The 70,341-nt window shown below is 46.2% G+C and overlaps 4 protein-coding genes and 1 pseudogene across 8 annotated transcripts; 4 read left to right on the top strand and 1 right to left on the bottom strand.

Annotated features, from left to right (window-relative positions):
* Positions 1-18,766: 18,766 nt before the first annotated feature.
* LOC147966032 (large ribosomal subunit protein uL6m pseudogene) lies at positions 18,767-21,456 on the top strand (annotated as a pseudogene). Of its 2 annotated transcripts, none has more exons than XR_015608703.1 (3): positions 18,767-18,935; positions 19,731-19,795; positions 20,760-21,456. The product of XR_015608703.1 is annotated as a large ribosomal subunit protein uL6m pseudogene, transcript variant X1 (transcript). The 2 variants fall into 2 exon arrangements; XR_015608704.1 differs by having other exon boundaries at positions 18,775-18,931.
* A 1,738-nt stretch (positions 21,457-23,194) lies between these two features.
* PNSL4 (FK506-binding protein 16-2) lies at positions 23,195-24,815 on the top strand. Of its 2 annotated transcripts, none has more exons than XM_087528576.1 (6): positions 23,195-23,627; positions 23,736-23,828; positions 23,959-24,019; positions 24,126-24,194; positions 24,367-24,484; positions 24,653-24,815. In XM_087528576.1, the coding sequence occupies exons 1-5, from the start codon at positions 23,250-23,252 to the stop codon at positions 24,432-24,434; spliced, it is 669 nt and encodes a 222-aa protein (XP_087384702.1). In that variant the 5' UTR covers positions 23,195-23,249; the 3' UTR covers positions 24,435-24,484; positions 24,653-24,815. The 2 variants fall into 2 exon arrangements, with proteins under 2 accessions (XP_087384702.1, XP_087384701.1); XM_087528575.1 differs by having other exon boundaries at positions 23,196-23,627; positions 24,563-24,815.
* A 4,592-nt stretch (positions 24,816-29,407) lies between these two features.
* LOC147966030 (2,3-bisphosphoglycerate-dependent phosphoglycerate mutase 1-like) lies at positions 29,408-32,323 on the top strand. Of its 2 annotated transcripts, none has more exons than XM_087528574.1 (9): positions 29,408-29,708; positions 29,935-30,167; positions 30,247-30,470; positions 30,588-30,706; positions 30,797-30,953; positions 31,173-31,274; positions 31,371-31,490; positions 31,839-31,887; positions 31,998-32,323. In XM_087528574.1, the coding sequence occupies exons 2-8, from the start codon at positions 29,936-29,938 to the stop codon at positions 31,881-31,883; spliced, it is 999 nt and encodes a 332-aa protein (XP_087384700.1). In that variant the 5' UTR covers positions 29,408-29,708; position 29,935; the 3' UTR covers positions 31,884-31,887; positions 31,998-32,323. The 2 variants fall into 2 exon arrangements, with proteins under 2 accessions (XP_087384700.1, XP_087384699.1); XM_087528573.1 differs by having other exon boundaries at positions 31,839-31,896.
* Positions 32,324-34,326: 2,003 nt separating this feature from the next.
* On the top strand, positions 34,327-37,157 carry LOC147966029 (type I inositol polyphosphate 5-phosphatase 5-like). The gene is made up of 8 exons (XM_087528571.1): positions 34,327-34,726; positions 34,817-34,912; positions 35,008-35,092; positions 35,189-35,293; positions 35,390-36,211; positions 36,307-36,415; positions 36,527-36,675; positions 36,786-37,157. Exons 1-8 carry the CDS (start codon positions 34,522-34,524, stop codon positions 37,006-37,008), a joined length of 1,794 nt encoding a protein of 597 aa, XP_087384697.1. The 5' UTR covers positions 34,327-34,521; the 3' UTR covers positions 37,009-37,157.
* A 230-nt stretch (positions 37,158-37,387) lies between these two features.
* On the bottom strand, positions 37,388-41,432 carry LOC147966028 (uncharacterized). The gene is made up of 6 exons (XM_087528572.1): positions 41,273-41,432; positions 39,742-39,832; positions 39,450-39,626; positions 39,139-39,237; positions 38,794-39,036; positions 37,388-38,245 (listed from the first exon to the last, which is right to left on the bottom strand). Exons 2-6 carry the CDS (start codon positions 39,811-39,813, stop codon positions 37,625-37,627), a joined length of 1,212 nt encoding a protein of 403 aa, XP_087384698.1. The 5' UTR covers positions 39,814-39,832; positions 41,273-41,432; the 3' UTR covers positions 37,388-37,624.
* Positions 41,433-70,341: the final 28,909 nt, after the last annotated feature.

Here is a 70,341-nt window from a genome sequence, read left to right as displayed (position 1 = left end):
AGGCGAGCGAGGAGGAGGAGCGCGCGTGGAAGTCTCCTCTTCTCATGCTCATACAAGTGGTAGAAGAGCTCACCTTATAAAGAGGTGCAACTCTCTCTCAACTTCCGGGGTGGGACTAAACTTTAGCCTCACTCACTCCACTCACATGTGTGCATGAATGGGCCAAGAGAATTTCAGAATTTTAGTTGGGCTTTGGGCCAAAGGCCTACTAGCAAAATTCCAACAATCCCCCACAAAGTCTCATTGGCACATCTCATCATTTAGTTTCAAAACATTGTTTTATATATCGGTGCTTAGTGGAGACTGTGAAGTTGAACTTTCACTTAGAAATTTATGCTACACTAGATCATAACTTGAATAGTGGACTATGCCTTGAACTACAAGTTTTTTGTGAAACTAGTTTCACACAAATTCTTGACCGATACTGGGCTGCCGCAAGGCTTCCCCGCGGGTGGAGCATATACGTCATACTCCAGGGCCTTTCATGAATTTATTAGAGAACACCCAATTCTCACAGACTGCGACATTAACAGTCAAATTCATATAGGTGTGTTCCTCAGAAGATGTTCTGCAGGACAACATCTTTGCTTACCCGAATAAGCCACTTGGAACACATTAAGATAAGTATCAACCTGCCATGCAGATCAGGAGAGTATTGCATCTTCACGAAGTGGGATAATTAATACAGGGATACTCTCCTCCCAGCTGACCAATAGCTTGTCTCCCACTTCTACTTCACAGGATCTCCGATCACATAGAGTGGTTTACCACTATGGACAACTCATGCAGTGGGTCTCAAACCCATCTCCATCGATGCATTATCTATCACATTACGTGATAGACCCTTTGTGAAGGGATCTGCCAAGTTTTTCGACGTTTGGATATAATCCAACGTAATAACTCCGGAGTTCCTCAATTTTCTGACAGATTTTAGTCTCCTCTTCACATGCCTTGAGGACTTCATATTGTCCTTAGAACTGTTTATCTTGATGATCATAGTTTGATTATCACAGTTCATCAGGATAGGGGGTATTGGTTTTTCAACCATGGGTAAGTCCATCAAGAGTTCACGAAGCCACTCTGCTTCAACAGTGGCAGTGTCTAATGCTGTGAGTTCTGCTTCCATAGTTGACCTTGTTAAGATGGTCTGCTTGCAAGACTTTCAGGAAACAACGCCACCACCAAGTGTAAAAACATAACCACTTGTGGCCTTAATCTCATCAGCATCAGATATCCAGTTTGAGTCACTATAACCCTCCAGTACCCTTGGATACCCGGTGTAGTGAATCCCGTAGCTCGCGGTGCCTTTCAAATAGCGCATAACTCTCTCAAGCGCATGCCAATGATCATCTTCCGGTTTTGACACAAACCGATTCAGCTTGCTCACAGCAAAAGAGATGTCAGGCCTCGTGGCACTCGCCAAATACATAAGCGAGCCAATAATCTGAGAATACCTCAGTTGATCTCTAGCAATCCGTCGATTCTTTCGAAGCAACACACTAGCATCATATGGAGTTGGAGAAGGCGTGCAGTCGCTATACCCAAAACGACTCAAGACCATTTCCACATAATGAGACTGAAGCAGTGTGATCCCATCATTCTCATCTCTCAACAGCTTGATGTTTAAGATAACATCAGCTACTCCTAGATCCTTCATCTCAAAACAGCGAGATAAGAAATCCTTAACCTCCTTGATTAAATCAAGTTTGGTTCCAAAGATCAATATGTCGTCGACATACAGACAAAGAATAACTCCTTTGCCCCCACCATAGCGATAGTACACGCACTTGTCACCATCGTTTACTACAAAGCCGGCAGCAGTTAATGTTCTTTCGAACTTCTCATGCCACTCCTTAGGAGCTTGTTTAAGGCCATATAAAGACTTTAATAACTTGCACACCTTTCCTTCTTGACCAGGTACTACAAAACCATCTGGCTGATCCATGTAAATTTCCTCCTTCAACTCTCCATTGAGGAAAGCCGTCTTAACGTCCATTTGATGAACGAGAAGACCATGTGAGGCAGCCAGTGATAGTAGCACCCGAATTGTGGTCAGTCTAGCCACGGGTGAGTAAGTATCAAAGAAGTCTTTACCTTCTTTCTGGGTATAACCCTTGGCCACAAGTCGTGCCTTGTACCTTTCAATCGTACCATCAGGTCTAAGCTTCTTCTTGAACACCCACTTACATCCTACAGGTTTGCACCCATAAGGACGGTCAGTGATCTCCCAGGTACCGTTAGCTAAGATGGAATCCATCTCACTACGTACAGCTTCCTTCTAGTAGTCAGCATCAGGACATGCATAGGCTTCTGAAATAGTCCTGGGTGTGTCATCCACGAGGTACACAATGAAATCATCACCAAAAGACTTTGCGGTCCTCTGTCTCTTACTCCTCATAGGAGTTCCATTGTTACCCTCAACAAGATTCTCAACGTGTTCCATCGCAATGGTGGGTTCAGGAATTACAATGAATTCCTCACTAGATGGAGTAGGTATCTCCTGATTTGATGAACTCGACATATCCTTCATAGGAAATATGTCCTCAAAGAAAGTTGCATCATTTGATTCCATAATCGTACCAACATGCATGTCGGATACCTCAGATTTTATTATCAAAAATCTATAGCCGATGCTATGAAAAGCATAGCCCAGAAGAACACAATCCATGATTTTTGGTCCAAACTTGCGCTTCTTGGGAATTGGTATATTGACTTTCGCCAAACAACCCCAAGTACGTAGGTAAGAGAGTTTCAACCTTTTCCTTTCCCATTCCTCAAGTGGAGTCATGGTCTTATGCTTGGTGGGAACTCGGTTTAGGACATGACACGCAATCATTAGCGCCTCCCCCACCATTCCTTGGATAGACCCGAAGTGTCTAACATGGTGTTAACCATATCAGTTAGAGTTCGGTTCTTTCTTTCGGCTACCCCATTCGACTGGGGTGAGTAGGGAGGCGTCCTCTCATGGATTATACCATGTTCCGCACAAAACAGATCAAATTCATTGGAAAAATACTCTCCACCACGATCGGACCTAAGCCGTTTAATTTTTCGATCAAGTTGGTTCTCTGCCTCAGCTTTATAGTTTTTAAAGAAAGTCAAAGCCTCATCTTTTGATTTCAGAAGATACACATAACAATATCTAGTGGAGTCATCAATCAACGTCATGAAGTATCTCTTTCCACCTTTTGTCAACACGCCATTCATCTCACAAAGATCAGAATGTATAAGCTCTAGTGGCGCCAAGTCTCTTGCCTCTGCAGTCTTATGGGACTTGTGAGGTTGCTTAGCTTGCACACATACTTGGCACTTGGATCCTTTGACAGTAGAGATTTTCGAAATTAAATTCATATTGGCTAACCGCGTCATGTGCTACATCTCGAGCTAGCGTTGGTTTTCCCCGAAGAGGAGGGGGTGATGCAGCACAGTAGCGTAAGTATTTCCCTCAGTTTTTGAGAACCAAGGTATCAATCCAGTAGGAGGTCATGCGCAAGTCCCTCGTACATGCACAAAACGGTAGCAACTCGCAACCAACGCTTAGGGGTTATCAATCCCTTCACGGTCACTTACGAGAGTGAGATCTGATAGAGATAATATTTTTGGTATTTTTGGTATAAAGATGCAAAGTAAAAAGTAAAAGCAAAACAAGTAAAATAAAGTAATGGAGATTGATATGATGAGAATAGACCCGGGGGCCATAGGTTTCACTAGTGGCTTCTCTCAAGAGCATAGATATTCTACGGTGGGTGAACAAATTACTGTTGAGCAATTGATAGAATTGAGCATAGTTATGAGGTTATCTAGGTATGATCATGTATATAGGCATCACGTCCGTGACAAGTAGACCGACTCCTGCCTGCATCTACTACTATTACTCCACTCATCGACCGCTATCCAGCATGCATCTAGAGTATTAAGTTAAAAACAGAGTAACGCCTTAAGCAAGATGACATGATGTAGAGGAATAAATTCATGCAATATGATAAATACCCAATCTTGTTATCCTCGATGGCAACAATACAATACATGCCTTGCAACTCTTTCTGTCACTGAGTAAGGACACCACAAGATTGAACCCAAAGCTAAGCACTTCTCCCATTGCAAGAACTACCAATCTAGTTGGCCAAACCAAACGGATAATTCGAAGAGACTTGCAAAGATAACTCAATCATACATAAAAGAATTCAGAGAAGATTCAAATATTATTCATAGATAAGTTGGATCATAAACCCACAATTCATCGGTCTCAACAAACACACCACAAAAAGAAGATTACATCGAATAGATCTCCACGAGAGAGGGGGAGAACATTGTATTGAGATCTAAAAAGAGAGAAGAAGCCATCTAGCTACTAGCTATGGACCCGAAGGTCTGAAGTAAACTACTCACACTTCATCGGAAGGGCTATGGTGTTGATGTAGAAGCCCTCCGTGATGGATGCCCTCTCCGGCGGAGCTCCGGAACAGGCCCGAAGATGGGATCTCGTGGATACAGAAAGTTGCGGCGGTGGAATTAGGTTTTTGGCTCCCTCTGGTCTAATGGGGTACGTAGGTATATATAGGAGGAAGGAGCACGTCGGTGGAGCTCCGAGGGGCCCATGAGGCAGGGGGGCACGCCAAGGGGGGCGCGCCCTCCACCCTCGTGACCTCCGCGGAAACTTCTTGGAGTAGGGTCCAAGTCTCCTGGATCACGTTCGGTGAGAAGATCACGTTTCCGAAGGTTTCATTCCGTTTGGACTACGTTTGATATTCTGTTTCCTCGAAATACTGAAATAGGTAAAAAAAACAGCAATTTTGGGCTGGGCCTCCGGTTAATAGGTTAGTCCCAAAAATAATATAAAAGTGGAAAATAAAGCCCAATATAGTCCAAAACAGTAGATAAAGTAGCATGGAGCAATCAAAAATTATAGATACGTTGGAGACGTATCATCATGCAACCAAAGTTAATATGACAGAGTCGTGAATGCCAAATATCAGACTCATTATTGTGGCAAACATTATTAATAACTTTAGTGCAAATATCTGACAAAGATAGGCGGAACAAGCCTCCGCACTCATAGCCATTTCCAACAAATTGTCCACACTTAGAAATTACAATTTTATTGGATTCAAAAACCAACTTAAAACCATCTGGACATAAACGGGAACCGCTAACGAGATTTTTATTGATGGACGGCACATGATGAACGTTCTTCAGACGCACAGTCTTCTCCGAAGTAAACTTCAGATCGACCGTACCAACACCTCGAACGATGGCATGTGACCCGTTCCCCATCAGCACGGGTGAAGTCCCTGTTGCCTGGTAAGAAGAAAACATGGAGGCGTCAGCACAAACATGTACATTGGCACCGGTGTCAATTAACCAATCAGGGGATTGAAATACTGAAAGGATGGTAGGAAAAATACCGTACCCTGATTCCTTCATATCAGTATCACCGATGACAACATTAGCGGACTTGCCGCTCTTCTCATGTGCGTGCTCCTCAAAGCGGTTAGGACACTTCGGAGCCCAGTGATTAGGATCACCGCAGACATGGCAAAGTCCCTTCCCCTTCTTATGAGAATTCTTCTTGAAGTTGGTAGAATGTGATGGCTTGTTCTTTGTATCAAAATTGCCTTTGCCTTGAGTTTTGTTCTTATTGTTTTTGAACTTGTTGGGCTGGGAGTTCTTCTTCTGTACCATGTGGGCACTAGAACCTCCCTCGGCAACTCGAGCACATGTGTCCTTTGCTCTCGCCTTCTCTTCAACATCAAGAGTATCAATGAGATCCGCAACGGAAAACTCCTGTCTCTTGTGTTTCAGGGAAGTAGCAAAATTGTTCCACGAAGGTGGAAGCTTGGCAATGATGCCTCCGGCAACAAATTTGTCCGGCAACACACACTTGAAGTACTCAAGTTCTTTTGCGAGCGACTGTATCTCATGAGCCTGCTGTACAACAGGGCGCTCATCAGTCATCTTGTAGTCATAGAATTGCTCCATGACGTACAACTCGCTGCCGGCGTCCGAGGCACCAAACTTGGCCTCGAGTGCAGCCCACATGTCCTTGCCGTTGTCAAACGACATATACGAATCCACAATGGAGTCATCAAGAACACTCAGAAGAGCGCCTTTAAAGAGGGTATCGATCTTCTCAAAAGCTTCCAGCTGTGCTGGATTAAGATCGCCCTCAGGCTTGCCCTTGGTGGCATCATAGCAGCCCATGGTCTGAAACCAGTAGACTGCTCTCGTGCGCCACCTCTTATATTGCGCCCCCTTAAAGGCAGGCGGCTTCAGATGCGCAGCAAAACCACTCGGAGTAAATTGCCTATAATCAGGTTTTTGGATTGTTGGAAATATGAGCAAATTACTACGAGATTTAATCCGAATAAACAGAAGATAAATTATGACCACAGCAGCAGAGATTATACTAATCATGCGAACTAGCATAGCAGATGAACATATCACATCTAGGGCACATACTAGAAGCATGAATTCTATCACGATCTCGAACAGGAAGGATAGAATCACATACGGTGCAGCGGGTGCAGCACCGCCGGCGTTGACGTTGTCGCCCATGTCGTCGAGGACGAGGTTGCCGAGGTCGGGGAAGAAGTCATCGTTCTCGAAGTCGTTGCTGCCAGTAGTCGCGCGAGTGCGCTCCCCAAAAACCTGATCGCCCCTCTCCCGTACAAGATCACGAGAGGCGGGGTTCCGGAGGCCTGCTGTCCCTTCTCGCAGTGCACGCCGGAAGGAGGGATGGAGAAGACTTGCTTGGCGGCGCAATGATCTGGAACGGTGGTGAGAAACCATACGAAGCGGCAGCGGCTAGGGTAGACGTCTGCCTGACTATATAGTGCAGGCCGGGTAGGTCGTGGGAGTAAACCCCACGTCCGAGTCGTCACGATCCAAAAGAATCGAAAACGGTTCAGTAATTAACGCGTCCGTTAATTATTAATTAATGACTCATTAATTTTCCCATGCAGCAAAAATATAGACAACGTGCATAGCTCTGTCCTCGGCTCGGCTCAATCCGCAACCCGCGGCACGTCGTGACGAGGCGTGGCGTGGCGAGGCGAGCGAGGAGGAGGAGCGCGCGTGTAGGTCTCCTCTTCTCATGCTCATACAAGTGGTAGAAGATCTCACCTTATAAAGAGGTGCAACTCTCTCTCAACTTCCGGGGTGGGACTAAACTTTAGCCTCACTCACTCCACTCACATGTGTGCATGAATGGGCCAAGAGAATTTTAGAATTTTAGTTGAGCTTTGGGCCAAAGGCCTACTAGCAAAATTCCAACAGTTCATAGCTAGCTCTTTGGTGATACTTCAATCCTTCATGTCTTTCTTAACAGACTCCTTCCATATCAAATTCGGTTTACCCCGCCTTCTCTTGACATTCTCCGCATGCTTTAGCCGTCCGCTATGCACTGAAACTTCTGGAAGCCTGTGCAAAATATGGCCAAACCATTTCAGACGATGTTGGACAAGCTTCTCTTCAATTGGTGTTACCTCAACTGTATCTCGTATATCATCATTCCGGACTCGGTCGTTCCTCGTGTGGCCACACATCCTTCTCAACATACGCATCTCCGTCACACCTAACTGTTGAACATGTCGTCTTTTAGTCAGCCAACACTCAGCGCCATACAACATTGCGGGTTGAACCGCCGTCCTGTAGAACTTGCCTTTTAGCTTTTATGGCACTCTCTTGTCACAGAGAATGTCAGAAGCTTGGCGCCACTTCATCCATCTGGCTTTGATTCGATGGTTCACATCTTCATCAATACCCCCATCCTCCTGCAACATTGGCCCAAATACCGAAAGGTGTACTTCTGAGGTACCACCTGGCCATCAAGGCTAACCTCCTCCTCACACCTAGTAGTACTGAAACCGCACATCATGTACTCGGTTTTACTTCTACTAAGGCTAAACCCTTTCGATTCCAAAGTTTATCTTCATAACTCCAACTTCATATTTACCCCCGTCTGACTATCGTCAACTAGCAGTACATCATCCGCAAAGAGCATACACCATGGGATATCTCCTTGTATATCCCTTCTAACCTCATCCATCACCAATGCAAAAAGATAAGGGCTCAAAACTGACCCCTAATGCAGTCCTATCTTAATCGGGAAGTCATCAGTGTCGACATCACTTGTTCGAACACTTGTCACAACATTATCGCACATGTCCTTGATGAGGGTAATGTACTTTGCTGAGATTTTGTGTTTCTCCAAGGCCCATCACATGACATTCCGCGATATCTTATCATAGGCCTTCTCCAAGTCAATGAACAACATATGCAAGTCCTTCTTTTGCTCCCTATGTGTCTCCATAAGTTGTCGTACCAAGAAAATGGCTTCCATGGTCGACCTCCCAGGCATACTATCGCTATGTCCCCAAGACCCTTCCACACTTCAATGTGGATACAATCAGGGCCCATCGTCTTGCCTCCTTTGATTCTTTTTAAAGCCTCCTTGGCCTCAGACTCCTGGATTTGTCGCACAAAATGCATGTTGGTCTCATCAAAGGAGTCATCCAGTTCAATGGTAGAACTCTCGTTCTCCCCATTGAACAGCTTGTCGAAGTACTCCGCCATCTATGCTTAATCTTCTCATCCTTCATCAAGAGTTGCCCTGCCCCATCCTTGATACATTTGACTTGGCCAATATCTCTCGTCTTTCTCTCTCGGATCAAGAAAAAAGAATGTTCTTGTGCTTCGTTGCCTTTAGTTTGCCCTTTCTTTTGGCTCAAGAGGCATACGTATTTTATGCCAGTGTGCCACTGCATGCTGCACCCCTTAATTAAACAAGAAGTCTCAATCATTCCGGTTCACATGCCTATACTTCTTAATCCGTTCCCGGTGCTTAAACTACTATCTAACAGAGACTAGAAGCTATGGGGTGCAGTTGCTTCTGTCTGTTAATCCTCGAGTATAATGCACAACTGTGCTAGTGTACGTGCCACTGTGTGAGGATTAACACTGCAGGTATGTACTGCGCTGCACCACACAAAAAGTACTTCCTACTAGCAGTACGCTTTAGGCATGGCGCCATCTCCATCATGGAATCAGATCCTCTAACGTGAAGAAGAGAAGTCATGTAAGCTACAGTAATCCTGACTTTCCTTCTTCACATCCATATGATTAAGACTAAAATAATTTAAATTAATTTGTAAATTACAAATCTACCGTATACATTTACAAAAATCACATACAAACAAAATTATGATGCAATAAAACTGTAGCTTACGTGACTTCTCTCCTCTATGTTAGAGGATCTATTCCCCTCGATCATGTGATAAGCATGCATGCACTGTTGGATTCCAGAGAACAAAGCGTTACGCCAAATCCGGACGCCATGGGCCAAGGCACGACACCGACGCCGTCACGCTGAACAGGAAGGGTCTTCCGGGGGAGGAAAAAGGACCAACGTCCAGGTGTCCCGTCCGCGGCGCCGTGGCGCCAACAAGTGGTCGTCGACCGCTGGCCTCGTTTGGCAGCTTGGCATGGCGATCGACCGATCGGGACAACCGTCATCTTATTCACGTGCGTGCGGCGGCCAGGGGCTCTCCTGCCACTGCCAGGTGCCGCGCTCGCCGCGCCGCTGGCCCGGCACGTCGCCGGGGTGCTAGCGGCGCTTCCGCCGCTTGGACGCCTGACGTTGCTCCACTTGGCCCGCTGACACGTCTCGTCCGGTCTGTGTCGTGCAGGGGCGAGGGGCATTCTACAGCCACGACTGCAGGGAACTCCTTGGTCTTTTTTTTAATGTTGGCAGTAGATCTATCAAATTCATTGATCAGGAGAAAAAGAGTTGATCCAGTTTATAAGGAAAACCTGACCCAAAAGCCATACAAACAAGGCCTTTCGGCAAACAACACACACATCCACAAGAGCCACGGATCCCTCTGACCGGATCCACCTCCAGAACGATGCCTCCAAAAAAGAACGCGACGCCGAATAGCGCCGCCATCGTTTCATCTAAACTAGATCAAAGGTTTTCCCCGGAGCACGTCAGGAAAAGCAAGATGAGAGCAGCTACATCGATGCCTCCAACGAGGAAGCGACGCGTGAAAGCGCCGCCATCGACGACTCCGGCCGTAACCGGAGTACGACTTTCGCCGGCAGTCTCACCTGCCTAGCCCGAACCTAGGATTCGATCAGCCTACACACCGAACCACTACACCTACCTCCACGGCCAACCGCACCTTCCCGGTAAGCTTGACGTGCTTCCAACCTAGCATCCACGGTCCCCACTGGACGAAGGATGCAACCCCCAGCAGCGCCATTCGTCTCCCATCAGAAGGATGCAACCAAACACGACGCCATTCGTCTCCTCGAGGATGCAACGCCTGCCGGCCATTCCTCTCCCGATGAAGATGCAACAACCACAGTGAGGCCATTCCTCTCCCTCCAGCCACCACCATCTCGTCCTCTCATCCAAAGCAGCGTTGAGCTTACCGAACCACCATCAAGAGGATGCAACACCGAGCAAGGATGTCATTCATCTCCCACAACTTCCCCTGCGCAGAGAACGACAAGCGCACTTGCCGCCCCGAAACAAACTGCGGCCACCCAACTACACCGCCAAACGCCGCCGAGTGCGAACCGCAACCGCATCATGGCGCGAAACACAGCCAGCAGTTGCGGGTGACCAGCGAACTGACGAGCACCTAGGCCTTCCCCACAAGCCCTCAGCACGGCCGCGCCAGATTTGCGCCATCTCGCTGCACACCCCTCTCCACCTCGCGCTCCGGAGGCCGCGCCAGATCCGTGCCGCGCTGCTGCACTCCCCCTCCACCTCGCGCACCGGCGGCCGCGCCGGATCCACGCCACCCACGCCGCCATAGGGCAACCGCGGCAGCCTCGCAGCGAACCCGGATCGGGCCCGACCCCTGCCCATGGAGCGCCGCCGCCACTTCGATCCTCGCAGACGCGTGCGCCAACCCGCCACTGCGACTGCGGCTCTCCAGATCCGCACGCGCCGCCCAATCTCCAGCGCGCAACGCTGCGCCGCCCAGCCACCAGCGGGCGCAGGCCGCGCCGCGCTCGCGTCCGACAGCGCCTTCCTCAGCCCAGGGGAGCAGCCCCGCGCAGCTCCTGCAGCAGGCGAGAGGAAGAGAAGGCCCGCCGCCGCCGATGCCGCGCGGACTTTGCCCGGCGGCGCTCGCCGGCGGCGGCGGAGGGAGGGGTGGTGGGGATGCGACCTCCGGCGGCTAGGGTTTCGCGCCCAGGCCGCCCCGCGGGGGAGCGACACGGGGCCGGGTTATGAATTCTGTAACGCTTCTTCTTGAACTCCCTGGTCTTGGAGCACGTCTCAGGAACAGACCGAACTCCCTGGTCTTGGAGCACGTCTCAGGAACAGACCCTGAAGCATGGTTAGTTCCTTTCCCGCTTCAAGTGGAGAGATCCTTGACCAATTGCATCGTCAAAACAGCACATATTTTAAACCGCTCTGCATTTGGCGCCTTCATTTCCCATACTGCCCTTGACCAAACCATATATGATGAACCACGGCAGCACAAAACCTAGAACTGCGGGCTGTTACCATTTACATAACCTTCCAAATAATTATGTCCTCTCTCTGAAAATTTCACCGGGATTGAATGAATCTGATGCCTCCACTCTAAAATAATTGAATGTATCTGAAGCACGGGAGCATTTGGTGCAACCAGTGTGTCAGCGACCGCGAGAGCTGTCTCGCTTATAACAAGATGGTAGCTTCTCTCGGCGAAAGACTTCTTATCTCCGCCTAGTAAATGGGCCGGCTCATTTATCTTCTTTTTTACGACCATTGCCATGTGAAGCTCTCTCGCGAGCGGTCGATCGCCTCGCTTGTTGTATCTGTTTTTCTTTTCTCTTCCGTTTGTTTGATTCTTCCCTGCCTTTCTCTTGGTTTTTGTTTTTCACCTATTTTTTAATTCACAATTTTCTCTGGTTATACTGTTTTCTTTGGTTTTTATTCGTTTTCTTCGTTTCTTTCTCGGCTTTCACCAATTTTATTTTTCTTCGTTTTTATGTGTATTCTTTTTCATTTTTATTGTATTTCTTATTTAGTTTTAGTTTTCTTTGGTTATTCTGTTTCTTTGTTTTTTCTTCATTTCTTTCTTGGCTTTCACCGATCTTGCTTTTTGTTTCTTCCCTACTTTTTTCTTTGTTTTAGTTTTTATTGATTTCATATGTTTTCTTTTTCATTTTTATTGTTTTTCTCTGTTTTAGTTTTTTATTGATTTTCATCTGTTTTCTTTTGTTCAACATGTGTCAACTTTTTTTCAATCCACATCAGAAAAAATTATTATATAGATGTTTAATATTTTCAAATACATCATTTTTTCTTCTGAAACTGTATTGTTTTATCTCTACTTTTTCTCATACACATAGTACATTTTTTATATATACCCAACACATTTTTCTAACACATATTTAACAACTTTCAAATACAAGTTTAAATTTATTTGAATACAATAAGAATTTTTACACGCATTTCAATTTTTTCTAATTTGTTGATTAACATTTTCAAGTACTTGATTACTATTTTTTAATACATGGTCAACTTTTTTCTATAGACATTTAATATTTTTCAAATGCTTCAATAACATTTTTCAAAAATAAAATAGTGAATACATGGTCCACAATTTTTCTATGCACATTACACATTTTTCAAATGCTTGATTAATAATTTTAAAATACAAGGTTAACATTTTTTGAATGCATGGTCAAGATTTTTCCTACATACTTTTTTGCATTTTTTCAAATACTTGTTTAACATTTTTTAAAATGCTTGATTGACTTTTTGAAGTACATTATCAACTTTTTTCACACACATTATATTATTTTTAAGCATTTTCGTATGCATGAGAAATATTTTATAAATACACACATTTTTTAACCGCTTGGATAATTTTTTTCAAGTATTTTTATGTAGTGTTTTTTTGTAATCTCATTATTTATTTGGAATATTTGGAAGGATAAAGAATAATACAACAAAACACCAAAAAAAGGAAAGGAAAAAACAAGAACGAGCCTATGGCTCCCGCGCACCTCGGCCAACCCACCTTGTGCCCAGCTTCACGCGAGAGAGTTTTTTTTTGAACATCAGCACATACACAAGCGCTCATATACACGCGCATACACTCACCCCTATGAACGCACACACGCACAACCTACCCCTATGAGCACCTCCCCGGCTTCACACGAGAGAGTTGGCATATCCAATTCGGTGCACCGGTCGCTGCTGCCCCCCCCCCCACCCCCCTGATTCCCGCTGCGTAGGTTTGGGCTTGCCGAGGTAAACGTCCCCGGTTTCTTTCTTTTTTAACTTTCCTATAGATTTTCGTTATCCTTTTTCTAAATTTCCATTTCATTTATTTTTTCATTTCTTCCAGATTCACAAACAAAATGATATATAGGAACATTTGTTTTCAGATCGTGAACATTTTTCGAAACTAAATTTGTGTTCATAAAAAACAGAAAAAGGTTCATCAAATTCAAAAATTATTCATGAATTTCTTAAATTTTCCATCATATTCAAGAATGCTTGTGAATTCATAAATTTTCTCAAATTTGAAATTTATCCATCAATTTCAAAACAATGTTCATTGAATTTAAATTTTGTTTATGAAAAAATAAAAATGTTCTTTAAAATAAAAAACTTTTCATCCAATATTCAAATTTTGATCTTCAAACAAAAATGTTCATAAGATTTACAAAATATTCATCAACATTAGAAAAATGTTCGTCCAAAATTCAAATTGTTTCATCAAAATTGAGAAATGTCATTTTTGAGAAATTGAGACATATTTGTGTATTTATGTAACACCCCAAAATTCTAAATTTTGGAATGTTATAATAAATAGATAGATTTGATTGATTGTTTGATTGATTGTCTGAAAGTGAGTGAATTCGGAACTTTTGAAAGTTAAATGAGAGGAAATAAAAGGACTTTCCCAAACTTTCATATTTGCTTTCTGATCTCCGTGAATTCAAATTCTTTTCAAATACAAAACCCTTGAGCGAAGATGACATGACTTCTTCCATTTACTTAAATGACAAGGGGTGTTGAAAATATTTGAATTTCATTTGAAAACATTTCCAATTCTGAAACTTTATGCAACTCAATGATTTTCACGAGAGAAGATAAAATGACTTCTTCAAATTATATGAAATATGAGTTGGGAGTTTCAAAGAAACTCAAATTCAAAATCCATTTGAATTTTTTTTTCAATTTGGGTTATTTGAGTTTTATTCAAATTATTTTTCTCCAAAAACAAAATATATGGAAAATAGGGTAACATGATTCCCTACATTAGAAAATTGGAGAAAAATTAATTTGAAATCATTTTGGTATTTTTAAAATGATTTTTGCTGGATTTTATTAGACCAGTACACTCTTTGAATTATATGATTTTGTGTGTATTTTATTTAATGCTAGAAAAATGTCCATGTCGTAGAAAATGTTTTTCTGAAAATTTTAATATATTATATGCCTATATAATATTTTTATTTGTTTTGTCCCTTTTTATTTTGTCTGTCTGAGAAAATGTTAAAAAAAATCTCCATCGCCGACTAGGCCGGCCCAGCGCCCGAGCCAGGCCGCGGCCCAACGGCCCATACCGCTCGTCCCCGAGCTCCGGTCGGTTTCCAGTCGCGCTACGGCGCGCCACCACGCCGACCTCGGCGTTCGTGCCGAGGACGGACTTTCCCAGCCCCCTCGCGCAAGGCGCCGCACCCGAGGGCCCTTTAAAAGGAGCCAGACCCCCTCTCTCCTCTCCTCCTCGCCGCATCACCGCCCTCCCCGCAACCGTCGCCTCTGCCACTGCTTGCTGCTCGTCGCCGCCGCTGCTTTGCTTCGCCGCGCCGCGCCGCTGCTACGCCGGTGCAGCACTCCGCCGCCGAGCCGCTGTTCTGCTGCGTCGCCTGCCGCCGCTCACCCTGCATCGCCGAACGCCACCGCCGCCCGGACGCCCGCGCCGGAGTTCGCCGCCGGCCAGATCCGTCCCGCCGCCCGTCGAAAACCGCCCGCCCTGGTTTTCGTCGGAAAACCCTGAACCGGTAATAAACCGTCCCGGTCCGGTTTATCCCTTTTAGGTTTTCTTTGGTTTTCTCTTTAGCCGGTTTAATTTTTTTAGTTAGGCTTATTTTACGAACGCTCACTGGTTAGGTATTCACAGTGAACGACTTTCGTTCGTACAGTAGAATTTTTCTTTTTCTTTTTATTTTAGTTTTCCGGCCAGGGACCTATCTGTGATGATTTTCTTTACAGATTAGTCCCTGTACTTCAAACGACCACATCTTTTTACTCGTTAGTCCAAATTCAACGAAATCAACGCCCACTTCTTCGTTATGATCCCCTCTATCCAGTAATCCAACTCAAACATGTTTTTGAAAAGTTTAAAATTTAAATTAGATCAGATTTGAATTCAAACTTCGTTTAATCATAACTTGAGTTTCGTAGCTCCGTTTGAGTTGATTCTTTTTGCAAATCGAAGCTCTTAACCTAAACTTTCTGATAAGGCCAAATTCATATAATTTTGGTGCTGTTAGAAATTTTTTTATGTTGCAAGAGTTATTTGCTTGGTTTTGATGTTTTCCGAATCGTCTTCTTCGTTCTTTCTGATCTTTTGAGTGATTGCTTATGTGTGGTTACTATTGCTTGCTTACAATAGATTGACCGGAGTGTGACTAGTAGAACTATCAAGAGTTATGAGTGCGAATCATGTTCATCAACATTGCAGGCAAGTTCACACTTTGATCATATCCCCTTTCATACCCAGTTTTTATGCATTAGTTTCACCCCCAAACATTGCATGAGTAGGATTGATAACATGTGGGTATTGGGAAGTAGTTGATGAGGTAGGAACCTATTGCCCTGCATTCAAACCTTGGGAGTTACTATTACGTTATGCTTACATTGCCATGCTATGCTCGTAGACGTGGATTGGGTTTGAGAGTATTTCATGACAGATGTGAAATTGTTAATTAATGGTTCAACTTAAGGTGGCAACTTTAATACACATCTGGGTGGATTGCTAGGGGCACCCTGGGGATATACCAGTGGACTTGCCCGGACACCTGGGGAAATACCAGTGTTGTCCTAGGAGATCCCGGAGATATACCGTGTGATCATCCTACGGTCCGCCACCCAGGCTCAAAGGGATCATACGATTATTCATGCTAGAAACTTCCGTGTGCAGCCACAAGCTATTATGGGCTCTAGCATAGTTGATTAAGTCGTGTGAACTCTTACAGTGGTAGACTAGCAGATGTAGGGGTTGTAGGTGGTACGTTCTACCCATCGTAAGGTGCAAACGCTTTTGAAAGACTATGTCTCGGTCATCCGTTTCTCAAACACCATGTAGTGCGAGAAATCCAACGAAGGAGATCGAGTCTTGTGAGGAAAAGTGCGCAAACCTCTGCAGAGTGTATAAACTAATCATGATTAGTCGTGTCCCCGGTTATGGACATTGGACATCTTGAGTCTCTGGTACCTCGATTATCCTGTTGATCTCATCACATTACTTTGAATTAAGTCTGTTGGGTTTAATGATGTTATTTAATTGGGATCGAGAATGCTGTCAACCATTCTCAATGTTCAACAACCACCATGATAGTTAAATAAAATTTATTCCTTTGTAGTAGAGAAAAATTGGCTTTTCGCAAAAACTATAACCATAGAGCTTTTCCACCAGCCAAATATGCATGTAGTGATAGCCTTTGTTCATCATTCTCTATTGTGTGAATTTGCCAGTATATTCAATGTACTGACCCTTTGTGGCTGCAACGTCTCATGTTGCAGGATTTCTTACGACGAGTAAGTGATACGTTAGGGTTACGATTTCTACACTCAACTTTGCCGTTGGTGTTAATGGGAATCCACAACCTTGTTACTTCCGCTATTTTGGATTGAGGTAATAGTATTTACGTTATTTTTACATGTGATTTACCTCTGTTATAAATTCTCGAGTACTGTGTGTGTCAGCATACCGATCCAGGGATGACACTTAAGCACAGAGACTTGATCTATTCGGGTCAGGTTGCTACAATTTATGAACATTTTTAAAATTATTGATCATTATTTTACATTAGTGAATATGTTATGGATTTTTTTTTCAAAGCCCAAACTTTTTAAAGAAGAAAAATAAAATGAAATGAAACAAAAATAAAAAGAAGCGAAAAAACAACAAACATGGGAGCCTCGTCCCGCACCCAGGCCAGCCTAAGGTCGCGCGTGGGAGCGGTCGGTGCTCTCGCTGCCCTGCTTCCCAGCGGGCGGGTCACCGTATAGGAGCTCCCGCAAGAGTCCCATATGTTTCGCGTGAACCAAGACATAGGAGCTCCAGTCAGTGACCCCTTCCAGTGCCATCGTTGGTCTGGCGCTCGCCCTTGTTGACGGGCCTGTCCCAGTTCGTATGGAGATGGATGCATTATAATTAACCTGATGCTTCTATCGTTGTTCAAGGCATCCACAGGGATCACGAGAACAATGACTTCGCCTTGCCCTACCTCTAAGCTCCTATTCGGGGACCTGCACACTGGAAACTCAGAAAACGCGCTTCTCCTCCCAGCACCATTAGTAATGGGACGGCCCAGCAACAAGCACACATATTGTGCTCCCTAATGTTTCCCTAGTTTTTCTTGGGGCTTTTTTAAGCAGAATTTGTTTATTTTACCCTTTTTCTATTAAGATACTTCCAATAAGAAAATGTTCGTGAACTTGAAAAATGATCATGAATTCATAAAAATCATTATTTTTTAAAAATATACGTAAATGCAAAAATGTACGTGTTAGATTTTTTTCCATCAACCAAAAAAAATCGTAAGTTTGAAAATTGTTGAAGAATTTGAAGAGAAAAAACATAAATTCAAAAAATGTTGTGGATTTGGCAGAATGTGTGTCGTTCCAAAACCATTTTATGAATTCATAAATATTCGTAATTATATAAAAATGACAAATTCAAACAACGTTCCAATTATAAACTTTTCACGGATTTTTAAAAATTCACAAATTTCAAAAACTATTTTCAAATAAAAAATATTCACAAATTTAAAATATCATAGAATTGTTCACACACACAAAATATGTTCCCCACATTTAAAAATACTTTCTATTAAGGTAGAAAATAGAAAAAAAAGGTAACTAAAAGGAAACATTATTTTTTCATGAATATTGAATCTTTTCATAAATTCAAAAATGTTTGTGAAATTGGAAAATGTATTTGACTGAATTTTTTTCAAAGAATTCAAAAGTTACTCATAATTTTTTTTAAAGCTCACAAATTCCGAAAATGTTTGTGAATTCAAAAAAAAATATCGTGTTTGAAAAATATTCACAGATTTCGTAAAATATTTATGTAACCACAAACAATTAACTTTTTAATAAATTTTAAAATTTCAAAAAAGTTACTCACATTTTAAAAATGTCTGCGTTCTATAAAGAAATGAAAAAAACAACTAACCGAAAACCAACAGAAAGGATAATGAACAATACAAATATGGGCCATCCCATATGCTGCGTCAGTGCTCGCGCGAGGGGGGGGGTGTCTATTCTACTACATGTGCGAGGGAGGCTCCTAATACGGTGCACCCAATCTCCGTAACATACTTATAGACTTTCAAAAATTATGGGATTTCGTGAGGATACAAATACAATACATGTCTACCTTGGAATAAAAATTTATACCCAAATTCAAAACGCATATTAAAAAAAGACATGTGATGTGAATACGATCTAATGCAAACTGGGCCTTGAATTCGGTCCATTTTCTTTGTCTCAAGTCGTTGTGTTCCCGAGCGAGCGAACGAGCAGAGCCCTAGCCACCGCTCAAAAAAAAAAAACAGAGTCCTTCCCGAGCGCGGACAGCGGGCTCCTACCAGCAGCGTCTCCCTCCGACCTCCCTGGAGCAGCCGCTCACGCCCAGCAACGTCGCCGCCCGGATCTACGCCGTCGACCATTCCATAGGCAGGTAGCCACCATATACTTCGCCCTTCCTCCTCCAGCCTTCCCCCCTCCCCCCCTCTTCCCTCATCCCCCCTCCATCCTTCCTCTTGCATCCTCTGTTTGTTCCATTGTTTCCCGGATTTTTTGTATTAGATGAGTACTCTCTGTAAATTTGATATTGCGAGAAACTGAGGATATAATGATAATGATTTATTGATGAGTACTTGCTGCATAATTATTTCCAGTGCGTGTTCAAGTTTACATGTGAAAGGATTTTGCTTGACAGGTGTTTGTGATAATGCTTGTAGGGGCAAATGTGTACAAATTCTAGTTCGAATTTCTTTCAGATGAGCAAATGTTTTAGTTTAAACATGCTAGCACTGAAACATGCAACGACTGACGATATATGAAAAGAAAAAGATTAAATTGTTCTATCTGCACTATCTTGACCTGAAATCAAAGCTTAGCCGCAATTTGAGAGAGCAGGAGCTTTTGTCTTGGTTATACTGGCGGAAATTGGTGAACACATAAGTACTAGTGGTATTGTTGGCATGGTAGATGTTCCAATTCTTGTTTATGATTGGGAATATAGTGGTACTGTTACACTGTGTTGTTGATTTTAACAGCCAGACCTAAAATATTACCGTTTGAAGTGATTGTTTCTCCTTTTGCATGTTAGCTGATTGATCTTCAGGTTCCACCTTTCGTGTTATGCCATGATGGATGTACAGCTAACGAATGATTCAATTTGCTGCTTCGTATTCATTTTACAGTAACTAAAAGTCTAATTCTATCCCTTTGGAACTTGGAATTGAAACAGGGCATCAACACTGTCAATTGCAGAGGCTTGGACCTGCTTCGGCATCCAGTAGAGCAAACAAGAAGGTAATCTTCTGTTCCTAGCTTCTATACATTTTTTTTTGTGAATTAAAAATATAACATATCCCCGTATTGGTGCTTTTCCAAAATGGTGAATTTACGTATCCATATCAATGCATTTTAGCTTGCCACTTGGTATCTAACCTGGAATGGTATATACTCCCTGTTTTGAGATAAGATAATCATGCCATCGTGTACTCTGAATCTCTGATTCGTGCCTTCCCTCATCTCTGATAGTTGAGGAGTCAAGTAGTTCTTCAGAGTTGAGAGTTGTTGCTTTCATTCCTTCATAGTTATTTCAGTAAGAGTTGTTGAATTGGTTCATCCTCTGTGAGATGAGATAATGGAATGAACTGATAGAGTTCAGAATTACTGTTCCCATTCTTTAGTTATTTCATTGAGAGTTGTTGAATCATTACATTTCATCCATTATGAGGTGAGGTTACAAGATAGACTCCTATATATTGTATCAAATCTCTTGCGATGTTCTGAAAATAATCGATTTAAGCACGGCCTCGTATTTATATATCAAATTCTCGGTACTTGCAGCATGATCATACTACTGTTATTTTTTACGTAACCGCTCAATTTTCTGATGAACCTTCTATCCTCCTTTGTTTAGAGATAATATAATTAGGCAGTTATGAACTCTATTTGGTGATTGCTCCTATCTTTGATAGTTGAGGAACTGAGTAGGGCTTCAGAGTTCAGAGTTGCTGTTTCATTCTGTATTTATTTCAGTCAGAGTTGTTGAGGCATACATTTCAATCTTTGTGAGATGAAATCATGAAATTACGGGATGTACTCGTGTATATTGTACCGAATTTCTTGCAATGTTCTGAAAACAACCTATTTTAACTATGGTCCTGTGTATACATCGAATTCTCAATACTTGCAGCATGATGGTACTCCTGTTTCTTTACATTAGTGCTCAATTTTCTGATGAACCTTTTGTCCTTGTTTTGTCAAGGTCAAGCCGGAAACAAATATTTCATCCTCGTTCGGACTTCTCATCTCGCAATGGAAGCCAAGTTCTTTCGGTTCCTGAAGCTTGTTGGAGTTGGCTTCAAAGCCAGGACAGAGCGCGAAGGCCGCGAGTTGTTTCTGAAACTGGGCTACAGCCATGAGGTGCAGTTCACCGCTCCACCTGCCGTCCGCGTCTTCTGCTTCAAGCCCAACATAATATGCTGTACTGGCATTGACAAGCATAGAGTGCACCATTTCGCTGGAGCTGTCCGATGCAGTAAACCTCCAGAAGTGTACAAGGGGAAGGGCATACTGTACATCGACGAGGTCATAAAGCTGAAGCCGGGGAAGAAGCAGCAGAAGAAGTAACACATGGGTAAACCTCCCCATTTGACTTCTAGCTTGTTTAGACGCCCCATCACATTTGTGGTGCCGCGGATTTCATGTGGTTTTTCTCGTGCCGGGTTTTGGCTAGCCCTAGTACCATGCTGGACTTCGTAATAATACTCTGTATGCTATGGGAATCATCTGGTGAGCATGTACTGTATGACTTGCATACCGTGGGGGCGGATCAGCACATTTGAACATTTGTGTTTTTGTTTTGGGCTGGCTAGATGCATGTAACAGCCCAATGTGTTTGTTGATGTCACTACTTTCTTCATATTTTCTCTACACAATATTAGCTCGTTGCTTTGTTACAATCTTTGTTCCGCGCTAAAAATCTGTGGTTCTAGATGTATGATCTGTGATAGCGGTTTTGCTGAAGCTGCTGTTTGGGGTTGAAATTGTTTTAGCCGTGAGATGAGCTTGCATCCGAGATAGAAGGAGCCCACAACTGTTTTTTTTAACTTATAGACAATGCCCATGTATTGCAACGGGATATAAATATTTCAGTACATTAGCTTGTGATTTACCCATCCATTAGCTTGTGATTTACCCATCCGTAGATTTAGTAGGCAGGCACAGAAGAAGGCTCTTCTGGCAGTGTGTGCATGATTCGTTTCACGCGTGAAAGTACATTGCGCCCTATGATATGGATATCATTCAACAACGCAATGTGAGGTCGTTATCGAATCGATGGTACGTCATCCAGATCACCGTCATCAAGGGGCTGTTTGGTTCTAGGCCTAGCATTGCCACACTTTTGCCACACATTTTTGTCAAGTTTGCCTAAGATTAGTTCATCAAAATAAGAGCCACAAGTTGGCAAGCCTAAGGGGATCTTATCACACTTTTTATGTGTATGCCATGTGGGGCCCAAGTGTGCCTTGCCTAAAATGTGGCTGGAACCAAACACTCACCTAAGTTGGTCAAACATGCCTAACCTTAGGTGTGGCAAACTTAGTCACAAACCAAACAACCCCCAAGTTTTGTGACACGGTTGCTCGACTGGCTGGAGGCAAGATGGCCATTGCGCGGGGCACCGGAGGAGATCGTAAGTTTTACTTCTTCTTGCTCAACTTGACCATTGAATTATTCATTCACTCAATGTTGCTCTACGCACTGTGTAGCCCGTACACGCTGCCATGATGTACCACGGGAAAGAGGGACGACCAGTTAGGTACATACACTGTTGAATGATGCTGAAGGGGCAGTATGTGGGACGACATGATCCGTTCATGAAAAACTTGTTCAACATCCGGTTAATCTCGCTGAATTCGAACTATTGTTGTACTATACTTATTTGCATGCTATGTATGGATGATTTGTGCTATTTTCTATCCAAACTGCGATGAATTTCGATCAGTTTGCATGAATTTCGTCCGGTTAGTTCAAAGGCGGTTTGAACTGTATTTGAGTAGCATTGGATAGTCGGCTCCCGCATTCGTATCCGCGGACTGGCCCCTTTGTCCGTGGGTGGATGCGGGAGCAAATTTGCGGGTTAGTGTTGGAAATGTCCTTAGAGGGTAGTTCACTCGATATTTGATGTGTTTCATGACACGGAGCTTTTGAACCTGAGCTCATATACTCTCTGATGAATAGTGAAATAAAAATTATAGAAAAGGCAAAGTATATGATTTTTTTGTGATAAATATCGATGGATGTCTCAACTGCATGCAAAACTTTGTGATGAAATGACATCCAAGGAGGTTTGTGCCAATAAGCAAAATCAATGTTTCAAAAAAAACTATTGTTAAAAGCATTTTGAAGCATCGAATTTGGTTTTTGTTGCCTAGACTTCCACGAATGTTATTTCATCACAAAATTTTGGATGAGTTTAAAGGATTCATCGATGTTTATCACAAAAAGGTCAAAATATTTTACTATTTTTTAATTTTACTGTTTATCAAAGAGCATGTGGGCTCGGGATCAAAGAGCACTTTCCGCTGTATCGCAAAATGTTTTGAATGAATATAAAGAACTCTGTTCTGGTAAAAGAAAAAGAATTTTCGAGAGCCCACCGGGCCTCGCCGCGGCAAACCAGCATCGCGTAAAACGAGCATCCCGGGCGTGCCCGCGCGAGGCTTGCAGCCACAGTCTGGGGATAATCATCATGCCGCCTCCTATCTCCCCGCTGCCGCTCATGGCCTCCAGCCCAATCCCGTCGCCTCCGGCCGCGCGACCCGGCGGCGGCCGAGCCCTCGCCCCCGTCGCGCCCTGCAACTCCTCGGCGTCACCGTCACCGTCGACGTCGACGTCTTCGGCTGCGCCGGCGAGCGGCGGCAGGAGGGGCGTGCTCGCGCTGGGCGCGGGGCTCCTGGCCTCCGCGGCGCTGCTGTGCCCGGCCGGGGACGCCGGCGCGACGCGCATCGAGTACTTCGCGACGGTCGGGGACAAGCTCTGCGACATGGACTTCGCCAAGTCCGGGCTCGGGTACTGCGACGTCGAAGTCGGCACCGGCGTGCAGCCCAAGCGCGGCGAGCTCATCAATGTGGGTGCCCTTGAAGCTGCGCCGATCGCCGTGTTCTCTGCTGGCTTCACCTAGATGGATGGATGGATTTCAAGTTTTAACCCGTCGTTTTGTCTCGGTGGTTGTCAGATACACTACACGGCGAGGTTCCCCGACGGGACAGTGTTCGACAGCAGCTACAAGCGCGGGAGGCCACTGACGATGCGCATCGGCGCAGGCAAGGTGGGCAGCATTCGCTCACTACTGAAAGATGCAAATGCAATGTTCATTATTGCAGACAGGCAGGCAGAGTTTTCTCTTAGCAGTGTGTGATCGTCTGGGCTTAAACCCTTCTATTTTCTTCCATTTGCAGATCCTCCGAGGGCTTCAACAGGGGATCGGCGGCGGCGGCGGCGTGACGCCCATGCTTGTTGGTACTGTCAGACTGCAGCAGCCATCTGTACATTACAAGCATCGGCATTTCGTTCCAAACAAACTCTCACCTTTTCCTGAATTGTGATGTCTCGAAACTGCTAACAGGTGGGAAGCGCAAGCTGATGATACCTCCGATTTTGGCATACGGACCCGAACCAGCAGGCTGCTTCTCAGGTACCAAAACGAAAACCTAGTTTTCAGTTGAGGAATGTATGAATATGATGCATCGATCCCCGCCTGCCAACTGCGCGTATTGGCTGTGCCATTTTGACCTGGCTTGTTTTCTCCCCTGAGAAACTCAGCCCATGCATGCATATTCAGAAAAGCTTATATCAATCGTTGACAGGGGACTGCAACATTCCTGGGAACTCCACGATACTATACGACATCCTCCTCGTCGGCATCTACAAGTGAGCGTCTGACGGCAGCGAATACACAAGCCTTGAGCATAGGTCCAGTACAAGGTAGCATCCAAGCCCTTCATAAACTTTTTTCTCCATGCTCGTCAGTGGTTACACCTGCAGTTTCCGTTGCTCTGGCAGCCATTTTTCAAAGCACGACGTCGCACGGGATACTGAACTATACAGGCGGGCAGACGAAGAAAAAGATTTATTAGTTCTTCATTCATTCAGGTGGCGGAATCGGATGCTCTCCGGCTTCCGATGCGCAAGGCGCTGTAGGGGGCAAGCAATCTGTACAAATAGCATTATTGATTATGATATGAGGAGCATGTAAAGCGTCACTCTGTCATCTGTAAAGTCGAGTCGTGTTATATATGCTGCTGATTCTCCTGAAGCCGTCTTTGCTCAAGCGGAGACGAACTTCTGCGCGCTCTTTGCTTGACTTGGTGAGGGGGTGATACAGCTCGGCTCACGTTTATGACACGCAGAAGCGGTCGCACCCTCTTGTTGATCACATTTTTTTGTCAGGGGTCCTTGTTATTTCGCTTACAGCGTCAGGGATTCTCGTTGATCGCACGTGCGGTAGCCTGGAGTTTAGTAGGCTTTTATCCCTCCAAGAATTGGCCGTACCTGAGAACTAGATGCGCAGTTATGACGGCTGTTCTTTTCTAGAGCATCTTCAACCAGACATGTTCGGGACAGAAGCCGTCTGTCCCCGTTTGTCCATCTGAGCAACCATGCCCCTCACACTGAAAACCTCAAATCCATACAAAGTCATACACGTAGATGATTCGTTAACAATTTAACATAAGACAAAATAATCCACGACAAATAAAATTTAACAATATGTACATAAGCGGGGCGCTACACAAATGAATGAAACACCGTTGGTTTGCTCCTTGATATTCTTCTATTTGTTGATTAATCACTTCTTGATTTTGTTATCCACGAGCCTAGCTTTGGCTAACACGATCCTCGGCTCCTGCATGGCCCTTGCCAGCCTCACTTTCTCTTTCTCAAGATCAATTGTCTCACATATAGGATCCATGCTTGTGGGGAATGAATGTTTACACCCCAAGGCATCTTCATGGGTTGTGTATGCATTTCTCCTTCCCTTCAGTTTTCCTTGAATGCCCAGTGATTGTCCAACATCAAATAGAGGCAAATTTGTATCACTCATCTCATAATTCGGAGGATCTTGACCGTCATCTATCATATCCATCATCAATGAGTCATAAACATGCATCACAACGAAATTACCATCTTAAAATTGGTCCGCGCCCGCTAAAGTTGTGGTGACTCGTACACCGTGTCCGGGGAGGCGCATGTCTCCAACATGAAGGCATTCGAGATGTCCGACCATTGCAAAGCCGGAGCAGCATAGGGCGCTAGCGTCGCCGAGGGCGCAAAGCCAGGTGCAGACGCGTGCATGGCGGGAGACGCTAAAGTAACACAACGAACCCCATGTCGAGGACGTCCTTCACCGCAACTTCCTTCTCGACCTTCTTGCGGACAAATCGGGCACGCCCCTCCTTTCAGATGATTGTCTCTGCTTTATTCCCAGCATAGGGACCCCATGGACTTCGTTGACCCATTGTCCATAGCAGCGGGCGAACGTTAGAGTGTATGTCGACGACTAGGACGAAGGAGGATGTTGACGGTGCGAACGTGCATGCAGCAAGGGCGACGACGCGAACACATAAAACGGAGGACGGGCGCAATTGAGTGGGGCAGTTGCTTTGGTCATTTGTGAGGATTTGGGTAGGTCGAAACGGCTTTAAATCCACCCCCACATATAAATTAAGTTTGAGGTGTGTTCGACACTAGAGACATACGTAGAATTGAGTGGAGAGATCGATTGGGTGGTGTTTTTTCATCCCAACAATATCCAAACGAGAACTGCTATACACACGACAAATTTCGGACGATGCACAGACGATAGGCAAATCTGGCCGGACGTACATATGATTAAATAAACCGCTGGCCGCTGGATTGATATGTCGTCCATGAATCGTGCATAGAGCAGTTTCATATCCGAACTATCCGCCGGGACATACAGGTGGCTTGGGGGTTCTGTTGGACATGCTCTTTAGGTGAAACCGTTGGTGAGGGAATATGCACCGGCAAGAGAATATCCTTTTCTTTTTAAGACAAGAAGAGCATATCCTCCGGACCAGACATCAAAAGATGAAAAGAACTGGTTAAGCATGCCTCAACTGCGACGGAGAGTTGCATTCCAGCACCAATCCATCAATGCATCAAGCGTGACCCGGCCGGGTTTGTTTGGACGGTGCCCACCAGCCCGATCGAGCGCTAGCTGGGTTGGTGAGCCGGGCGAGAAGAAAACGGCCGACGACTTCCTTTTTGCGTCGGCTAAGCAAGAAAATGTTTTCATTGACATGGAAAAAAAAGGGTCAAGTTATGGTTGTTGGCAATGGCGAGGAGACCAGGAAGTGAAACCGTCTCCCATAAGGTTTCAGAACTTTGTTTAGCCTGTCATTCTCCCGGTCGATCGGTCGACGGCTACGTCGCCCGCTGATCATCATGCCAGTGGTAGTATCTTAATGATTGGCAGGGGTTGTGTCATCAAGTTTAGAGTGACTGGGCTCTTGGGTTAACTGCCGATGGAGGTCAGAACTGGGGAGCCGGATTGGTTCTTGGAAGCGCCAAGGGCTGTTCGGTCGAGCTTGCAAATGGCTATTTTGGAAGGGAGTTTCTGCTCTTCAGCTACATGATCGTTTTTAGAAATCGCCCCCTCCTAGCATTGGCTTACCAAGGATGTCAAAGCATAAATGCCCCGTGCTGCCGAGCTCGTCATCGTTACTTTTTCTCTCTCTTTATTATGTCTAGAGAAACAGGGATCGCTCCCCCGGTTCCTTTTCATTACGAAAGAAACCGCGACGTTCAGAAACGTTAATATCATGCGGGCATCAGCACAATACTCGAGGACAGGGCGTCACTCTGCTGGCTATGCGCAAGGCCAGCCAACACGCCCCGGGTCTTGGCGGTGTGCCTACGGATCCCGTTTCTATTTAAAATTGCCTTTAAGAGCTAATTTTTGATGATCATGTTTTTTCAACATAGTTTAATCAAAGTCCTGGAGATTTCGATACGAAGGATCGATGGTCCAACGTTGCGATCGGTACACTATTTCACATTTTAATTAAACTATAATAATACCAATGTTTTCTTTACAAGTTGAATAAATTATTACAACACTATATTCCTTTTTGTAAAACTATGTAATTTTTTTAAAAGTCGAGCAACAAATTAATAGAACAAATGACAATAGTATGGTATGTATAAATATATGGTATGTATAAATATATTTTTATAAAAGTATTCTCTTCAGAAACACATTACAACATCTCACATGCATATACACTCACCTTTATAAATGCACAAGCATCCAACCCTCCGAGACTTAACAGGTAAACCTTGAGATTGACAAAGTTATCACTTGCATCACGTAGCCTATAAAAACGTCATCTCCCAATAAAGAAACATAGCTGAGAAACCTAAAATTAATACAAAAAATATAAGCATATGTGGCAAGTCTACAATTTGAACCTTGCAAGGAAGCTAAACATCTAAGAGCATTTACAGCCGGGTGTCCCAAACCCTTCTCAAATGCTTGGGACGAGCCGCCCAATCACTAATCGGTCATGATTTTTTATTCAGACGGACGTCTCAAATGAGCCTCAGACGCCCGGACTGACCGGCGCCCTTTATATCCAGCCAAAATATGGGGTAGATATGAGGGCGACTGGGCACGCCCGCCATGCCGGACTCGGCCCATACTGGCCCACCCGACCCCACATATATTCGTCCCCATCCGCTCTCCGAAGCAAACTCTAGCCACTTCACTTCACTCCCCTCTGCCACCCGAGCTCACCTCCGGCGGTTTTCAGCCTTCTGCGCCATGGCAGGCAGCGAATCGGACTCTGACCAGTCCGGATCCGTCCACCAGGGTGTCATCCCGTGCGGGTTGGAGAAGACAATGGCCGTCCGCATTGCACTCCGCCGCTCCTGAGAGGACAACGATCGACCGATGGATGGATCTGTCCGCTGCGACTCCATAGCTTCGCCTCACCGGACGCTTGGGTCCTCTGGGGCTGGATCCTCGCGGTCCTAGCAGCCGGAATCTCACCGGTCGGGCAGATTATGAGTCCCATCGGGACCGGGCGGGCCGCCGTGGGAAGAAAGGATAAGGGCCGCCAAGGTCCGTATCGCGGCGGAAATGGCGGCGGCGCGAGCGGCCGCATAAGAGGAAGCCATCCGCGTCTACATTGTGAAGAAACGGCAACGGATTAACACGTGTGCCCTCGCCCGAGAGCAGAATGGGGCCGTCGGTGCGACGGCCGGACTGCCACCGAAGGAGGAGAAGGCGGACAGTGACGGCGAGGACAACTCCGGCAACGAGCAGATCCGACCTGATCCGTACTACGTCTTCGACCGGTACTTCCGCGAGAAGGACGACAAGAACGCTGGGAAGGGCATGAGCAGCCGTGGATGAACTCCACCATAACGAGACATGCCAATTTTGGGTAGTCTGATGGCATGTTTAGTTAGTAGTGATGGAGCAGCCGAACGATGTGTGTGCATCGACGTAGTTGTACGAGTTTCTATGAGTTTGTTGGATTTTTTTTTGAATTTTTAAAGTTTGTTGGATTTGAGATATGATAATAGAGGTGTCCGGATGTGGATTACATTATTTAAGGGGGTGTCCGGTTAGTGCCTGCAGGTGCATCCGCGAGCGTTTGTGGGACGGCTGTAGATGCTGTAAGCTACGTTGTGTTGGCAAGTTTATAAGAGCAATCACCTCCCCAAAAAAAGTTTATAAAAGCAATCGCATGAATTTACGCACATTTGCGTGTGCTCACAAGCGGCTAAAATTGCTAAGACCGGTACCAACCCCTGTCACGGTCGTCTGCTTGGACCAACCAAGCCCGGTCGCCGTTTATAAAACCTGCCTCCGACCCACGCACAGCCGAACCAACCGCGCCGCAACCACACCTGCACAAGAACGGCCCCGAAAAGAGAACGGCCCGAACAAAAATAGTCTTTCCATCCCGTTGTCTTGTCCGTTCCTTGGTTTCGTCGCCGCCAGCCCCCCGGCGATCTCCGCGACCGCGACCCGCCGCCGCCGCAGATCTCGTCGAGGAAGCCGCGCTCGGTTTCCCCGACCCGTCGGGACGTCCGCGCCTATAAAACGCGGCCCTCCGCTCCCGGCTCGAGCTCCCCGAGGCCGAGGCGCTCTTCTCCCGCCCCGCCCCGCCCCGCCCATGTACGTGCCGTGTCGCCCCTCCCCCCGCTACCTTCCCCCCTTCCGCGTGGATGCGATTCGCGGCGCGGCTCGCAGCTCGGAACGCAATGGAGCGCGATTTCGCTCCCTGTTGCTCTTCCTTGATCTCTTTTGCTTGCTTATTTTGATTCGATGCGTGTACTGATTGCTCAATCGACCATGTGAGGGCTTACTAACCTTGGTGTTCTGTTGTCCTGGTGCGGAGCAGAATGGCCGCGTGCACGTCTCAGCAGGCGCTCATCTCCGTCAAACCTCGGTGCGCTTCCGCCAGCTTCGGCCCCGACAGGAGGGCCGGCAGTGTGCGCTTTGTTTCAGTAACGAGCTGCTGCCCCGGCAGCCGGAAACTGGGCTTGGTCTGCGCGTCGAATTCGCAATCTTCGGTGATTGAGCCGGCTAAGCTACCGTCCAGCCCCGAAAGCGGCAGCAATCCCAAAAAATCAAGTAATCTTCTTAAGTTCTGGCTATGCAGCGGTACGCTCTGTTTTGCCTGCTATAATATCAATTCTTCATGTGCTTTTAGGTGAGGCTGCACTGATATTGATTCGGCACGGGGAATCATTGTGGAACGAGAAAAATCTGTTTACTGGCTGCGTCGATGTGCCCCTGACCCCCAAGGGTGTCAATGAGGCGATCGAGGCGGGTAAAAGGATATGCAATATCCCAGTTGATGTTATATACACCTCATCACTAATCCGTGCTCAGATGACCGCCATGCTTGCCATGATGCAGCATCGTCGTAAGAAGGTTCTCTACCTTCTTTTTTTCTCTATCTGATTTGTAGTGGAAGCATTCTGTATCTGGATATTTTGAATCAATTAGTATTATATTTAGAGGTCTTCATGTCTGTGATAATAATACCAGGTTCCAATTATTGTGCACAAGGAGAGCGAACGGGCACACCAGTGGAGTCAGGTATACAGCGAGGAGACAAAGAAGCAGTCCATTCCTGTAATAACAGCTTGGCAGTTGAATGAACGAATGTAAGGGTTCGCTAATATCTTATAATGGTTGTTTCATAATTAGATTTCTAATTCTGCATATAAGATATAAACTAATGCTGTGTCTCAAAGGTATGGTGAACTGCAAGGTCTTAACAAGCAAGAAACGGCTGATCTGTTTGGCAAAGAGCAAGTTCATGAATGGCGTCGTAGTTATGACATTCCTCCCCCAAATGGAGAGAGCCTAGAGATGTGTGCAGAGAGAGCAGTTTCTTATTTCAAAGAGCAAGTAAGGATATGTTTCAGTGCTGTTAATTTAGTTGGATCTTTGGTTGGAGATGGTTTAGCTTGTCTCTTGGCTTTGAATACATATCAGTTTCTGCTTTTCTGTCATCTGTTATCACCTAACGTGATATAAAATCAGCAGTCTGCATTCAGCTTTGATTTGCCGTTCCCAGTTTGTAACATATTTTAGAGGATTGCAACCATCATATATTTTGACCTGCAGATTATACCTCAGCTTGTGTCTGGAAAGCATGTTATGATTGCTGCCCATGGGAATTCACTCCGTTCAATTATAATGCATCTGGACAAGTTGACTTCTCAAGAGGTGATATTACTTTGTATCTAGTTTATTTACGCTTTCCAATCAGCCATGTTTTAGTGAGATACTGTAGATACTAATGCATTAAGACGTCTTCCTTAGGTAATAAGCCTTGAGTTGTCGACCGGCATTCCTATGCTGTATATATTTAAGGAAGGGAAATTTATCAGGCGGGGTAGTCCCGCAGGACCTTCTGAGGCAGGCGTCTATGCTTATACAAAGGTAAGAGTCTTCTCTATTTTCTAACTGCAATGAATTGGGTGCAACAAAATGCTGATTTCATGTTCAGTAACATATCTTGACCATCATCTGACATTTAAAGCTTACTACTATATGCACAACTATAATCAGAAGCTAAAGCAACTAACGGCATCTTTTCTTTTACTCCAAGCAAAACTATAAAACAGCAAGCGTAGTTTTTGAGGTGAAGTGGGATTCATCATTTTTCTTATGTGTGCAGATCAATACTTGAAATTCACCAGTATTTGTTATTTAGTTTGTATAGATGAACATGCTAGCTTTTTAAATGTTCCATAATTTGAATCTGAAGAAATCAAATTTTGACTGCAGAGTTTGGCCAAGTATAGACAGAAGCTTGACGGCATGGATCAGTAAGACGGTAACCACTGTAAGCAAACATTTGCTATTTTCACAAGTATAGCACTAAAAAATGCATTATTCCGAAGATACTGCTCTAATATCGATCCTTTATCTTGAATGGGTATGCAGGCTTTATTTTGCAGCGGTGGTCGACTCGAGGCACCCTCACTCGTCGAACATGCATTTCTCCCACCAAAGAAGTGGGTTAACTTCACATACTATTGAGCACTAGTAACCTTGAGATGTAAGGAGTTTGCTGCAGTTTGTATCTTCTCCTCTGCTTCTTTTGAAGCCATTGCAGCTTGTAACAGGAAAATGTAGGGAAAGTATAGGCTGCGGCCTGAAAGATTAAATGGGGATAAAATTCTGGTCAGCAGTGTGTTCCACTCCTTTTGTTCCCCGCATTCTATAGATGCGACTTTACGACAACTTGGAATTGAATGTTTTTGTGTTGTTGGGTACTGTCAGAAATGATACCGTGTGATCGGAACAATAGGGTTTAATCCACCATTTGGGCTCCTATTCTCCAGCCCATATAAGCAACACAAGCGCCCAGCCCAGATCACCCCTGTTTTAGTTGCAGGCACCGGCCTGTCTTTGTCTTTTGGCCCAGCTTCAGCAGCAGACCGGCCGGGTTACAGAAAACAAACATGAAGACGAAAGATTAAAAAACTGTTAGCCTTGATCCAGAGAAAGATTAGAAAACTGTTTGCCTCGATTCAGAGGCGCGGAAATCAACCAGCGTATAGTATGGCGTCTGAAGTTGGAAAAGTGTGGGTGATAGAAAACCTGTGGATCTGAGCTGAGGTCAACGTTGGCACTAGATGGAAAATATGCACCGTCCACATGTGACCAGAAACTTGAGCTGGCACATCTTATCTACCAATGCCCGCTGTTTTGACCTGTTCATTCATATTTTATTTACCGCCCCACTCCCCCCTAGCACGGCATGGCATGCATCTCTTCGTGACATTTTTTTTTTTGCGGGTATCTCTTCGTGACATTCAAACACACATCATACTGTACTTAACCCAGCAGTACCCAGACACATTCCAGGAGCATCCTAGGGAGTCCGATTTGATGCCTAAACATCACAGTGCTCATATCACGACACACTTCAGTTGCTAAAAATCAAAAGTAAAAAAAGCCAATTTAGCTACATATCAATCGACTGACTTTCGACTTCAGGGTCAATCGATTTTTGAATGAAGGAGAAGGAAGAAGGGAGGACCTCACCGGAGAGAAGGAGCTCGCCGTCATCATCCCAGTATCTATCTTAGGGTTTAGGGGTGGGGGTGGTGGCGCACTTCGTCGGAGAAAAATTCCAATCGCGGACGGGGCTAGAGGGATGGCCGGGGGCGGCGGATAGACCGGCGGTGGGGGGCGGTTCCGAGGAAGGCGGGGTGGTGAGGCGGTCGCGAGAGGCAGTGGTCGGCGGTTAGGCCGGCGGCACATTGGGCGGTCTGGGAGGGGAGGAAGAAGAAGGTCCAAGCGCCACAGGATCTTCATCCAACGGTCCACAAATCGACTAACCCTAACTGAGGAATTTAGTCGACTGATGTAGCCTCTCCAAAAAATCACATACAAAAAAACAGCAAGAGGCCCAGAAGAAACCAAAGGGGGTGCGCATCCATAGCTAGCATCGTAGGCTCCCTCCCAGAGCAAATCGACTTCTTCTCGTTTTCCTTCCCTAACCCTAGGCGGCTAGGACAAATTCTTCTATCCAAACTTCAGACGGCGAGCCCGTGGATTCGCCTTCCCCCTGCTTGCCGTTTTCGGCAGCCGGTGGTAGGGAGGAGAATCCCGGTGTCTCCGCTCCGGTTAGTAGTTTAGGTTGGGGCTTTCTATCCTCGGAGGTGCGGTGCTCGGGCCGATGGCGGCGCTACTTCTTCGAATTTGTCTTCCGGGCTCTAAGACCCGACGAACACCACGCCTCACAAGCAGCCATGGTCCAGACACGAGCACCACCAGATCCAGATCGGGATCGGGGTCAAGGGCCCAGGCCACAGCCGCCGCGGAGGTAGCACCACTGGACGGTGCCCTGCCCTCCACCCTCGCCAGAGGACCGAGCTAGCATCGGAGCTCCGCCGCACCACGCCGCCAAGCCGCCGCCGAGGGAGAGAAAGGGACACGCCAGGGAGAGGCCCAGTCGCAGCCAGCACTGCCCGGGCTTTGCCCGACAGTGGCCCTCGGCGGCGGTGAGGGGGAAGGGAGGTTGGAGGGGGGCGGCGGCGGGGGAAGTTAGGGTTCCCCTGAGTCGCCTTAGAGACGGACGGATGGACGGGGGGAGAAGGGTGTGTGTTGACAGCCAGCTATACTTCCCCTTAACTTTAATAATATATTCGGATCATTTTCGCAACAAAAAAAGAAAAAAAAAACACCAGGCGCCCGTTCATTCATTTTTGAAGCCCCGGGCTACACGATTCCCTCCCCGCCACCCATTTTCGCCCCCACTTTGCCTCCTGCGCCCACCACTCCACATTTCGCTCTCGCCTTGTTGCCTGCCCTGCCGGGCTCCGTGGGGAGGGGGAGAAAAACAAGGAGCTGCCGTTTTACGACAGAAGAGAGACAGGCGAGGCGCCCGTCCCGGACGAGGGTCCATGCATCACGCCGTCCCCTCCTTTTTACCGCGACCGCGACCGCCAGCGGCTGAATGTCAACCCACCACCACCACCACAGCCTCAGCAGCAATGCCGTCCCCCGCGACATCCCCAAGCCCGCCTCCGCCGACGAGCTCGCCAAGAATGGCAAGAAGAAGAAGTCCTTCATGTCCAACATCTTCCGCAAGAAGGGCCGCAGCGGCGCCGGCAGCTCCGACAAGCGCCCGCCCTCCCGCCGAGACCGGGACTTCCTCTTCGGTGCGTCGCCGTCGTCTTTTTTCAGCGCCGGAGGATCGCCGGTCGGCCTCCTCTGTTTCTGACGGTTGCGCGGTCTCCTTGCCATGGCAGATTTGGAAGAGAAATACGGCGAGAGGGAGAGGGCGGACGCCGCGGCGGCGGCGGAGTTCGTGGACGCGTCCCCCGCCGTCCGCAAGAGCGTCTCAGGTGAGCTCTCGTCGCCTTCGGGAGAAATGTGCGTATGCTCGTGGTGATCCATGGATCACATTGCGTTTCTTTTTTCCTTTGGTGTCATGTCACAGATCGGCATTGCGCGAAGCGGATCGAGAGCCTGACCCTGAGCTGCCTCGACTCGCCCAACAGAAACGTCGACACGCGGGAGTACAGGTAAAAAATAAGAGAAACATGATATTTTTTTTTCGTCTGAACTTTTGGTCTGAAAGAAGCGGCTGATCTTGTCAAGATGATGGCATTGTGTTGCAGGGTGTTCGTGGGCACGTGGAACGTGGGCGGGAGGCCCCCTAACAGCAGCCTCAACCTAGAGGATTTTCTCCAGATAGAAGGGCTACCCGACATATACGTCCTAGGGTACGTACGTACAGGATCTCCCTGCAATTTTTCAATGAAATTATGATCGATGCTGCACATTTTTTCATATGAATTATGATCTATATGCGCATGCAGGTTCCAGGAGATCGTGCCGCTGAACGCGGGCAACGTGCTGGTGGTGGAGGACAACGAGCCGGCGGCCAAGTGGCTGGCGCTCATCTACCAGGCGCTCAACAAGCCCCAGCAGCAGCAGGCGCAGCAGGACCAGCCGTCCTCCGGCGACGAGCTGTCGCCGACGGAGTCCGTCGCCTCCTCCTCCTCCTCCCGGGCCCGCCCGTCCATCCCCAGGTCCTCCAGCAGCGGCACGCTCTTCTTCTCCAAGCCGACCCTCAAGGCGCTCAGCAAGAGCTACCGCGTCAACAGCGCGCTCGTCAAGACCTGCACCTGCATGGCCGACCCCTCCACCATGCACCGCCGCGCCAGGGAGATGCGGGACTTCATCTACCGCGTCGAGGCCTCCCCGTCCGCCGCCGACGACCCGGACCCCTCCTGCTCCTCTTCCTCCTCGTCGGCGATGACGACGCCCGCGGCACCCGAGGCCGGCGGCATCGGCGGCGGCGGCATGAGCTACTGCCTCATCGCCAGCAAGCAGATGGTGGGCATCTTCCTGTCGGTGTGGGTGCGGCGGGAGCTGGTGCAGAACATCGGCCACCTCCGGGTGGACTCGGTGGGGCGCGGCATCATGGGCCGCCTCGGCAACAAGGGCTGCATCGCCATGAGCATGACGGTGCACCAGACCAGCGTGTGCTTCGTGTGCAGCCACCTGGCCTCCGGCGAGAAGGACGGCGACGAGGTCCGCCGCAACTCCGACGTCGCCGAGATCCTCAAGAGCACCCAGTTCCCCCGCATCTGCAAGGTCCCCGGCCAGCGCATCCCCGAGAAGATCATCGACCACGAGTAAGCCAATCCCATCACCCACCCACAGCAAAATGAAATAAAATCATAGGCTCTGTTTGTGCTCGCTGATGTTGATTTCATCTGTAAAAATCCAGCCGGATCATATGGCTCGGGGACCTGAACTACCGGGTGGCGCTGAGCTACGACGAGACCAGGGTGCTGCTGGAGCAGAACGACTGGGACACCCTGCTGGAGAACGATCAGGTACCAAAATGGTGAACTGCATTTCAGATTTTTCAGATATGCTACAGTGGCAGCAGCCAAAAACCAAGCAGATTCTGCCGGCTGACAAGAAACCTATTTATCCATGGACAGCTGATGATCGAGAGGCAAGCAGGGAGGGTGTTCAAGGGGTGGAAGGAGGGCAAGATCTACTTCGCGCCGACGTACAAGTACAAGCTCAACTCCGACACCTACGCCGGCGAGACCACCAAGTCCAAGAGGAAAAGGAGAACACCCTCATGGTAGTTACTAGCAGAAAAAGAACTGTCGATGGATCTGAACCATGAAATTTTCAGGTCATTGCCAAACTCTGACGTAAGGTTACCCCCATCTCCATGTCATGTCGATGCAGGTGCGACCGGATACTGTGGCACGGCAAGGGGATAGAGCAGCTGCAGTACATCAGGGGGGAGCACCGGTTCTCCGACCACCGGCCCGTCTGCAGCGTCTTCGTGGTCGAGGCCGACGCCGACAACGGGAGCAGGATCAGGAAGGGCTACTCCACCCTCGACTCCAGGGTCCACTGCGAGTCGCCGTTGCCGATACCGCAGAGACACAGCTTCTACGACTTTTGACCTGTTATAGTGATCCTCTTTTGTCTATACTTCTATAGGTTACACAAGGATCAGAAATGTCTCTAGTGAGAGGAGGGGCTGAAAGTTTTTCCCTTTCATGCCTAGTACTTTTTCTTGCTGACTGAAATGTAAATGGTGGCTTCTAGCAGATATACAAGTTGTTGCCAACTCCTTGAGCTTTAACACTAGCTAGTACTCCCTGAGGAGTAAATAACAGTAGAAAGGGTTGAATAAGAAGACAGAAGTCCGGTCAATGCGAAGTAAACATCAACTTTGATGTGCTAAGTTAAGAAATGGCGGAAAGGCGATATTCAGATTTACCAAAAAAGGAGAGCAGGATATAGCATGCACTCCAATAGTTTTGAAAGAGCAATAGGCATACAAAAACTGAGGGTAGCAAAGTATTTTATCATTGTTACCGTTTGATAGGTTCATTTGTTGCCAAAAGGTTCTTCAAACAAGGTCACAAGGGGGCCGACTACAAAATAAGCCAGGCAACACTTCCCCCTTGTGTGTTAAAAGGGTTGTTATCACTTTTAATGTTCATCTGTTCGTGGGAATTCACTGTGGTGGGAGCTCATATCAACATTGGAATGTACTTGTCATGCTGATAGCTTCAAGGATCAGATGAACTGCCACTTTTGCCTGCTGATGCAATACCTTCCCCTCGCGAGCTTGTCAATTTTACAGTGCTTGATTCGGTCTCTGTTTCTTCTTTCTTTTCAGACCCAGTCTCTGTTTCTTCTTTCTTTTCAGAAACGGTCTCAGTTTCTTCCTCCTTTACAGATTCAGTCGTATTTTCTCCCCTCTTCCCTGATGAAGTCTCGGTCTCTTCCCTCTCCTCAGATGCAGCCTCGGCATCTTCCTTCTCCGATGCAGTGTCTGTTTCTCCACTCTTTTCAGATGCAGCTTCTGTTTCCCCAATCATGTCAGATGCAGTCTCTTCAGTCTTCAAACCCGAGTCACATTGTTGACACCCGTGGTTCTTCATGCGATATGGCTCTGCAGCAAGAGGCGAGTTCTCGGGGCTCCAGAATAATGGCATCTTTTTATCATCTTCTCTCATCCTTGCAGCATAATCATTTATGTTAAAAGTGACCGGGCTTCTACCGCCAAATGCGCATTCTAACTCATCCAGGTTGAAAAGGTCTTCCATTATCTTGTCAGTTTCAGGTCTATCCGAGTACACAAATTTGACCTTATTTTTCGTTTTTGGCTCAAGAAGGGGACTTGCCATCTGCATTCAGATGTAGTACTTAGTTCTGGAAACAGGTACCGATAGTTATAGATAACACTGGATGCTTCATTTAATTTTATATGATAATATGCTATAACTGTTACCTTTTGACAGAAACTCCACAAGACCAAAAAAAGAACATGAAGAAACAAATACGAGGTGTTTCGAATTTAACAAGAAAATTATAAGTACACATCTACCGTGACATCTTATATTGGAAGTCTACAAGCAAAGAGGAGAACAAAGATATGCTTAGGTACTAGATATGGAACACATCATCCCTATGTTTCTGATTAAGTAACGCTGCGTGTGACATTGAGGTAGATTATTATAACCCAGCTTTTGCCTATTTTTCCGTTTGGCTAACCAACATTTTTCTGCTTTCATGTGTTTTTTTTTGCGGATTATAAAATAAGGTTAAATAGATAAAAATATCGGATCTTTTTCTATTAACGCTGTGTATTTTTCCGTTTGGCTAACCAACACAGTTCAGCAACGGCAGCCTAAATAGATAAAAATAAGATGGTTAAAGATTTTACAAATCATACCTTCCAAAAAGACTCAAAAAACTTGGGAGCATTATAAAGAATTGCCACACCCAATCTTTCAGGATAATGACCTTGTAAGACATCTGCTGTCAACTTTGTCACTAGAAGTGACACATTAGGCAAGCTGAAGCCAGCAAAATCAATCAGCCAAACCATCTGATCCTGTCCAGCTGGAAGATTTAGAATTGCATTCTCCATACAGTATACCAAATACCTGATCTGCCCTTTGGACTTCTTGGTATTCTGAAAATGAGCTACCAAAATTAGAGTGACAAAATAACACAATCTAATGTGCACACATATGCACATTTTGATACAAAAAGAAAAAAAAGAGCATCATTAAACCTGGCATCCAGGCCGCATGACAAGAATACTCCGTCCACTCTTGTCGAAATAATCACTTCGGTAAATTTTACCAGTCATGGCTTCACCCGATATCTCATCCTGTATCACGAAATTTAAATTAATAATGTGTATCAAATACTACGCCATCAGACCTACTACAATAATGCATCAACTATTCAGCTGTTTCACAAAGCATACTACAAAGATCCAAAATGGTATAAGGCAAATCACTTGTACCACATGGATACATGACATGCTATTTCTTTCGAGAAATATAGGTTTGCTTAAGTCAAAAGGTGGGGACGGCTCACCCAACGGATCTCATCCGGCTTATACTCTGAACGCCATTTCAAGGTTTTCGTAAGCATTTTGGTAGCCTTCCTCACGTCCCAGTTCCTTGCTATCAGGTACCTCGCAATTGAACCATCTGAGCAGTATAGTGCAGATTTTCCAGATAGTTGTCCTAGAGCAGCTCTAACTTCACCAATCTAACAAGGAGGAATACAAAAATGAGAAGGAAAAAAAACTGTTTCCGCGCACAATAGGGTAAAGAATATGAGTCACATGTAAGCAAAATACTCAACCCAGGTGATATTGGATCACCTTGGACAGCTGCTGCTCATATAATGCTGCTTCTTTCGCATTGCCATTACTTGCACTGCTCTCTGAGCTCATAATTCTGTCTTGCTATTCCCTATCATAATACAACATGAATCACTTGTAAGAACTGTAAACTGAGTTGGAACAAAGAGAATGCCAGTATTTAGATGATATGAGGAACAGTATAATGAAGATAAAAAAATTCTAGCAGATAGTGACTACGCTTAAAGGTTGCAGTTATGCTAGTTTGCACCCAATTTGCAATGACAAACCCATTGCCAAGCATATATATTACCCACCACTCACACCCACCCAAAAAAGTACAGTTCATACAGTATAATCTCGCTGGTAACTATGGCAGATGATACTCAGAAGCTAGCTAAGAAACTTATGGAGGGCCATACAGCAGGAGGTGATCTAGTATCCTTGAGTGTGCCTTGCACAGCAATTGAGAACATGGTGGTAAAGACTGGGTGAAGTGAAAGTGACAGAGGGAAATAGAGCATTCTGTTGGTCTCGTCTCCATAAAGCATAAGAGTTCATCGACGCCAACCAACTCATTTTTTTCTCAATTTATATGGTTCAATAGTCTGTACAAGTAGACCTGTAACTGAAAGAATGAGAAAGTTACTGAGGCTGGGGCATGTTTTCTTGTGCATGAAATTACTACTCCTGCAGTATGGAGCAATATTTGTGTGTATGTTTAAAACCTACATAGATCGTCTTTATCTTCTACTTGTATGTTAATCCAATCAGACAACCAAGGAATAGTATACAGAAAACATAACGGACAAGGATACAATGTTCACATCAGCCAGGAGATCTTGATGTTGAAGCGTCGTGTCAGCTATGAACACTATCCAGTTAGTTATCCCGCAGGAGGCAGCAGAACAGCCCAGCAGCAAACAAGACTCCCAAATTCCCACTGCCGGCCAACAAAAACTACGAGTAGCCAGCAAGGAACCACTCCGGAACGGCAAAATTCAGAACATCAACTGAACAGGCTTATGCCCGAAAAAGGAAACAGATCAACAGGCAACCTCGAGTCCTCGACCCTCACCAGGAACCGTCCAGATCCCTCAACAATCTAGCTAAACCGTTTAAAGAGGGGGGATTGCGGAGCAGCCAAATTCCTGAAGCAACCTCCCCAATCTGGCTTGAAACCGCAGTAAACGAATACGGCCAAGAGCCAGAAAACCCCAGTTCTTCCTGCCTGCTCGGGACGGCGCCCGCCGCAAGAACCAAGGAACGCCGTCGAAATGGCACGCGCCCCAAGACGGCGGGGTTAGCTCCCCCGGAAACGCCGCCGCGGGCAGGAATGCAAGATCCCACCCAGCCACGCCTGGCCTCGAGCTAATAAGCCACGCGCGCCGGGACCAGGAGATCCCGCCAAGCCGAGAGCTTTCCGGCACATGCGGCAAATCGTCCGTCCGCCCAAAAAGGGCAAGCAATCTTTGTTCCGGAGAAACAAAAAGGGCGCTAAAAGCGAAACTGGTGCTCAATCGAAGCTGCCGGCGAGGTTCTCGGCGCTCACCTCGGCGACGGCGAGGCGGGGAAGGCGGAGCGCGCGAGGGTCGGTCGGGTCGGCCGAGTCGTCCTCTCCTCTCCTCTCCCACCACGCCTGGGAAGCGAAGACGCGAGTGGGGACTAGTAGTCCTCGTTCGGTGAAGCCGAATCTGCTTCCCGTCGATACGTTCGGGAAACGGAATAAATCGGACGGCTCACGCGCGGCTCGATCCCCTCGCGGTGGGCCATCGGACGGCCGGGCCCTCCCCGCGTGCTGGGCGGTGAACGGGACAGGCGGAAACGGAAAACTATTGGGCTTGTCGGGAGGCCGTGAGCTGTTTTCCCGTGTTGTTTACTGTGCTTTGTGCTTGTTTGGCGCTGTGATCAGGGGATCGGATCGGATTGGGCGGTTAAGCGTTGAGGATAATGATATGAGAACATGCTACTGCCATGGTCCGTTTTTCTTGGAGGCAGTAGTAGAAACTAGCTATGCCCGCGCGGCAACACGCCGCGCCCCATCAATACATTACGTGTGTCGTGGTATTTTTATTTTGTGTGAGAATTTAGACCAAAAACATACTTTTATGCACATATGTTTGTAGTCACGGAAACGAAAGTCGTGCATTGAAGTAATTTGAAAAATATACATTTATCATCACCATATTTATATAGAAAGAAACACTCCAGAAATTTCGGAAGAAGCGGTGTCAAGAGTCTCAACACAACCACACCTTACGATTTTAGCGCGGGAGACAACTACGTGCATGGGAACATGTGGTCATATCATGCATCCATGCACACGTGGTTATATCATGCACCACGTTAGTTATCATGCAAAAGGTAGCAATGTAAGAAGCAAACCCACTGATCTCTACACCCACTAAGGGCATTTACAATGAGAGAGGGGCGCTTTTTTGGGTGCTTAGAACATTATAAAAAAATTAACCAAGGAAGAAGCGCCGATGGAGAAGTCTGCCTACTGGAGCACTACCGTAGTCGGTTGAGGATCTGATGCGCTCGTTAGAAAGGATCACGTGAAAAAAAGGAGGCCAGGCATCCGACGACTGGCTTGGCATCCATGCCAGCTAGAATCCTGAGAACGTTCAGGATTTTTACGAAACGACCAGCAATTGGAACCTAGCGCCTTATCTTAGCACCTGCATTGTAGATACCCTAAACGGCGAAACATGAATCACACATCAACAAACAATTGGCAATCCACCCAAGAAAATGTGCCCAACAAAATCCCTGAATAATTCAGCATAGATTAGTCCAATGAACACAAACAGAAGTTCAAACACAAAAACCACTTCGAAAAAGCGAATCAAAGATAGACATATTCATCGAATGGTAAAATAAATTTTAGACAAACAAATACCATTTTGTGAATAATAACCAAATGGAGAAAACAGGCAGCACAAATAAAACAAACAAAATGGTACAATATGTGATTTGAGTAAAAAAAATGTAGAAGTTTTCACTAACCAAATAAAGCAATTGTATAATCAATTAACTAAATAGAGAGTCAAAGATAGACAGATTCATCGAGTGATAGAAGATTCATCAAGTGGTAGAATACAATTTTGACATATAATCACATACCAATTTAAAATAATAGCAAAATGGGAAAATTGTGCAGCACAAGTAAAACAAATAAACTGGTTACAATTTCAATAAAAAAATGTTGGTAGAAGTTATTTCACTAACTAAATGAAGCAACTGTATAATCAATTAAGTGCAAATAGGCATTGAACAATCAGTTGTATCAAGTAATACTCCTATTATGAGAGAAATTGATACTTAGTGGAAGAGATCCATGAATGTTTACAGCAATCTACAAATCAGATTCAGACTTGGGGGAAAATTATGTCTAGAAACTACATTTTATACCAATTTATTTAAGGAAGACCATACGTGTCCAAGATTGTCTATTATCTAAGCACTAAGCAAGTTTGGAGCATGATTTTGCCGAGACCTCCACAGATGTCATTTCATCACAAAAATCGGCACGCATGTGAAAGATACATAAATGTTTGTTGCCAAAAAGTTTCAGATTTTTTTGATTTCTAAAAAGATTGATTTTACTGTAGCAAAGGGTGCATGTGAGCTCGAGCTCACATACTCCATGCCCCTATACATACACATACACACGTATATATAACTTCTAGAGTTGTAATCACACCAGGAATAAATAAAGTAAACAACAGCCACGTAACATGCCCATGTTTTTTTTCTTCAAAGAAGTGTCAGGATCGGAGCTCTGTCATTTCTATTAGGATGAGTGAGAAATAGTACATAATCAGACTACAGATACGGCAGGCTTTAGAAAGCACACGAAAAGCGGCACCGATTAAAGAAAATGATATAGTCAAAACGACAACGACAAGAGAGGAAAGCACACAGAAGAAACAATGTCGTACGGACTGTTCCCCAGCCAGCAAAAAACACTAAACTTACCAAGCAAAACTGTACGCTAGTTCAAAAAATTTGAAACAAAAATCTAGGCACACCACTCATTTCTACACAGCCATATACCAAAATAATACACGTGCCATATTCATATTTACCCATGGGTCATTTTCAGCCAAGTGGTTTAACCTTAGAGCAAAAACTTGGTTAGATATAGTGGTTTTGGTATGTGCGGTCTAGCCTACGAAGAATATTGTTGGTTTATCAACGGGGGTAAATATTAGAGTTACCCCTAAGTTTCAGCAGATTTTTTATTATTCAATTTATGCAAACTGTTGCAATTTTTACCCTTTTAATTTATTTATTTATTGCGTTCTGACTAGTCGGCCCACATGTAAGTGTTGACTTGGATGCCATGTGGGTTGGTTAATTTGGCCAACCCGTTTTCTTTCGGCGCATCCGGTTTTTCTTTTCGGTTGTTTCAACGAGTCCAACCATTGCAATGGTGTTTTGCGGGCATACTATTGTTGTTGGTTGCCTCTTCCTCGCCTGCATGGGGTTGTTCATCTGCATGCTGGAGTAGCGGCGCTGCTGGTGTAGTAAGCCCATGCTCACGGGTGGACACGAAGCGGAGATATGCCGAGTGTGCGTTCAGCTCGGGAGTGACAGAGGACAAGAGAGGAAGATGGGAAGAGGTGAAACTGGAATAAAAAAAGGCTCACCACGAACATGCCAGGACACCTTGCCGAGCTAGGGGGGCTAAAAAAACAATGACACCATTGTCAATGGAGGATATCGAAGCTGACGCTCGTGCGGTCGTGGCTCGAGGAAGAAGGGCTGCTCAGGAACAGCTATAAGAGCTTCGTCACCACACTGAAAAGTCAATAAGGGGAGAACAAAGAGCGGGGACGCGACTGTAGCGATAGATCAATTGCCGTCCCAACAGGCCAGAGACGAGGAAGAAGAAATGGGTGATGGTGATATAGGGCTTCCCGAGTCGATTCCTCCGATGAAGTTGCTCCGTGGGCCAAGATGAAATCTCATAGACATGAAGGCGTTGATGTTGTCGTGTGCTCCAAGGCATGGATAGTGGCTGCCATGCTTGGGGCTCTAATTGCTATGGCCACATGAAAAAAGTTGGTACCGTTAGAACAGGAGCCCAACAAGCGTTTGGAGAAATAAACTAGCCCATTTGGCAAGCCAAGTCAATACTTACATGTGGGCCATGTTGGAAATATGCCCTAGAGGCAATAATAAAATAGTTATTATTATATTTCCTTGTTCATGATAATTGTCTATTGTTTATGCCATAATTGTATTAATCGGAAACCGTAATACATGTGTGAATACATAGACCACAACATGTCCCTAGTAAGCCTCTAGTTGACTAGCTCGTTGATCAATAAATGGTTATGGTTTTCTAACCATGGACATTGGATGTCGTTGATAACGGGATCACATCATTAGGAGAATGATGTGATGGACAAGACCCAATCCTAAGCATAGCACAAGATCGTGTAATTCGTTTGCTAGAGATTTTCTAATGTCAACTATCATTTTCTTAGACCATGAGATTGTGCAACTCCCGGATACATTAGAAATGTTTTGGGTGTATCAAACGTCACAACGTAATTGGGAGGCTATAAAGGTGCACTACAGGTATCTCCGAAAGTGTCTGTTGGGTTGGCACGAATCGAGACTGGGATTTGTCACTCCGTATGACGGAGAGGTATCTCTGGGCCCACTCGGTAATGCATCATCATAACGAGCTCAATGTGACTAAGGAATTAGCCACGGGATCATGCCTTACGAAATGAGTAAAGAGACTTGTCGGTAACGAGATTGAACGAGGTATGGGGATACCATGATCGAATCTCGGGCAAGTAACATACCGATGGACAAAGGGAATTGTATAAGGGATTGATTGAATCCCCGACGTCGTGGTTCATCCGATGAGATCATCGTGAAACATGTGGGAGACAACATGGGTATCCAGATCCCGTTGTTGGTTATTGGCCGAAGAGATGTCTCGGTCATGTCTGCATGGTTCCCGAACCCGTAGGGTCTACACACTTAAGGTTCGGTGACGCTAGAGTTGTTATGGGAAATTGTATGTGGTTACCAAAGGTTGTTCGGAGTCCCGGATGAGATCCCGAACGTCACAAGGAGTTCCGGAATGGTCCAGAGGTGAAGATTTATATATGGGAAGTCCAATTTCAATCACCGAAATGGTTTCGGGGGTTATCGGTATTGTACCGGGACCACCAGGTGGGGCCACCTGCCCCGGAGGACTTAATGGGTTGAATATGGGAGGGAACCAGCCCCCTAGTGGGCTGGTGCGCCCCCAAGGGCCCAAGGTGCCTAGGGTTGGAAACCCTAGGGGGAGGGGCGCCTCCCACCTGCTTGGGGGGCAAGTTTCCCCCTCCTGGCCGCCCCCCTCTAGATGCATCTAGAGGGGCCGGCCCCCTCTTCCCTTCCCCCTATAAATAGTGGGGGGGGGGGAGGGCAGCCGCAAACCTTCCCCTGGTGCAGCCCTCCCCCTCCAACACCTCATCCTCCTCCGTAGTGCTTAGCGAAGCTCTGCCGGCGAACCACGAGCTCCACCGCCACCACGCCGTCCTGCTGCCGGAGTTCTCCCTCAACTTCTCCTCTCCCCTTGCTGGATCAAGAAGGAGGAGACGTCCCCGGGTTGTACGTGTGTTGAACGTGGAGGCGTCGTTCGTTCGGCGCTAGATCGGATCTTATGTGATTTGAATCATCGTGAGTACGACTCCATCAACCGCATTTTTGTAATTCTTCCGCTTAGCGATCTTCAAGGGTATGAAGATGCAGTCCCTCTCTCTCGTTGCTAGCATCTCCTAGATTGATCTTGGTGACACGTAGGAAAATTTTGAATTATTACTATGTTCCCCAACAGTGGCATCATGAGCTAGGTCTATGCGTAGATTCTATGCACGAGTAGAACACAAAGTAGTTGTGGGCGATAATTTGGTCAATTTTCTTACCATTAATAGTATTACCTTGATTCGGCGGCATTGTGGGATGAAGCGGCCCAAAACGACCTTACACGTACGCTTACGTGAGACAGGTTCCACCGATTGACATGCACTTGTTGCATAAGGTGGCTAGCGGGTGTCTGTCTCTCCCACTTTAGTCGAACCGGATTCGATGAAGAGGGTCCTTATGAAGGGTAAATAGCAATTGGCATATCACCGTTGTGGCTTTTGCGCAGGTAAGAAACGTTTTGCTAGAAACCCATAGCAGCCACATAAAACATGCAACAACAATTAGAGGACGTCTAACTTGTTTTTGCGGGGTATGCTATGTGATGTGATATGGCCAAAAGGATGTGATGAATTATGTATGTGATGTATGAGATTGATCATGTTGTTGTAATAGGAATCACGACTTGCATGTCGATGAGTATAACAACCTGCAGGAGCCATAGGAGTTGTCTTAATTTATTGTATGACCTGCGAGTCAATGAAAACGCCATGTATTTACTTTACTTTATTGCTAACCGTTAGCCATAGTAGTAGAAGTAATAGTTGGCGAGACAACTTCATGAAGACACGATGATGGATATCATGGTGTCATGCCGGTGACGAAGGTGATCATGCCGCGTCTCGAAGATGGAGATCAAAGGCGCAAGATGATATTGGCCATATCATGTCACTTTATGATTTGCATGTGATGTTTGTCATGTTTACATATTATTTGCTTAGAACGACGGTGGCATAAATAAGATGATCCCTCATTAAAATTTCAAGAGATGTGTTCCCCCTAACATTGCACTTTGCGAAGGTTCGCTGTTTCGAAACATCACGTGATGATCGGGTGTGATAGATTCTTGATGTCTACTACACAACCTTCTTCTTGTAGACGTTGTTGGGCCTCCAAGTGCAGAGGTTTATAGGACAGTAGCAAATTTTCCTCAAGTGGATGACCTAAGGTTTATCAATCCGTGGGAGGTGTAGGATGAAGATGGTCTCTCTCAAACAACCCTGCAACCAAATAGCAAAGAGTCTCTTGTGTCCCCAACACACCCAATACAATGGTAAATTGTATAGGTGCACTAACTCGCTTTCGCTACGGCTCCGGTGGGTTCCGTTCCCTTAACCAAGCCACTGCCTATGGGTCGCTGGCTCATTCTTCAATAGGCACGCAGTCAGAGATCACTTTCCCCTCCCACTGCTTGGGAGCTCAGCACGGTTTCACGCCTGTCCAGTGCCGGAAGGTCAAGGAAGTTGGTGAACTGATGACAGGGAAGCCGGCGACCGAAGCCCCGGTGAACGGCGGCCGTAACTATAACGGTCCTAAGGTAGCGAAATTCCTTGTCGGGTAAGTTCCGACCCACACGAAAGGCGTAACGATCTGGGGATACAAATGCAATATGGATGGTAGATATAGGTTTTTGTAATCTGAAAATATAAAAACAGCAAGGTAACTAATGATAAAAGTGAGCGAAAACGGTATTGCAATGCGTTGAAACAAGGCCTAGGGTTCATACTTTCACTAGTGCAAGTTCTCTCAACAAGGATAACATAATTAGATCATATAACTATCCCTCAACATGGAACAAAGAGTCACTCCAAAGTCACTAATAGCGGAGAACAAACGAAGAGATTATTGTAGGGTACGAAACCACCTCAAAGTTATTCTTTCCGATCAATCCATTGGGTATTCCTATAAGTGTCACAAACAACCCTAGAGTTCGTAGTAAAATAACACCTTAAGACACAAATCAACCAAAACCCTAATGTCACCTACATACTCCAATGTCACCTCAAGTATCTGCGGGTATGATTATATGATATGCATCACACAATCTCATATTCATCTATTCAACCAACACAAAGAACTTCAAAGAGTGCCCCAAAGTTTCTACCGGAGAGTCAAGACGAAAATGTGTGCCAACCCCTATGCATAGATTCCCAAGGTCACGGAACCCGCAAGTTGATCACCAAAACATACATCAAGTGAATCAATAAAATACCCCATTGTCACCATAGGTATCCCACGCAAGACATACATCAAGTGTTCTCAAATCCTTAAAGACTCAATCCGATAAGATAACTTCAAAGGGAAAACTATATTCTCACAAGAAAATAGAGGGGAAGAAACATCATGAGATCCAACTATAATAGCAAAGCTCGCGTTACATCAAGATCGTGCCACATCAAGAACACGAGAGAGAGAGAGAGATCAAACACATAGCTACTGGTACATACCCTCAGCCCCGAGGGTGAACTACTCCCTCCTCGTCATGGAGAGCGCCGGGATGATGAAGATGGCCACCGGTGCTGATTCCCCCCTCCGGCAGGGTGCCGGAACAATGTCCTAATTGGTTTTTGGTGGCTACAGAGGCTTGCAGCGGCGGAACTCCCGATCTAGGTTTCTTTTCGGGGGTTTCTGTATTTATAGGAAATTTTGGCGTCGGTCTCACGTCAGGGGGGGTCTCCGAGTCATCCACGAGGCAGGGGGCGCGCCCTCCACCCACGTGGATGGCTCAAGACTCTTCTGGCCCAACTCTTTTACTCCGGGGGCTTCTTTTGGTCCATAAAAAATCATCAAAAATTGGCACGTCAATTGGACTCCGTTTGGTATTCCTTTTCTGTATAACTCAAAAACAAGGAAAAAACAGAAACTGACACTGGGCTCTAGGTTAATAGGTTAGTCCCAAAAATCATATAAAATAGCATATAAATGCATATAAAACATCCAAGATGGATAATCTAATAGCATGGAACAATCAAAAATTATAGATACGTTGGACACGTATCAATTCTAACGTTCGCATACAACGGGTGTAAGCCAGATTTACACATGCGAAACAGTTAGGTTGACTTGACAAGCCTAGCATGTACATACATGGCCTAGGAACACGAGAGACCGAAAGGTCGAACATGAGTCGTATAGTAGATGGGATCAACATGGAGATGTTCACCGTTGATGACTAGTCCGTCTCACGTGATGATCGGACAGAGCCTAGTCGATTCGGATCATGTATCACTTAGATGACTAGAGGGATGTCTATTTGAGTGGGAGTTCATTAAATAATTTGATTAGATGAACTTAATTATCATGAACTTAGTCTAAAAATATCTTTACAATATGTCTTGTAGATCAAATAGCCCACGCTAATGTTGCCCTCAACTTCAACGCATTCCTAGAGAAAACCAAGCTGAAAGACGACGGTAGCAACTATACGGACTGGGTCCGTCACTTGAGGATCATCCTCATAGCTGCCAAGAAAGCATATGTCCTTGAAGCACCGCTAGGTGACGCAACCATTTTCCTAGCAACTCAAGACGTTATGAACGCCTGGCAGTCAATTAGTGATTATTACTCCCTGGTTCAGTGCGGCATGCTTTACAACTTAGAACCGGGGCTCCAAAAGCGTTTTGAGCAACACGGAGCATATGAGATATTTCAAGAGCTGAAAATGGTTTTCCAAGCTCATGCCCGGGTCGACAGATATGAAGTCTCCAATCATACGTCTCCAACGTATCTATAATTTTTTATTGTTCCATCTTGAAAATCCATGTTTTTACATCGCAGAAAATTAATATCAAACGGAGTCCAAACGCCTCGAAACTTTACGGAGAATTTTTATGGGCCAAAAGGAACACAACGGGCCCTGGCGCGCCCTGGTGGGTTGTGCCCACCTCGTGTGCCCCTCGGACCGCCTCTTTGCTCTATAAATACCCCAATATTCCAGAAAGCCTAGAGGCATCGACGAAATATTCATCCAGCCGCCGCAGAGTCCAGAACCACTAGATCCAACCTAGACACCATCTTGGATGGGGTTCACCACCTCCATTGGTGCCTCTCCGATGATGCGTGAGTAGTTCTTTGTAGACCTTCGGGTCCGTAGTTAGTAGCTAGATGGTTTCATCTCTCTCTCTCTCTTGATTCTCAATGCAATGGTCTCTTGGAGATCCATATGATGTAACTCTTTTGCGGTGTGTTTGTTGGGATTGATGAACTTTGTATTTATGATCAGATCTATCTTTTTATATCCATGAAAGTTATTTGAGTTTCTTTGATCTCTTTTATGCATGATTGCTTATAGCCTAGTATTTCTTCTCCGATATTTGGGTTTTGTTTGGCCAACTTGATCTATTTATCTTGCAATGGGAAGAGGTGCTTTGTAGTGGGTTCAATCTTATGGTGCTTGATCCCAGTGACACAAAGGGAAACGACACGTATGTATCGTTGCTACTAAGGATAAAGCGATGTGGTCTATCTCTACATAGATAGATCTTGTCTACATCATGTCATCGTTCTTATTGCATTACTCCGTTTCTCCATGAAATTAATACACTAGATGCATGCTAGATAGCGGTCGATGTGTGGAGTAATAGTAGTAGATGCAGGCAGGAGTCGGTCTACTAATCTTGGATGTGATGCCTATATAATGATCATTGCCTGGATATCATCATAATTATTTGAAGTTCTATCAATTGCCCAACAGTAATTTGTTCACACACCGTTTGCTATCTTTCTCGAGAGAAGCCACTAGTGAGACCTACGGCCCCCGGGTCTTTCTTCTCATATTATTTGCCTTTGCGATCTACTTTTATTTGGATTTATTTTTAGATCTATTAATCCAAATATCCAAAAGTACTTTGCTGCACTTTTATTTTATTTGTGATCTATTTATCCAACCTATTACAACCTTTTTATCGCCACGCACCAATTTCTGGCACCATTACCCGAAAGGGATTGACAACCCCTTTAACACGTCGGGTTGTGAGGATTTTTTATCTGTGTCCAGGGGTTGTTTACGTTGTGTTGCTTGGTTCTCCTACTGGTTCGATAACCTTGGTTTCATTTCTGAGGGAAATACCTACCGCCGTTGTGCTGCATCATACCTTCCTCCTTGGGGAAATACCGACTTAGCTTCAAGCGACATCATCCGACAAGTTCTATAGTTGTAAGATGGAGGAAAACAGTTCTGTCAGCAAGCATATACTCAAAATGACTGGGTTACACAATCGCTTGTCTCAGCTGGGAGCTAATGTGACGCCCCCATTTTGACCGTACACTAATCATACACGCAAACGTGTACGATCAAGATCAGGGACTCACGGGAAGATATCACAACACAACTCTACAAATAAAATAAGTCATACAAGCATCATATTACAAGCCAGGGGCCTCGAGGGCTCGAATACAAGAGCTCGATCATAGACGAGTCAGCGGAAGCAACAATATCTGAGTACAGACATAAGTTAAACAAGTTTGCCTTAAGAAGGCTAGCACAAACTGGGATACAGATCGAAAGAGGCACATGCCTCCTGCCTGGGATCCTCCTAACTACTCCTGGTCGTCGTCAGCGGGCAGCACGTAGTAGTAGGCACCTCCAGTGTAGTAGGAGTCGTCGTCGACGGTGGCGTCTGGCTCCTGGGCTCCAACATCTGGTTGCGACAACCAGGTAGAAGGCATAGAGGGAAAGGAAGGAGAAAGCAACCGTGAGTACTCATCCAAAGTACTCGCAAGCAAGGAGCTACACTACATATGTATGCATTGGTATCAACTGGAATAAGGCTATTATATGTGGACTGGACTGCAGAAAGCCGGAATAAGAGGGGGATAGCTAGTCCTTTCGAAGACTACGCTTCTGGCAGCCTCCGTCTTGCAGCATGTAGAAGAGAGTAGACTGAAGTCCTCCAAGTAGCATCGCATAGCATAACCCTAACCGATGATCCTCCCATCGTCGCCCTGTGAGAGAGCGACCACCGGTTGTATCTGGCACTTGGAAGGGTGTGTTTTATTAAGTATCCGGTTCTAGTTGTCATAAGGTCAAGGTACAACTCCAAATCGTCCTGTTACCGAAGATCACGGCTATTCGAATAGATTAACTTCCCTGCAGGGGTGCACCACATACCCCAACATGCTCGATCCCATTTGGCCGGACACACTTTCCTGGGTCATGCCCGGCCTCGGAAGATCAACACGTCACAGCCCCACCTAGGCACAACAGAGAGGTCAGCACGCCGGTCTAAACCTAAGCGCACAGGGGTCTGGGCCCATCGCCCTTAGCACACCTGCACGTTACGAACGCGGCCGGAAGCAGAACTAGCCCCCTTAATACAAGAGCAGGCTTACGTTCCAATCCGGCGCGCGCCGCTCAGTCGCTGACGTCACGAAGGCTTCGGCTGATACCACGACGCCGGGATACCCATAACTACTCCCACGTAGATGGTTAGTGCGTATAGACCAAATGGCCAGACTCAGATCAAATACCCAGATCTCGTTAAGCGTGTTAAGTATCCGCAAACGCCGATCAGGGCCAGGCCCACCTCTCTCCTAGGTGGTCTCAACCTGCCCTGTCGCTTCGCCTCAAAGTAACAGTCGGGGGCCGTCGGGAACCCAGGCCCACCTCTACCGGGATGGAGCCACCTGCCCCTTCAGTCCCCATCTCCGAACAGTATCACAGGTAATGTAACTGTATAAAGTGTATAGTATATGACCATGATCACTTCCCGAAGTGATCACGGCCCAGTAGTATAGCATGACAGACGGACAAGAGTGTAGGGCCACTGATGGACCACTAGCATCCTATACTAAGCATTAGGATAGCAGGTAAAGGTAACAACGGTAGTAGCAAGGACATGCTATGCATCAGGATAGGAATAACGGAAAGCAGTAACATGCTACACTACTCTAATGCAAGCAGTATAGAGAAGAGTAGGCGATATCTGGTGATCAAAGGGGGGGCTTGCCTGGTTGCTCAGACAAGGAGGGGTCGTCAACACCGTAGTCGATCGGGGTACCAGCAGCAGCGTCAGTCTCGTAGTCTACCGGGAAGAAGTAACGGAGGGGGAACAAAATAAATAACAGAGCAATCAAATGTAACACAAAGCAAGACGCGGCAATACGTTGTGCTAGAGGTGACCTAACGTAGGGATAGGTGGTACCGGCGAAGGGGGGAATCATCCGGGAAAGTATTCCCGGTGTTTCGCGTTTTCGGACAGATTAACCGGAGGGGGAAAGTTGCGTGTTTGCTATGCTAGGGATGTGTGGTGGACGAACGGGCTGCGTATCCGGATTCGTCTCGTCGTTCTGAGAAACTTTCATGTACAAAGTTTTTCCATACAAGCTATGATTTATTTTATATTAATTTTCAAAGGTTTATTCAATTTATGGATTTATTTATATTCCAAATTTAACTAGTAATACTTTTGCCACATAATGCAGTGCTAGCCACAGTGTATGACGGGTGGGGTCAGGGTCAAAGTCAATAGTCCAGTTAGCAGTTGACTAGGTCAACGTTGACTGGTCAAACTGGCTGGTGGGACCCGGCGGTCATAGAGACAGGGTAAATCAACAATTTAATTAATTTAACAGATTAAGTGGGGGGGCCACATGTCATTGACATAGATATTTTTAAACAGGCTTTTAAATGAAATGGGTCCACATGTCATTTTCAATTACTCAACTAAACCGTTTTATTAGGTTCTAATTAGGTGGTTAAGGGAATGGTTAATCCGGGCGGGCCCACACGTCAGTGGGTCAACCCACTGCCAGACGTGTGTGCGCGTGTGCGTGCCCGACGGCGAGTTCAGTGAACGGCGGCGCCGCGCGGAGCCAGTGGCTCTGGCGACCAAAAGGGGCAGCCCCGGGTGCCAAACGGATAAGCGTGAGGCGTCGCGTCGAGGGTGCCTTCGTCTGAAGCTAGGGGCGGCCGAAACAGCGCCGGTGGCAATGGAAGGCGGCGACTACGGCGGAGCTAGCGACAACCGGCACTGGAGGGCACGGGGAGGAGAGGGAAAAGGCCGTGGAGGGCCGGAGGCTCACAGCGGAAGCGGCAGGGTGCTCGATGGAGCCGGAGGATGTTGGGGCCGAGCGGATCGACGACGAGGTTAGCGGCTGCGGCCGACGGTGTCGGAGGAGGGGGCGCCGGTCCACGAGGGGACTCCGGCGAGGGAAGCAAGGCGAGGGAGGCCGGATCCGTGACGGGGCCTCCGGGATCCGTCCCTCTCCGGCGAGGAGGCGGCTTGGGCGAGCGGGACCCGGTGGAGGGGCGCCCTGCAGCCATAGCGAACGCCATGGCCGCAAGGAGGAGGGCTCTGGTGTGAGCTCCTCTGCTCGTCGCGGGTGCAGGCTTGTTGGCTATTGCGGTCACGCTGGCCGGAAGCTTGACGAGGAGGCTCGGGCGCGCTTGGAGACGAACGGAAGGTGGAGGAGAAGACCAGGGGCGGTGGTTGCCTTGCCGGCGAACAACAGCTGTGACCCGCCAGGGGAGAGGTGCGGGGAAGCGGGGGGGAGAGGAGACATTGCGAGGGGAGGGTATGAGGCGTCTCGCCTCTGGTCTAGGTGTGTGGCGGCGCGAGGGAGATGGAGAGGGATCGAGCGAGAGGAGTGGGGGTCGAGTGGGTAAGGCTGGCTGCGGGCTAGGTTAAGGAGGGGAGCCGGGCTGGGCCTAGTTGTTTGTTAGATGGGCCAAGAGCCCAGTAGATTAGTTTAGTTTAGTTTTTTTTGTTTTGAAATATATTTACTATTTTCGTTAATCCTGTATTGCATTATATTTTAAGTCTAAATGGCCTTTGTTAAATGAGAGACTTGTCATAAAAGTACTTTGCAATATTATGGGGTTGTCCGCTAGGCTTGGGGGCAATTGAAAAATAAATGTCTAGCCTTTTGTTAATTCTCGAAAAAGCCAAAACTAGAGCTATTGGCCCTGTTTTATTTAGGTTAGGAGCATCTACTTACTTCCACAGACTTTTGTTCTTATATGACAATTAGTTAGTGAATTTTTGCAACCCTGCGAACATTTTTGTTTTATCATTTGAAGAAATAATAATTTGACTTCATTTTAAAAATTGAATTTGAATTCGGTTTGGATCAAAGTGAGGTTTAGAAAGTTAATCGCGATGACATGGCACCATTTGTGTGTGGTTACTGTAGCTTAACTACCGGGGTGTTACAAATCTCCTCCACTACAAGAAATCTCGTCCCGAGATTTAAGAGGGGAGTAAGGGGGGAGAATAGGTTACGAAATTCTAGCGATTCTTCTCGGTCTTAGTTTCTCTTCTCGAAGAGGTAGATCCATAACGCTGATGTCTTCATACTTCAGCTTGAGGTCATCATGATGACGCCGTCATCTTTTTTCGGGAACTCCATCGTACTTACGAAAAGGATAAGGAGGTAGCTCTACAACAATAGAATGTTATAAAGGAAAATCAACTAGGGGGGTATCCCAAGAATGAACATAGGAGTATCTCTCGAGTCAAACAAATGAAACACCTCGAGAGCAAATAAAGAAGGTACCATAAAATTTTTCAAGCGGATAGACAATCGTCGTTGCCTGAAACATCGCGTAAAAGTGGTTCAGAGCAACAAGAATTAGTTTTGAGTCTGATACCAAAATTGACGATTTCTTGGAAGGTGGCTCGTGTATTACCTACGAGGACACGCGCGAGGAGTATCTTTGGGAACAAGGGGTGTATAGGAGAGTCAGGTTTCGATCCTGTGGAGTTGTGGGTTATTGGACCACCATGTGGGTTAAAAGTAACAAGAGCGGTGACATCTTGCACGGTTATGATAGCAAGGCACATCAGATAATAACCTGTCAGTTATGTCGGCAACAACATCGGTACCAAGGTTGAGGGATGAAGAGAACGATTTTCCTGCTCGTTGAAACGAGGCGGACCAATAGGCAAAATTCTCGTCCATCAGTGGCAACCGAAATGTCATCAACAATAGTAACAGGGTCTTGCTGACATAATTGTACAACGAGGTGTTTACATAAGCAGGAGAATATTACTACTTAGATCATATAGATCACAAGAAAGGTTAAAACAAACAATGGAGAGAAAAATATGATTATCCGATTAAACAGAACAATGGAAAGGAAAATGTGTTTAAACACATATTTAAAGGGTATATCCTTCTCAAGGACAATCAAAGCACGATATCCATGACAGGATATAATGTAGAAAACTCTTTAGGTAAGGGGAGAGAAATTTCAGGACATTCCCCATACAGCGGTGTTTGGATCATTGAGCAGGAAACATTTAACATTAGGCTTTAAATGTTCTTGTTGAAAATTGGAGTAACATAGACATGCTTCGAGATAGCATTGACATGGTCAACAGGTGAAGATCATACTCTGGAGACACAAAGGATCCATCAGGAATAACTTGAAGAATAGGTCTTACAATTTCCTCATGGAAGAAGGGATAACCTTCCTGAAAAGGAATCTATAACAACAAGTCCTCCGGCCAGGTGTGATAGGCATGACCCCACCTTACCGATATATCAGGACCAATGTAATAACTCTTGGAAATATGTTCCAACCATCATATCTAACCGAGATTCAGATCTGATCGGTGTTAGGAAACCTCAGACTCAAGATGCCTGAGAAGAAAAGGTGCAAGACAAATTGACGAGACGACATTGTAAGATTCTCGGGAATTGAACTGTGGAAGCAAGTTCCGAATCATGAGTTCATTATTAAATCAAGGATAGAATGAGGAGGTGGCTGATGGAATCAGCGACAATTCATCGAGATTAACAAAATATGGATTTACACAATTAAGTGAACAAGGAGATAACATTTGTCAGATCAAATGATATAAGGAAGTATGCTCACGGAAAACATACACAATTAAACATTGGTTGATAGGTGCAACCAAAATATGGGTTGGGTTGCACGACCAATGTCAGAATGGTGATTCAATAATCAATAGCCTAAGAACGAACGGCCGACCATTAACTTCAAAGCAATAGGGTTGCTAGAAGTGCAGAATCCAAACAACACCGTTCACTTGTTGGTACCCCGGTTGGAATCAACACGAGGACCAAGAAAGAATGGTGATGTTGAGAAGTATCACGATACCAAGAATTCTTAAGAGGTGGTGAAATTATCACAACATTCTGGACATAAAAGATGGTAATACTCCAAGGTAAAGGAGAACAAATGCTGGATAGCAAGGATCTCAAGGTATAACACAAAACACGAACAAGTTTGTGTTGAACGGAAGGCAATCGAGGGGTCGATGATAACACAAATCATCGAGGACAAGGAGGGTACTTCTCATCATGAATTCAATTAATATCTTGGAAGGGGTCAAAATGTTGATGATGATCACGACAAATCTTGTCGAGAGGCTCCATGAGGATGCAATCGCTCGGCGATGACATCAAGCCAAGGGAATGGTGAAGCAAAAGGTTATTATAACCATAGATAAGATGCGATCTTAGAATTCAGAGTTGTCTCTCAAGACAAACAATATGATGGTGAAGGTTTGATGTAAGCTTAGAGCACTGTCGGGATTGTGTCCCGAGGATGAAGGACATAGGTAGAATGGTCAAGCAGTCAGCCTGACGATGATGATGTAGTCAATCAGCAGGGAATGGCACTATCGAGTACAAACTAGTAAGCATTGAAGATTACTAAGAGTTGTTGAATCGTAGTGCGGACTCAATTCTATTGTCGGTGTCCTTGAGGGGTTCTAACAACTGAGAACCCGTTGGAAAAATGGAATCGGCAAGAATATTAGTTGATGAAGAACTCATAAGAAGTTATGTATCCCGTGGTACCCTCGAGATACCAAGGGGGGTAATACTCGACGGCAGATCAAAGTAGAGGTTGGACTGGGGTATTGCTCTGCAGAAGACAAGTGCTTAAACTTGCACGAGAAACGGTACCTAAAAGAGAACATGGTCGAAACCACGATTGTAAAAGGCCAGATCCCAGATATAATATGAACTTATACCAAGGGAGTAATTAATTTAAGAGAAGCTTTAATGATAAGATCTACATCGTGTCCATGGGCATGAACACAAAGTTCAAGGTCGACTCCCACTTCTTCAATGCATAACCTTACATTTACCTCCCCTTTTCGAAGTTGTAGTGCTGAAAAGTTATCTGACGAAGCGTCAGCAGGGTATAACCCGCATAACTTTCGAGGTCACACAAATTAAGGAAGGCATAGGTTCAACCCGTCAGGGTATCGTGGATACATATACCTCAAGCTTTGAGAGTAAATATTACCAGCTCGAAAGCAGAGCATGGTTGGCAAAAGGAGAGGATACAAATTACCAAAGGCATTATGTATCGGAGAAAGAACTCACAAGGTGATTAATTATGAAGGACATTGTCGGATAATAATCCAACAGTGGATATGGTGATCCACAATGGAGCTGATATGAGTATCGATACCCAATCAGAGGAAGAAAGAATGCAAATGCATCGTTTTACAGAACATCTGAATAATTCAACGTTTAAATAACAAAGGATTTATGATTTTCAAATCAAGGGATCAGGAGCAAACGCTCTAATCAAGGACGGAAAAGTTGAATAGACTTAGGGGTACAATCGATGGCAATCTGATTGGCCGAGGACCAGCTCACGTTTTAAATGCCATCTGAGCTGGAAGGATGAATTCTATGATCTGAGTGAGGATTGCGAGCATTCGCAACATATTGAGTCAATGGACTCAAAATGATATTGACAAAGGTTGCCAATAAGATTACTATACTTATGGGATTAACCATAATGCAAGCAAGCAAGAATTTCAGGAGCAATAGGTTGCTCAGGATTTTCGGAAGACCGAATGGTATTTCAAAGAATTTTGTGAACTGCATGAATATCTGGGGATGAGCGGATACTCGATAAATGCGAGTAATTATCCGTAGTGGTATGCATGTGGCAAAGAACTGCAAGGCAGTAGGCACAAAGTATTCTCGGGGTATCTTATAATAACAAGATCGACTGGGAATAAAAGTAAGCACGACAGGTGTAAGTATTTATCCATATGGATATTTCGGTGGAAGGGAATTGCAAAAGCAACGGGCACAAGGTCTCGAGAGAATATCGGAGAGTATCTCTGAAATTTTCTGGTGCAGCCGGCGATCATCTGGACTGAAGGGGCTCTCTAGAAGAAAGCATTTTCGAGAACCTAAAGTTAGATTTTAGTAAAAATCGTTTAACCCGAATAGGAGAGAGTTCAGAATCCCGGAGTAAAGATCGAGGAGTAAAAGATCCTAATACCACCCAATGGCGACGTGGGCCCATAGGCCACACAGCCATGTTAGTAAAGGTTTCGCAACGACTAGACTCAACTTCGGCCAAGGAGTTGGAAAGGGGATTCCTACAGGTAGTCAGCTCTGATACCAACTTGTGACGCCCCCGTTTTGACCGTACACTAATCATACACGCAAACGTGTACGATCAAGATCAGGGACTCACGGGAAGATATCACAACACAACTCTACAAATAAAATAAGTCATACAAGCATCATATTACAAGCCAGGGGCCTCGAGGGCTCGAATACAAGAGCTCGATCATAGACGAGTCAGCGGAAGCAACAATATCTGAGTACAGACATAAGTTAAACAAGTTTGCCTTAAGAAGGCTAGCACAAACTGGGATACAGATCGAAAGAGGCACATGCCTCCTGCCTGGGATCCTCCTAACTACTCCTGGTCGTCATCAGCGGGCAGCACGTAGTAGTAGGCACCTCCGGTGTAGTAGGAGTCGTCGTCGGCGGTGGCGTCTGGCTCCTGGGCTCCAACATCTGGTTGCGACAACCAGGTAGAAGGCATAGAGGGAAAGGAAGGAGAAAGCAACCGTGAGTACTCATCCAAAGTAATCGCAAGCAAGGAGCTACACTACATATGTATGCATTGGTATCAACTGGAATAAGGCTATTATATGTGGACTGGACTGCAGAAAGCCGGAATAAGAGGGGGATAGCTAGTCCTTTCGAAGACTACGCTTCTGGCAGCCTCCGTCTTGCAGCATGTAGAAGAGAGTAGACTGAAGTCCTCCAAGTAGCATCGCATAGCATAACCCTAACCGATGATCCTCCCCTCGTCGCCCTGTGAGAGAGCGACCACCGGTTGTATCTGGCACTTGGAAGGGTGTGTTTTATTAAGTATCCGGTTCTAGTTGTCATAAGGTCAAGGTACAACTCCAAATCGTCCTGTTACCGAAGATCACGGCTATTCGAATAGATTAACTTCCCTGCAGGGGTGCACCACATACCCCAACATGCTCGATCCCATTTGGCCGGACACACTTTCCTGGGTCATGCCCGGCCTCGGAAGATCAACACGTCGCAGCCCCACCTAGGCACAATAGAGAGGTCAGCACGCCGGTCTAAACCTAAGCGCACAGGGGTCTGGGCCCATCGCCCTTAGCACACCTGCACGTTGCGAACGCGGCCGGAAGCAGAACTAGCCCCCTTAATACAAGAGCAGGCTTACGTTCCAATCCGGCGGCGAGTTCAGTGAACGGCGGCGCCGCGCGGAGCCAGTGGCTCTGGCGACCAAAAGGGGCAGCCCCGGGTGCCAAACGGATAAGCATGAGGCGTCGCGTCGAGGGTGCCTTCGTCTGAAGCTAGGGGCGGCCGAAACAGCGCCGGTGGCAATGGAAGGCGGCGACTACGGCGGAGCTAGCGACAACCGGCACTGGAGGGCACGGGGAGGAGAGGGAAAAGGCCGTGGAGGGCCGGAGGCTCACAGCGGAAGCGGCAGGGTGCTCGATGGAGCCGGAGGATGTTGGGGCCGAGCGGATCGACGACGAGGTTAGCGGCTGCGGCCGACGGTGTCAGAGGAGGGGGCGCCGGTCGACGAGGGGACTCCAGCGAGGGAAGCAAGGCGAGGGAGGCCGGATCCGTGACGGGGCCTCCGGGATCCGTCCCTCTCCGGCGAGGAGGCGGCTTGGGCGAGCGGGACCCGATGGAGGGGCGCCCTGCAGCCACGGCGAACGCCATGGCCGCAAGGAGGAGGGCTCTGGTGTGAGCTCCTCTGCTCGCCGCGGGTGCAGGCTTGTTGGCTATTGCGGTCACGCTGGCCGGAAGCTTGACGAGGAGGCTCGGGCGCGCTTGGAGACGAACGGAAGGTGGAGGAGAAGACCAGGGGCGGTGGTTGCCTTGCCGGCAAACAACAGCTGTGACCCGCCAGGGGAGAGGTGCGGGGAAGCGGGGGGGGGGGGGGAGAGGAGAGATTGCGAGGGGGGGTATGAGGCGCCTCGCCTCTGGTCTAGGTGTGTGGCGGCGCGAGGGAGATGGAGAGGGATCGAGCGAGAGGAGTGGGGTCGAGTGGGTAAGGCTGGCTGCGGGCTAGGTTAAGGAGGGGAGCCGGGCTGGGCCTAGTTGTTTGTTAGATGGGCCAAGAGCCCAGTAGATTAGTTTAGTTTAGTTTTTTTTGTTTTGAAATATATTTACTATTTTCGTTAATCCTGTATTGCATTATATTTTAAGTCTAAATGGCCTTTGTTAAATGAGAGACTTGTCATAAAAGTACTTTGTAATATTATGGGGTTGTCCGCTAGGCTTGGGGGCAATTGAAAAAAAATGTCTAGCCTTTTGTTAATTCTCGAAAAAGCCAAAACTAGAGCTATTGGCCCTGTTTTATTTAGGTTAGGAGCATCTACTTACTTCCACAGACTTTTGTTCTTATATGACAATTAGTTAGTGAATTTTTGCAACCCTGCGAACATTTTTGTTTTATCATTTGAAGAAATAATAATTTGACTTCATTTTAAAAATTGAATTTGAATTCGGTTTGGATCAAAGTGAGGTTTAGAAAGTTAATCGCGATGACATGGCACCATTTGTGTGTGGTTACTGTAGCTTAACTACCGGGGTGTTACAAATCTCCTCCACTACAAGAAATCTCGTCCCGAGATTTAAGAGGGGAGTAAGGGGGGAGAATAGGTTACGAAATTCTAGCGATTCTTCTCGGTCTTAGTTGCTCTTCTCGAAGAGGTAGATCCATAACGCTGATGTCTTCATACTTCAGCTTGAGGTCATCATGATGACGCCGTCATCTTTTTTCGGGAACTCCATCGTACTTACGAAGAGGATAAGGAGGTAGCTCTACAACGATAGAATGTTATAAAGGAAAATCAACTAGGGGGTATCCCAAGAATGAACATAGGAGTATCTCTCGAGTCAAACAAATGAAACACCTCGAGAGCAAATAAAGAAGGTACCATAAAAAGTTTCAAGCAGATAGACAATCGTCGTTGCCTGAAACATCGCGTAAAAGGGGTTCAGAGCAACAAGAATTAGTTTTGAGTCTGATACCAAAATTGACGATTTCTTGGAAGGTGGCTCGTGTATTACCTACGAGGACACGCGCGAGGAGTATCTTTGGGAACAAGGGGTGTATAGGAGAGTCAGGTTTCGATCCTGTGGAGTTGTGGGTTATGGGCCCACCATGTGGGTTAAAAGTAACAAGAGCGGTGACATCTTGCACGGTTATGATAGCAAGGCACATCAGATAATAACCTGTCAGTTATGTCGGCAACAACATCGGTACCAAGGTTGAGGGATGAAGAGAACGATTTTCCTGCTCGTTGAAACGAGGCGGACCAATAGGCAAAATTCTCGTCCATCAGTGGCAACCGAAATGTCATCAACAATAGTAACAGGGTCTTGCTGACATAATTGTACAACGAGGTGTTTACATAAGCAGGAGAATATTACTGCTTAGATCATATAGATCACAAGAAAGGTTAAAACAAACAATGGAGAGAAAAATATGATTATCCGATTAAACAGAACAATGGAAAGGAAAATGTGTTTAAACACATATTTAAAGGGTATATCCTTCTCAAGGACAATCAAAGCACGATATCCATGACAGGATATAATGTAGAAAACTCTTTAGGTAAGGGGAGAGAAATTTCAGGACATTCCCCATACAGCGGTGTTTGGATCATTGAGCAGGAAACATTTAACATTAGGCTTTAAATGTTCTTGTTGAAAATTGGAGTAACATAGACATGCTTCGAGATAGCATTGACATGGTCAACAGGTGAAGATCAGACTCTGGAGACACAAAGGATCCATCAGGAATAACTTGAAGAATAGGTCTTACAATTTCCTCATGGAAGAAGGGATAACCTTCCTGAAAAGGAATCTATAACAACAAGTCCTCCGGCCAGGTGTGATAGGCATGACCCCACCTTACCGATATATCAGGACCAATGTAATAACTCTTGGAAATATGTTCCAACCATCATATCTGACCGAGATTCAGATCTGATCGGTGTTAGGAAACCTCAGACTCAAGATGCCTGAGAAGAAAAGGTGCAAGACAAATTGACGAGACAACATTGTAAGATTCTCGGGAATTGAACTGTGGAAGCAAGTTCCGAATCATGAGTTCATTATTAAATCAAGGATAGAATGAGGAGGTGGCTGATGGAATCAGCGACAATTCATCGAGATTAACAAAAGATGGATTTCCACAATTAAGTGAACAAGGAGATAACATTTGTCAGATCAAATGATATAAGGAAGTATGCTCACGGAAAACATACACAATTAAACATTGGTTGATAGGTGCGCCCAAAATATGGGTTGGGTTGCACGACCAATGTCAGAATGGTGATTCAATAATCAATAGCCTAAGAACGAACGGCCGACCATTAACTTCAAAGCAATAGGGTTGCTAGAAGTGCAGAATCCAAACAACACCGTTCACTTGTTGGTACCCCGGTTGGAATCAACACGAGGACCAAGAAAGAATGGTGATGTTGAGAAGTATCACGATACCAAGAATTCTTAAGAGGTGGTGAAATTATCACAACATTCTGGACATAAAAGATGGTAATACTCCAAGGTAAAGGAGAACAAATGCTGGATAGCAAGGATCTCAAGGTATAACACAAAACACGAACAAGTTTTTGTTGAACGGAAGGCAATCGAGGGGTCGATGATAACACAAATCATCGAGGACAAGGAGGGTACTTCTCATCATGAATTCAATTAATATCTTGGAAGGGGTCAAAATGTTGATGATGATCACGACAAATCTTGTCGAGAGGCTCCATGAGGATGCAATCGCTCGGCGATGACATCAAGCCAAGGGAATGGTGAAGCAAAAGGTTATTATAACCATAGATAAGATGCGATCTTAGAATTCAGAGTTGTCTCTCAAGACAAACAATATGATGGTGAAGGTTTGATGTAAGCTTAGAGCACTGTCGGGATTGTGTCCCGAGGATGAAGGACATAGGTAGAATGGTCAAGCAGTCAGCCTGACGATGATGATGTAGTCAATCAGCTGGGAATGACACTATCGAGTACAAACTCGTAAGCATTGAAGATTACTAAGAGTTGTTGAATCGTAGTGCGGACTCAATTCAGTTGTCGGTGTCCTTGAGGGGTTCTAACAACTGAGAACCCGTTGGAAAAATGGAATCGGCAAGAATATTAGTTGATGAAGAACTCATAAGAAGTTATGTATCCCGTGGTACCCTCGAGATACCAGGGGGGTAATACTCGACGGCATATCAAAGTAGAGGTTGGACTGGGGTATTGCTCTGCAGAAGACAAGTGCTTAAACTTGCACGAGAAACGGTACCTAAAAGAGAACATGGTCGAAACCACGATTGTAAAAGGCCAGATCCCAGATATAATATGAACTTATACCAAGGGAGTAATTAATTTAAGAGAAGCTTTAATGATAAGATCTACATCGTGTCCATGGGCATGAACACAAAGTTCAAGGTCGACTCCCACTTCTTCAATGCATAACCTTACATTTACCTCCCCTTTTTGAAGTTGTAGTGCTGAAAAGTTATCTGACGAAGCGTCAGCAGGGTATAACCCGCATAACTTTCGAGGTCACACAAATTAAGGAAGGCATAGGTTCAACCCGTCAGGGTATCGTGGATACATATACCTCAAGCTTTGAGAGTAAATATTACCAGCTCGAAAGCAGAGCATGGTTGGCAAAAGGAGAGGATACAAATTACCAAAGGCATTATGTATCGGAGAAAGAACTCACAAGGTGATTAATTATGAAGGACATTGTCGGATAATAATCCAACAGTGGATATGGTGATCCACAATGGAGCTGATATGAGTATCGATACCCAATCAGAGGAAGAAAGAATGAAAATGCATCGTTTTACAGAACATCTGAATAATTCAACGTTTAAATAACAAAGGATTTATGATTTTCAAATCAAGGGATCAGGAGCAAACGCTCTGATCAAGGACGGAAAAGTTGAATAGACTTAGGGGTACAATCGATGGCAATCTGATTGGCCGAGGACCAGCTCACGTTTTAAATGCCATCTGAGCTGGAAGGATGAATTCTATGATCTGAGTGAGGATTGCGAGCATTCGCAACATATTGAGTCAATGGACTCAAAATGATATTGACAAAGGTTGCCAATAAGATTACTATACTTATGGGATTAACCATAATGCAAGCAAGCAAGAATTTCAGGAGCAATAGGTTGCTCAGGATTTTCGGAAGACCGAATGGTATTTCGAAGAATTTTGTGAACTGCATGAATATCTGGGGATGAGCGGATACTCGATAAATGCGAGTAATTATCCGTAGTGGTATGCATGTGGCAAAGAACTGCAAGGCAGTAGGCACAAAGTATTCTCGGGGTATCTTATAATAACAAGATCGACTGGGAATAAAAGTAAGCACGACAGGTGTAAGTATTTATCCATACGGATATTTCGGTGGAAGGGAATTGCAAAAGCAACGGGCACAAGGTCTCGAGAGAATATCGGAGAGTATCTCTGAAATTTTCTGGTGCAGCCGGCGATCATCTGGACTGAAGGGGCTCTCCGGGAGAAAGCATTTTCGAGAACCTAAAGTTAGATTTTAGTAAAAATCGTTTAACCCGAATAGAAGAGAGTTCAGAATCCCGGAGTAAAGATCGAGGAGTAAAAGATCCTAATACCACCCAATGGCGACATGGGCCCATAGGCCACACAGCCATGTTAGTAAAGGTTTCGCAACGACTAGACTCAACTTCGGCCAAGGAGTTGGAAAGGGGATTCCTACAGGTAGTCGGCTCTGATACCAACTTGTGACGCCCCCGTTTTGACCGTACACTAATCATACATGCAAACGTGTACGATCAAGATCAGGGACTCACGGGAAGATATCACAACACAACTCTACAAATAAAATAAGTCATACAAGCATCATATTACAAGCCAGGGGCCTCGAGGGCTCGAATACAAGAGCTCGGTCATAGACGAGTCAGCGGAAGCAACAATATCTGAGTACAGACATAAGTTAAACAAGTTTGCCTTAAGAAGGCTAGCACAAACTGGGATACAGATCGAAAGAGGCACAGGCCTCCTGCCTGGGATCCTCCTAACTACTCCTGGTCGTCGTCAGCGGGCAGCACGTAGTAGTAGGCACCTCCGGTGTAGTAGGAGTCGTCGTCGGCGGTGGCGTCTGGCTCCTGGGCTCCAACATCTGGTTGCGACAACCAGGTAGAAGGCATAGATGGAAAGGAAGGAGAAAGCAACCGTGAGTACTCATCCAAAGTAATCGCAAGCAAGGAGCTACACTACATATGTATGCATTGGTATCAACTGGAATAAGGCTATTATATGTGGACTGGACTGCAGAAAGCCGGAATAAGAGGGAGATAGCTAGTCCTTTCGAAGACTACGCTTCTGGCAGCCTCCGTCTTGCAGCATGTAGAAGAGACTAGACTGAAGTCCTCCAAGTAGCATCGCATAGCATAACCCTAATCGATGATCCTCCCCTCGTCGCCCTATGAGAGAGCGACCACCGGTTGTATCTGGCACTTGGAAGGGTGTGTTTTATTAAGTATCCGGTTCTAGTTGTCATAAGGTCAAGGTACAACTCCAAATCGTCCTGTTACCGAAGATCACGGCTATTCGAATAGATTAACTTCCCTGCAGGGGTGCACCACATACCCCAACACGCTCCATCCCATTTGGCCGGACACACTTTCCTGGGTCATGCCCGGCCTCGGAAGATCAACACGTCGCAGCCCCACCTAGGCACAACAGAGAGGTCAGCACGCCGGTCTAAACCTAAGCGCACAGGGGTCTGGGCCCATCGCCCTTAGCACACCTGCACGTTGCGAACGCGGCCGGAAGTAGAACTACCCCCTTAATACAAGAGCAGGCTTACGTTCCAATCCGGCGCGCGCCGCTCAGTCGCTGACGTCACGAAGGCTTCGGCTGATACCACGACGCCGGGATACCCATAACTACTCCCACGTAGATGGTTAGTGCGTATAGACCAAATGGCCAGACTCAGATCAAATACCCAGATCTCGTTAAGCGTGTTAAGTATCCGCGAACGCCGATCAGGGCCAGGCCCACCTCTCTCCTAGGTGGTCTCAACCTGCCCTGTCGCTTCGCCTCAAAGTAACAGTCGGGGGCCGTCGGGAACCCAGGCCCACCTCTACCGGGATGGAGCCACCTGCCCCTTCAGCCCCCATCTCCGAACAGTATCACAGGTAATGTAACTGTATAAAGTGTAGAGTATATGCCCATGATCACTTCCCGAAGTGATCACGGCCCAGTAGTATAGCATGGCAGACGGACAAGAGTGTAGGGCCACTGATGGAACACTAGCATCCTATACTAAGCATTAGGATAGCAGGTAAAGGTAACAACGGTAGTAGCAAGGACAGGCTATGCATCAGGATAGGAATAACGGAAAGCAGTAACATGCTACACTACTCTAATGCAAGCAGTATAGAGAAGAGTAGGCGATATCTTGTGATCAAAGGGGGGGCTTGCCTGGTTGCTCAGACAAGGAGGGGTCGTCAACACCGTAGTCGATCGGGGTACCAGCAGCAGCGTCAGTCTCGTAGTCTACCGGGAAGAAGTAACGGAGGGGGAACAAAATAAATAACAGAGCAATCAAATGTAACACAAAGCAAGACGCGGCAATACGTTGTGCTAGAGGTGACCTAACGTAGGGATAGGTGGTACCGGCGAAGGGGGGAAACATCCGGGAAAGTATTCCCGGTGTTTCGCGTTTTCGGACAGATTAACCGGAGGGGGAAAGTTGCGTGTTTGCTATGCTAGGGATGTGTGGTGGACGAACGGGCTGCGTATCCGGATTCGTCTCGTTGTTCTGAGCAACTTTCATGTACAAAGTTTTTCCATACAAGCTATGATTTATTTTATATTAATTTTCAAAGGTTTATTCAATTTATGGATTTATTTATATTCCAAATTTAACTAGTAATACTTTTGCCACATAATGCAGTGCTAGCCACAGTGTATGACGGGTGGGGTCAGGGTCAAAGTCAATAGTCCAGTTAGCAGTTGACTAGGTCAACGTTGACTGGTCAAACTGGCTGGTGGGACCCGGCGGTCATAGAGACAGGGTAAATCAACAATTTAATTAATTTAACAGATTAAGTTGGGGGGCCACATGTCATTGACATAGATATTTTTAAATAGGCTTTTAAATGAAATGGGTCCACATGTCATTTTCAGTTACTCAACTAAACTGTTTTATTAGGTTCTAATGAGGTGGTTAAGGGAATGGTTAATCCGGGCGGGCCCACACGTCAGTGGGTCAACCCACTGCCAGACGTGTGTGCGCGTGTGCGTGCCCGACGGCGAGTTCAGTGAACGGCGGCGCCGCGCGGAGCCAGTGGCTCTGGCGACCAAAAGAGGCAGCCCCGGGTGCCAAACGGATAAGCGTGAGGCGTCGCGTCGAGGGTGCCTTCGTCTGAAGCTAGGGGCGGCCGAAACAGCGCCGGTGGCAATGGAAGGCGGCGACTATGGCGAAGCTAGCGACAACCGGCACTGGAGGGCACGGGGAGGAGAGGGAAAAGGCCGTGGAGGGCCGGAGGCTCACAGCGGAAGCGGCAGGGTGCTCGATGGAGCCGGAGGATGTTGGGGCTGAGCGGATCGACGACGAGGTTAGCGGCTGCAGCCGACGGTGTCGGAGGAGGGGGCGCCGGTCGACGAGGGGACTCCGGCGAGGGAAGCAAGGCGAGGGAGGCCGGATCCGTGACGGGGCCTCCGGGATCCGTCCCTCTCCGGCGAGGAGGCGGCTTGGGCGAGCGGGACCCGGTGGAGGGGCGCCCTGCAGCCACGGCGAACGCCATGGCCGCAAGGAGGAGGGCTCTGGTGTGAGCTCCTCTGCTCGTCGCGGGTGCAGGCTTGTTGGCTATTGCGGTCACGCTGGCCGGAAGCTTGACGAGGAGGCTCGGGCGCGCTTGGAGACGAACGGAAGGTGGAGGAGAAGACCAGGGGCGGTGGTTGCCTTGCCGGCGAACAACAGCTGTGACCCGCCAGGGGAGAGGTGCGGGGAAGCGGGGGGGAGAGGAGAGATTGCGAGGGGAGGGTATGAGGCGCCTCGCCTCTGGTCTAGGTGTGTGGCGGCGCGAGGGAGATGGAGAGGGATCGAGCGAGAGGAGTGGGGGTCGAGTGGGTAAGGCTGGCTGCGGGCTAGGTTAAGGAGGGGAGCCGGGCTGGGCCTAGTTGTTTGTTAGATGGGCCAAGAGCCCAGTAGATTAGTTTAGTTTAGTTTTTTTTGTTTTGAAATATATTTACTATTTTCGTTAATCCTGTATTGCATTATATTTTAAGTCTAAATGGCCTTTGTTAAATGAGAGACTTGTCATAAAAGTACTTTGCAATATTATGGGGTTGTCCGCTAGGCTTGGGGGCAATTGAAAAAAAATGTCTAGCCTTTTGTTAATTCTCGAAAAAGCCAAAACTAGAGCTATTGGCCCTGTTTTATTTAGGTTAGGAGCATCTACTTACTTCCACAGACTTTTGTTCTTATATGACAATTAGTTAGTGAATTTTTGTAACCCTGCGAACATTTTTGTTTTATCATTTGAAGAAATAATAATTCGACTTCATTTTAAAAATTGAATTTGAATTCGGTTTGGATCAAAGTGAGGTTTAGAAAGTTAATCGCGATGACATGGCACCATTTGTGTG

Source organism: Triticum urartu, chromosome 6A, assembly GCF_056163025.1.
Source record: "Triticum urartu cultivar PI428250 chromosome 6A, HENAU_Tu73, whole genome shotgun sequence".
Classification (NCBI taxonomy): Eukaryota; Viridiplantae; Streptophyta; class Magnoliopsida; order Poales; family Poaceae; genus Triticum; species Triticum urartu.
Note: the sequence above shows the minus strand (reverse complement) of the source record. Positions and strands in the feature narration are given on the sequence as shown.

Excerpts from the sequence above, each read along its gene's own strand:
- PNSL4 (XM_087528576.1), top strand. The coding sequence starts at position 23,250 with ATGCCGCCTCCTATCTCCCCGCTGCCGCTCATGGCCTCCAGCCCAATC. Across the intron at positions 24,020-24,125 it reads CGTGACGCCCATGCTTGTTG|GTGGGAAGCGCAAGCTGATG; the intron begins GTACTGTCAGAC and ends AACTGCTAACAG. Across the intron at positions 24,195-24,366 it reads ACCAGCAGGCTGCTTCTCAG|GGGACTGCAACATTCCTGGG; the intron begins GTACCAAAACGA and ends AATCGTTGACAG.
- LOC147966030 (XM_087528574.1), top strand. The coding sequence starts at position 29,936 with ATGGCCGCGTGCACGTCTCAGCAGGCGCTCATCTCCGTCAAACCTCGG. Across the intron at positions 30,471-30,587 it reads TGCAGCATCGTCGTAAGAAG|GTTCCAATTATTGTGCACAA; the intron begins GTTCTCTACCTT and ends TAATAATACCAG. Across the intron at positions 30,954-31,172 it reads TTTCTTATTTCAAAGAGCAA|ATTATACCTCAGCTTGTGTC; the intron begins GTAAGGATATGT and ends TTTGACCTGCAG.
- LOC147966029 (XM_087528571.1), top strand. The coding sequence starts at position 34,522 with ATGTCAACCCACCACCACCACCACAGCCTCAGCAGCAATGCCGTCCCC. Across the intron at positions 34,727-34,816 it reads AGACCGGGACTTCCTCTTCG|ATTTGGAAGAGAAATACGGC; the intron begins GTGCGTCGCCGT and ends TTGCCATGGCAG. Across the intron at positions 35,294-35,389 it reads CCCGACATATACGTCCTAGG|GTTCCAGGAGATCGTGCCGC; the intron begins GTACGTACGTAC and ends ATGCGCATGCAG.
- LOC147966028 (XM_087528572.1), bottom strand. The coding sequence starts at position 39,813 with ATGAGCTCAGAGAGCAGTGCAAGTAATGGCAATGCGAAAGAAGCAGCA. Across the intron at positions 39,627-39,741 it reads ATGAGCAGCAGCTGTCCAAG|ATTGGTGAAGTTAGAGCTGC; the intron begins GTGATCCAATAT and ends CCTCCTTGTTAG. Across the intron at positions 38,246-38,793 it reads TTTTTGAGTCTTTTTGGAAG|ATGGCAAGTCCCCTTCTTGA; the intron begins GTATGATTTGTA and ends ATCTGAATGCAG.